We start from the raw sequence: 72,089 nt of genomic DNA on the forward strand, positions 1-72,089 counted from the left end.
AACTAATCTAACGTGACAAATATATTACAGAATCCTTGATAAAGATCCAATAAGGATCGAAACGTTGGAGAAAGAAATCAAACCGTAGTTTTTGATTTTTACGAGAAGACTGATACGCCGAAAAGATCACAAGAGTATAACTGCAACAGTCGTGATTAAAGAAATTAAAGTTCTCAAGTTCTGCAAGTCCTTTGCAAAATGATCCTTAACCGGATACAGGAGAAGATTGACGAAACTCTCCGACGGCAGCAAGCAGGATTCCGTGCCGGACGATCCATGTTATCCATATGTGAGCCATATTGTCACGCTCCGTCTTATTCTGGAGCAAATCAATGAATTCCAAGAGTCTCTCTACCTGTTGTCCATTGATTACGAAATTGGCCTCATTGAAGCACAGTACAGGGCACTTTCGTGCAGAATACTGCACAACGGTGTTTTGTCCGATCCCATCCGGGTCGTTGCTAGAGTGAGGCAAGGATGTATCATATCACCGCTACTGTTCCTCATCGTAATCGACGAGATCCTGGTAGATCCTGGTAGGTGCGATTGACCGTGAACCAAATCGTGGATTGCTGTGGCAGTAGGCCGTGTCGATTTTTGCAAAATTGCGAATACACAATCCCGAATAGTCACAAATGGTTGCAAATGGACCCAAATGAAGCCCTGTAAAATTTAAAAATTCTAAAAAATCGGTAAGCTAGTCCGCAATCGACTTGAAGTTTTATATGGGAATTTTAATTTTTCAGTATGGGGAAATCCAACTTTTCAAACTTTTGAAGAAAAAGGCACATTAAAGCAACTCTAAAAATCCGCTCCCCCCCTGAAGATTTAGTGCATATATTAGGGAACATTTTGTTAGAAGACAACTTTTTAGTTGCACTTAAGATAAGGGCGTTATTAAATTTCGAAACAATGGACATTTTATTCGCATGATTTCTAACTTCTTTAATTGGCATCACTGCACGTTTTGCGTGTTGAAGAGGGTGGTAACAGCCATCTGCGGCGTCACCACCCGTCGCTGGATGGAGACGCAAGTACCTGATAAAAATGAGATAGTTAGGATTGTAAATACTCTTGCGATATTGCTTTATAAAAACTTGGTATCTTCGGCAAAGTTGTTGGCATGGTCAAGAGCTGTCCAGTGATGAACTAAATCATTGACAAATCCATCGCTGGGCGGCGCTAGTGTGCATACAAACTGCATGCAAAATTATTAACGTATATGCGTGTATCTCAATAACGTGATAATTTAACTGTGTGGTGTCTTCGACAAAGTTGTTGGCTGGGCCACGGGCTATCCAGTGACGAACCAAGTAAGTAGGAATTCAACCGATAGGCGTCGCTAGTGTGCATACAAACTGGATGCAAAAGTACAAAAGTATATGTGTGTATCTCAAAAACGTGATAATTTAAGTAGGTGGTGTCTTCGACAAATTTGTTGGCTGGACCACAGGCTATCCAATGAAGAACGCAATACAGTCTAGACTCCTACTACACGATTAGTTCGGGGGTGCAGTAGGAATCCGTGTTGTAGGAATCCCAGAGCTTATGGGATTTCGCCTAATTGGGGGTGTGAGCGAATATATCAGGAGTATTACAAGATAGCACCATACTTTCTTTGGCAAAGTTGTAGTACTAGAATAGATCTACCACACAATGCGAACTAACATCCAATTAGTTGGCAATTTGGCCGATAGAGGCACTATGTAGAAGTGGTTGCTTATGTTCACTCGCCAGTAGAAGCACTCATAAGTTATCGCTTGCAAAATCTCAAGATCTACTTGATTTGGAACAATGCTGTCTTCGGCAAAGTTGTTCAGTAGGTCAAGAACAATCTGGTGGTTAACCAATTAGTTTGTGATTTCGCCGCTAGGTGGTGCTAGGTGTTAAGTAAAGTTTCAAACTTCTCTAGCTCGCGATCCAGATCAGATAGAAAAGTGCCATCTTCGTCAGAGTTTTTCAGGAAGTAAAATCCTATCTGACGATTCAACATTTAGTTGGTGATTTCGCCGAAAGGTGCCACTAGTTGTTAAGTAAAATTTCAAACTTCTTTAGCTCGCGATTCAGGGCAAATAGAAAAGTATCGTCTTCGTCAGAGTTTTTCGGGAAGTAAAAACATATCTGGTGATTCAATATTTAGTTGGTGATTTCGTTGCTAGGTGGCGCTAGTAGTTAAGTCAAATCTTAAACTTCTTTAGCTCGCGATCCAGAGCAGATAGAAGAGAGTCGTCTTCGGCAAAGTTCTTCAGGAAGTCAAGAACAATCTTGTGATGTAACAATTAGTTGTTGATTTCGCCACTAGGTAGCACTAGTTGTCAAGTAAAGTTTCAAACTCCGCTATCTCGGAATCCAAAGCAGATCGAAAAGTATCGTCTTCGGCAAAGTCCTTCAGGAAGTCAAGAGCTATCTAATGATTTAACATTTACTTTGTAATTTCGCCGCTAGGTGACGCTAGTTGTCAAGTAAAGTTTCAAACTTCTATAGCTCGCGATCCAGATCAGATGTAAAAGTGCCGTCTTCGTCAGCGTTTTTCAGGAAGTAAAAACCTATCTGGTGATTCAACATTTAGTTGGTGATTTCGCCGCTAGGTGCCAGTAGTTGTTGAGTAAAATTTCAAACTTCTTTAGCTCGCGATCCAGAGCAAATAGAAAAGTATCGTCTTCGACTAAGTTCTTCAGGAAGTCAAGAGCTATCTAATGACTTAACATTTAGTTTGAAATTTCGCCGCTAGGTGACGCTAGTTGTAAAGTTTCAAAATTCTCTAGATCGCGATCAAGATCAGATAGAAAAGTGCCGTCTTCGTCAGAGTTTTTCGGGAAGTAAAAACCTATCTGGTGATTAAACATTTAGTTGGTGATTTCGCCGCTAGGTGCCACTAGTTGTTAAGTAAAATTTCAAACTTCTTTAGCTCGCGATCCAGAGCAGATAGAAAAGTATCGTCTTCGGCTAAGTTCTTCAGGAAGTCACGAACAATCTTGTGATGTAACAATTAGTTGGTGATTTTGCTGCTAGGTGGCACTTGTTGTCATGTAAAGTTTCAAACACTGCTATCTCGGGATCCAAAGCAGAACGAAAAGTATCATCATCGGCAAAGTGCTTTTGAAAGTCAAGAGCTATCTGGTGATTCAACATTTAGTTAGTGATTTCGCTGTTAGGTGGTGATTTTGCCTCTAGCTCGCGATCCAGCGCAGATAGAAAAGTGTCATCTTCGGCAAAGTTCTTCAGGAAATCAAGAGCTATCTAGTGAATTAATAATTAGTTGGTGATTACGCCGCTAGGTGGCGCTAGTTGTCAAGTAAAGCTTCAAACTTCTCTATCTTGGGATCCAGAGCAGATAGAAGAGGGTCGTCTTGGGCAAAGTTCTTCAGGAAGTCAAGAGCTATCTGGTGACTCAACAATTAGTTGCATGAAGGGCTTGCATTTTTAAGAAAAATGAAATCTTTTGTCGTTTTGTTTCGTTCTTCGCTCAAGTGCGCTAATCAACGAAGCACAGACAAACAGACGTAACTTTTGGAGGAAATTCATCAAAAACATTTGCCCGGTATATTTTCCATGAGCACACAGCCACCTGTTCGAAGAACCGCTCGAGATACTGTCGATTGCATGATTCAGCAACGTGTACACTGGCAAACGTCAAAACGATCGAACACTAGCGCCTCTGGTGGAAGGATAGTGGAAATTAAATGAAATGGGAATTGATCTTTAAATGCACGTGCCAAGCCATGTTTATGAGTGTGACGTCTGTTAGTCTGTGGACGGAGTCTAGGTTGTCGCACAGTAACACACAAATATGAATTTCAATATATGTACAAAAAAGTTTGCATCTAGGATCAAACATCGGACCTCTGAATTGTCAATCCTTCCCAAGTAACGCACTTGTCATATAAAAGTTACAGCAGCAGGTTTTTGTTTCGCTCTTATGTGACAAGCGTGTTACTTGGGATTACTATTAAGCAGCAGAACTATTGCGGTGCAACAATAGCATACGTGCTGAAACACTAATAAATGCTACTTCCTGGTGGCGTTTCCTTGGCCGGTCGCCGTTCGTTTACAAGGAACAAAAAGGATGACAAAAACGTTGGTGGTCGACTATTTATCATTGAGGTTCATCCTCGGGTTCATCGTGGAACCCTTTACCGGCAATGAAAAAGCTAGTCGTCAATGTTGTTCTATCGGGATAATGTGATTTTTTTTTCTTTGCGCGGCGGTGAAGAGAACGACGATTGTCAACCCTGGTCTAGATCCAAGGTTAGGTATCTTTATGAAAGACATTTTCAGCCCGAGGCTGGTTCATCTCTTGGAGAATTACCAACTAAACTGGAAGTACCTGAAGGGTACCTTCCAGTGGTACAGAGTTTACAAAAAATATAAAACTAGGCTGTCAGTCATATTGGACTAAAAAGTCCTTTCTAAAGGCGGTGTTCTTCAAAAGAGTTTTCCACATCGTTAACCATGTGGTAAGCCGGGTCGATTATAGCCATTGGTGTTGTTTTTCTTAAATATCCGTGTCTGGTCCGTATGTCGAGCGTGAGTCGTTTGCTAGATTTCATTGAATAGCCTAGCTTCTTTGAGGAAGCTCAGCAGAGTCCTTTCGCATACAGAGTCATTTTGGAGGGCACGACTTGTAGACGTTATGTCATGTTGTATTCGGAGGTGTTCCAAGATTGGGCAGTTACTGATAAAATGTTGTACAGTATTCTGGGTACTGCACGTTTCACAAACTTTGTGGAAATTTCGGCCATCGCCCATATTATGGATACACGCGTGTGTCCGGTTCGAAGACGGGATAAAACCTTCTGCTCTTTCCAGTTTTGTTGATCTTTCCATGCGTTAACCTCTTGCTTGATTTCTCTAAGGAAGAGAGATCTATCTTGATTCCATTCACTAACCCATGCTCTCCATAAGACATTTTTGATCCACAATCTCACATCGTCTCCTGGAATTGTATTAGAAAAAAGCTCACTCTGTCGGCCTATGCTGGCTAGAGCATCGGCGCGCTCGTTACCCAGTATACCGCAGTGACCAGGAACCCACATGAGAGTTACTGGCGTGTTTCCGATGTCCAGCTCGGCCTGAATAGCTTGGATAAATGGGTGCTTGTTGGTACTGCTTTTAATGGCTTGTATGGCACTGGCAGAATCGATGACTATCAGCATAGGGTTTTGGCTAGGCTCTGAAATCGCAATAAGAGTTGCTGCAGCTTCAGCAGAAAATACTGAACACTGATTCGGTAATCGATGCGATATTTCGAAGTTGGCACCATATACGCCGATGCCCACACGATCTAATAGCTTCGAGCCATCAGTATAACGGATTTCGGTGTGTTGATATCTTTTTTGGATTCTCTGACGAAAGTGTGTTGAACTTGCATGGGGTTGGAGCTTCTTCGGAAAAGGGATTTCATGGTAAAGTCGATCGATGTTTCTCTGGCCTTCCAGCTTCGAGGACCAATACGGTGGAGTTCAGCCACCGGGGGAAGCGTGGATCCGGCCACAGTATTAAGGGCGTAGTTCGCTTGCTCAGCAAGAAAGCAAACTTGCCCATCATCCTCGGTGTCTGGATCCAAGATAGAGATGTTCAAAATTCTATTTGCCAACTACCTCCTAATTGTTGAATCACCAGGTTGTTTTATAGTCTTTACTTTCTGAAGAAAATTGCCAAAGATAACACTTTTCTATCTGTTATGGATTCCAAGCAGCCTAGCATCCCCTAGCAGCTTAATCACCAATTTATTGTTTTAACACCAGAATGATCTTGGCTTCCTGTTGAACTTTGCCGAAGACAGTACTATTCTATCTGCTATAGATCCTGAGATAGTGTTTTAAAACTTTACATGGCAATTAGCGCCACCTAACGGTAAATTCACAAACTAGATTTTTAATCAGAAGATGGCTCTTGACTTCCTGAAGAACTTTGCCGAAGACGACACTTTTCTATCAGCTCTGGATAGCGAGCTAGAGAAGTTTGAAACTTTACATGACAACTAGCGCCACCTAGCGGCGAAATCACAAACTTATAGTTGAATCACTAGATAGCTCTTGACTTCTACAAGAACTTTGTCGAAGACGACCCTCTTCTATCTGCTGTGGATCGCGAGCTAGAGAAGTTTGAAATTTTACTTGACAAAGAGCGCCACCTAGCGGCGAAATCACCAATGTTGAATCACAAAATTGTTCTTGACTTCCTGGAGAACTTTGCCGAAGACGACCCTCTTCTATCTACATACTATGGATCCCGAAATAAAGAAGTTTGAAACTTTACTTGACAACTAGCGCCACCTAGCGGCGAAATCACCAACTAATTGTTAATTCACTAAATAGCTCTTGACTTCCTGTAGAACTTTGCCGAAGACGACACTTTTCTATATGCTCTGAATAGCGAGTGCTTAGATAGCTCTTGACTTCCTGAAGAACTTTGCCGAAGACAACACTTTTCTATCTACTCTGGGTCGCTTGCTAGAGAAGTTTGAAACTTTACTTGACCTAGCGGTGATATCACCAACTTGATATACCACTTTTCTATCTGATCTGGATCGCGAGCTATAAAGGTTTGAAACTTTACTTGACAACTAGCGTCACCTAGCGGCGAAATTACAAACTAAATGTTAAGTTATTAGATAGCTCTTGACTTCCTGAAGAACTTAGCCGAAGACGATACTTTTCTATTTGCTCTGGATTGCGAGCTAAAGAAGTTTGAAATTTTACTTAACAACTAGTGGCACCTAGCGGCGAAATCACCAACTAAATGTTGAATCGTCAGATAGGATTTTACTTCCTGAAAAACTCTGACGAAGATGGCACTTTTCTATCTGATCTGGATCGCGAGCTAGAGAAGTTTGAAACTTTACTTGACAACTAGCACCACCAAGCGGCGAAATCACAAACTAATTGGTTAACCACCAGATTGTTCTTGACCTACTGAACAACTTTGCCGAAGACAGCATTGTTCCAAATCAAGTAGATATTGAGATATCGCAAGCGATAACTTATGAGTGCTTCTACTGGCGAGTGAACATAAGCAACCACTTCTACATAGCGCCTCTATCGGCCAAATTGCCAACTAATTGGATGTTAGTTCGCTTTGTGTGGTAGATCTATTCTAGTACTACAACTTTGCCAAAGAAAGTATGGTGCTATCTTGTAATACTCCTGATATATTCGCTCACACCCCCAATTAGGCGAAATCCCATAAGCTCTGGGATTCCTACAACACGGATTCCTACTGCACCCCCGAACTAATCGTGTAGTAGGAGTCAAGACTGTATTGCGTTCTTCATTATATAGCCTGTGGTCCAGCCAACAAATTTGTCGAAGACACCACCTACTTAAATTATCACGTTTTTGAGATACACACATATACGTTTGTACTTTTGCATCCAGTTTGTATGCACACTAGCGCCGCCTATCGGTTGAATTCCTACTTACTTGGTTCGTCACTGGATAGCCCGTGGCCCAGCCAACAACTTTGTCGAAGACACCACACAGTTAAATTATCACGTTATTGAGATACACGCATATACGTTAATAATTTTGCATGCAGTTTGTATGCACACTAGCGCCGCCCAGCGATGGATTTGTCAATGATTTAGTTCATCACTGGACAGCTCTTGACCATGCCAACAACTTTGCCGAAGATACCAAGTTTTTATAAAGCAATATCGCAAGAGTATTTACAATCCTAACTATCTCATTTTTATCAGGTACTTGCGTCTCCATCCAGCGACGGGTGGTGACGCCGCAGATGGCTGTTACCACCCTCTTCAACACGCAAAACGTGCAGTGATGCCAATTAAAGAAGTTAGAAATCATGCGAATAAAATGTCCATTGTTTCGAAATTTAATAACGCCCTTATCTTAAGTGCAACTAAAAAGTTGTCTTCTAACAAAATGTTCCCTAATATATGCACTAAATCTTCAGGGGGGGAGCGGATTTTTAGAGTTGCTTTAATGTGCCTTTTTCTTCAAAAGTTTGAAAAGTTGGATTTCCCCATACTGAAAAATTAAAATTCCCATATAAAACTTCAAGTCGATTGCGGACTAGCTTACCGATTTTTTAGAATTTTTAAATTTTACAGGGCTTCATTTGGGTCCATTTGCAACCATTTGTGACTATTCGGGATTGTGTATTCGCAATTTTGCAAAAATCGACACGGCCTACTGTGGCAGCCCATTACCATGGGGCACTTAAATTACTTCGAATTGGCTGATGACGTTGCTCTCCTAGCTCAACGGCACTCTCATATGCAGAGCAAGCTCGATGATCTTTGCAATCGCTCCTCAGCGGCTGGTCTTACCATCAGCGTCAACAAGACCAAATCGTTGGATTTAAACACGGTCAACCCTTCCAGCTTTATGGTAGCTGGGCAATCAGTGGAGAATGTTGAAAGCTTCTAATATCTTGGTAGCCAAATGGTAGCCGATGGCGGCACCAATATCGACATAGGTGCACGGATCAAGAAGGCGAGGGCTGCTTTTGCAAGTTTAAGAAATGTTTGGAAGAACAACCAGATTAATCGATGCACCAAAATCCGAATTTTTAACTCGAACGTGAAATCTGTGCTGCTATACCCCAGTGAAACCTGGTGTGTATCAGTGGAGAACACTCAACGGCTGCAGGTCTTCATCAAAAGCCGATAACGACAGAAATTCGGGAGCGAAAGTGGAGGTGGGTCGGCCATACTTTACGCAGGGATGGAAACTAAATCTGCAAGCAAGCGTTAGACTGGAGCCCAGCAAGAAATCGCAGCAGAGGCAGACCCACAGGCTCATGGCGGCGCAGCTTTAACGACGAAATCAAGCAAGTCGATAGAAATTCGACCACAGGTCAAGGCGATGGCTGGCAATCGCCCAGGATGGAAATCTTTCAATTTGGCCATCTGAACCACCGTGGGTGTCCACGACTGAAATTAGGTGAGTAGATTAGAAACTCGGCACGTGGAACTTGGCAGGCATGTTCTAAGAATGCCGAACAACAACCTTGCAAAACTGGTGTTCGCAAGGGTTCCGGATGATATAAGAAGACTTGGAAAGCAGCGTGCTGGACGATCTGGAATGTGTTAAAGTGGAAAGCAGCCGAGGAGGGAAGACTGTTGCCACAAATCGAATGTTGTGGCTAGAAACTGTTGATCCAGTTTTATGCAATTCCAGTTCTATTCTATATCCACCAAAGTAATAATTTTGCAGTGTTTTACCCCAAAACTATTTTTCTACAAAAATATCCATCTAGTTCGAACAAACCAGCTTTAAGCCTCTTATAATCTCGATGGACCATCATTGATTGTGCCAACAACTCCATTGGGGTTGAAAATTGCGGAATAGAGCACTGAGGAAAACCGCCCCGCAAAGCAAAATCACCGAAATCAAATCAGGAAGACGCAAGCTGAAAATTGAAATCAAACTGACGATACTGAATCGTTATCGCACTGTGTTGTAGGGTTGTTGGTGTCACTCTCCTTCGCCTGCAATGTCTACGAGACTGCAGATTGCAGATTCCCTTCCAAACTACGGATCCCGGATCGTAACAACTCCTCCCCATCATAAAGGACGATGGGCTTCCAGGGAGCAGAAAGTGTGAAACGGGATGATTTTGATTTCGCCTTTTTCTTCCTGTTTCGCCAATTTTCCTTTGAAACAACCACCATAAAAGTTCAAATTGGGGGGAAATTTCGGAGAACGACTTGATTGCGAGCACCGGCTGCCACCGGGTCTGTCCTGTCCTGTCCTGGTGTGTCGTTTGTCCCATCTGATGATTTTTATCTGCCATTTTTATTCACTTGGTTTCGGGCTTTTGAGTCAGTTTTATTCGCTTAGAAAATGGCTTTTTAGTATTGCTTTTATGAGTTGGGGTTTTACGGTGGAGTTCAACTAGGAAATCAGAGCATTGGTTTTAAAAGTGACTATAACGAGGATAGTATTTGTTGAATCCTGCTGTTATGATCTATCAAATCCAAGTTCATCGTTTGGCCAGTGGGCGTGTAGTGGTTTAACCAGCAATCCTTAACGTTCTAAGCAACATACTGTGTCAATTGAATTTAAAATCAATTTCATTCCTCTACACTGCACGTTCCTGTTTCTTCACCAACTATGTAGTTCCGAGCGAAATAGATGGAAATCTCTGCAAGAGACATTCCATCGTTCTTATTCCCTCAGTTCATCGATTGATTCAGTACTTTAAACACCCATATGGTACAACTTCCCCAAGGCGAAGAATTACCCTTCACCCTGCAAACTTCAAGACATGCGTCTTGCAACACCATTCGTCTGCAGACGAACATTTTCCCTTGACAATTTGTGAGCAGAAAAGCGATTCCAAAGCAATACAACCACCGTCAGTCAGTCAGCCAGTCAGTCACCGCCACCACCACGTAGTCAATGCGGAGACGTTCCTTTCGTTGTTGTTGGTTTGGTGGTCGGATTACGAAAACGACTTTCTAAGGGATGCTAGAGCTGTTACCCTTGCTGCCGCCGCACCGCAGTACACAATATACGTACCTACGTACCTACAAAACAGTCGTCAGTGCCATTTAGCTTGGTGTGGAGCACAAATCCAGGACGTCGTTGCGAGTCGTGTTTCACTAGATTGATAAACATAAATGTTACTCTAAACTACCAATAAAGTTTATCTTGATCACATGGTGCTGTGGCCGTGGGTGGTTGGGAGAATGTCGCCCGGTTTTCCGTTGGCGGAAGGGAGAATTGCGTCTTAGCTAATCTTTTTGCAGCGGTTATATGCATTATAAAAAAGGACGTTTGCCTTGGTTTTCATTTTTTTCTCCCTTTACTGAAAATCAGTAACTGTCTTTCAATACTAGTTGTTGCGCATAGCGGCGCAGGCCAAATTTGAACCTTGTTTTAACAATATTAAAATATATCTTGCGCACCCCCAAGCAAACCAATTGCTACATGTAAGGCCTAGAATAATAGTTCACGATCAGTAACTCAAACCCACAGCTGTAGTGCGGAGGTGAAATAATGAAACGAATTCGTTTCCCTTATTTGGTCACCGAATTTGTGAGTAAGACGATAGGTAGAATAATTAAAATTAGCCAATAAATACAATTTTTATAGCTTTGTAGCTGATCGTAGGAAAATTCAATCGTTTTCCTTTCTGCTGAAAGAATCGGCTTTCGCCAGCACCTCCCACATCCGCAATACTAGTCTTATATTGAAAGCAACAAAAGAAAACAATTTTCTATCCATTTGTATTAAAAGCACCCATTATTGTCTTAACCTGTGACCAGGTCATAAGTATTTCTGCCAAATTCCTTTATTTCCTTGTTGAGGCTGCGCCACCATGAGCCTTTGCTGCGATGTCCTGCTGCCCAAGTAACATACTCGTCACAAAAGAGTCACTGCAGGGCAGGTTTTGGTTGCGCAGAAGTCACTGTGACTCACTTCTAACAAATACATCCTAACTTGCTAGAGGCTGTACGAATTTTCCAGCTGTTTTTTTTTCGAACTCGATAGATACAGAACAACCTTCATACATGGGCATTAAAAACATGCAATGTTTTTGCTTAAGCTTCAGTTTGAAGGAATTGATCAACAGAAATAGGAAATAAGTTTGAAGAGCTTCAGAAACTTCCTCAAAAACCTGAATTAATCCACCTATGGTGAACAGAACCCTTCTTGAACTCATTAAAATTATTGTTGTATTATTCGTATGTATGATTGTGATTTTTGGGTGAAAGAAGGGTAAAAAGGAATTTATTGAGATTACTCCCAAATACTCTTCAAAAGAAATCTCGGTAACTAAATGTCCAATCAAAATAAACTTCAATACAATTGTACGAAGATGTTGTAGCTTTCATTTGATGCTAAGAGAACCCGAATCGGTTGACAGACGGCTGAAAAATTTATTATGATACATATACATTTTATCCAAAATCTCTCAATAGCGTAAATTTTATTACTCCTGAGCACAGAGAACAGACATCCAGGCTAGAACAAATTTCATTCGGAAAGTTGTGTAAGGATTTGAATCTTTACTTGAGTAAGGTTGCAAACCAATACACGATGACAACACTAACGCCACCAAACACCATATTGCCACAGTCAGTGGTGAATTGAAACATTTCAAGTGGTGAATTAAATTAGTATGGGAAATTAACCGATTGCAGCGCCACGCTATTGCCACTTGAGTTGCCGATTTCAAATGGCCGTTAAATTCCTTACACAGTTTCGGAACTGAACTTGGATGTCTGTTCTCTGTGTCCTAAGTACTCCTCCAAAGATATCTCGGAAACAAAATGTCCAAACGGAATGAAATTCAATAGCATACTACTAGGATGCTACACCTTTCATTTACTGATGAGAGAACTCAAATCGATTGACACACGGCTGATTCATTTATTATGTAGCATTTTGTCAAAGACCTCTTAAAAAGTTAAGTTGTATTACTCCAAAGTACTCCCCGAAAGATATCTCGGTTACAAAATGTCCAATCGGAATGAAATTCAAAAGCGTTCTTCTAGGATGCAGTAGCTTTCGTTTCGGGCCTTAAGAACCCGAATCGGTTGATAGACGGCTGAGAAATTTATGGTGATACACTTTGTCAAAAATATCTAAAATAATTAAGTTGTACTACTCCCTAGCACTCTTTGAAAGATATCTCGGTAACCGAACGTCCAATCAAAATAAAATTCAATAGCGTTCTACTAGGATGTAGTAGCTTTCATTTGCTTCCAAGAGAACTCAAATCGGTCAACAGACGGCTGAGAACTGTGAGTGACATTTTTTTGTAACATACATACACACACACACACATACACACACACACACATACACACACACGCACATACAGACATTTGCTCAATTCGTCGAGCTGAGTTGATTGGTATATGTGACTCGGCCCTGCGGGCCTCGGATCGAAAGTCGGTTTTCCAAGCGGTATTTATACCCTTCTTATGGGTGTAAGAAGGGTAAAAATCCAATCAGTGATATTTTATGATATTTAGGGATTAATTTGGAAATTTTGTTTAGGAATGGTTTTGAAAACTCCTCTATCAATTTCTTAAGAAACTCGTCTAGGCATTCTTCTACGAACTTCGTGAAGAATTGTTATATTTAGCCGTTTTATTTTTTCAGAAAATCCTTCTAAAATTCTTACAAAAAACCCTACTAGAACTCATCTGGATATCTATGAACTACAGAAATATTTTTTTTAAATTCTCCAGGGATTTATTCAAAATTTCCACTTGCTAGTGATCAGTGCAGAAAATGTCATTTCGATATTACTAGATTCAATCATCAATCAGAAGCTGAACCTGAAAAAATATGATAAACTTGCTAGGCTAGACCAGTTTTACAAGCAAATCACGAAACACCCGCTCTTGTTTCAACATTTATGGTTAATGTCAAAGACTATCTTTGAAAAATGCCAATTGATAATCATGATGAATATCAATTAGCATTTTTTTAAAGTGGTCGATGATATTTACCTTTAATATTGGAGATGAATCTACTTCTCCTTCTCTTTCCATGGCTTTCATGTAGAATTGGTATAAGGAACACAGGGGCAAGTTGAAACAGCGGGTTAACATGATGTTTTCTAATCATGATAAACAATTATTTTGCCATAACACATAAGTTTTAATTCAAATAATCTTTTAGTGAAGGATAAATTTCCAAATTGTAATGAAATCTTCGCGTTTCAACTTGCCCCGGTGAACCTTAGCCGAACAAGCTTTTCATACATGTACCACATTTTTAGCTTCAGCTTCTGAAATAAGCTGAAGGTGATTCAATCAAGATATGTAAGAATTAAATTTTCAGCACTGCTAGTGATTCCTCCAGACATTTCTCATATTATTTATTTTAGAAAACTGTCCATCTTTTACGTTAAAAATTCTTGCTGGAATTTTACAGATATTCGTCTAAGGATTCCTTCAAATATTACTCTAGATTTTTTTTTCAAGAAATATATCCAGGTTTTCCACAGAAAATCCTTCATGAGTTCTTCTGATATTCCTCGGACATTCCTTCAAAAGAGTGTGTGATGGGATTTGTCCGGGTGCCGGTGTCGCGCGCTTTTGCTTCGGTGGTTCGATTTTTCTTTTTCCCTATTCGGAAATGAGCATTTCGTTGTGTCGCGTCTTTTGTAGCAACACTACGATTATCTGACGTGGGTGATCAGTTGTTTGCTTCTCATATGAAGTTAACAATAGTGCGCCAGCTTGCATGTTCGGTCGTGTCATTTACAGTTCAATATTTGGCGACTAGCTTCCGCGGTTCGATTCAAAATATTAAGTGACCACCTGACGTGGGTGATCGATTGTTTGCTTTCCGCGTAAAGCGAACAATAGCGCGGCCACCAGCATGACACGAAGGTCATATTACTTATCACAGTGAATCCAGACCCAACGATACCTTTCCTACTAACAAATACTTCTTCCTGCAGCCTTTGGTGGAGTCGCAGCGGTAAACGCGGGCCTTCACTTAGCAAAGGTTGTTACTAATATTCCTTCCCTCTAGCAACCTGACTGCAATGACGTGGCCGGCGCCGTTATTGTACCGTTAAAGAGAGTCTCTGAAGCGTGCACCGTGAGAGCATTGACCACTTCCAGTCAATTATTCAGTTGATTCATTGTGCAACTGTCATTGGTTCGGGTTAATCACGGAATAGCAACCATAGATGTGTACAATCAGTCTAAGCTAAGCTAAGCTAAGCTATTCCTCGGACATTCCTTCAAAAATTTCTTCACAGATTATCCCAGGAAATCCATCATTCATTCTGCCATAAACTCTTACAACGATTGATTTGGATTTTTTTTATTCTAAGTATTGTTCTAGCAATTCTCCAGATATTGTTCCAGAGCTTTCTCGAGAACCTCCTCTAGAAACTTCTCCGAAACGACTTTGAAGGATTGCTTGAGAAAATCTTCCATAGATTTCCTCTGTCGTTCAAACAGATTTCGCTAAAAATTGATTTCTTCAGAAATCCATACACCAGCTTTTTCGGAAAATCATCCACAGATTCCTTCAGAAATTCTTCAGCGATTTCTTGAGGACAATTGCCCAGTCGTTTATTAAGAAGTTTTACATCAACTCTACATATTATTTATATTAAAATTGTATCATAATTTCTTCCGAAGATTCTCTTATAAAATCATTCATAGATTCCTTTAGATATTCATCCACAATTTTCATTAGAAGTTAAATGAAAGATAATTCTTCAGAATTAATATTTAAGTATTCTTTTCTTAAATCTTCTAGGGATTCCTTTAGTTTCATGTTCCTCCTGGAATTCCTTCAGAAATTTCTCATAAGATTCCTCCAGAAACAAGAATGGCAAATGTCACAGTATTTCATGAAAAAAAATGACATGACATTTTTAAATTTCCACCACTTTCGGCGTAAATTTCCGCTCTGCAGTATAGGGCGTTTACTTTTCAAAAATCCACTTATGATTTCTTAAAAAAAATCTTTCACGCATCTGCAAACTTTCCATTGGATTGTGTGCTTCCGCAATGTTAAGAAGAAATTTCTTCTTCTTTAGGATTTTTGTGCAGGAACCCCTTCTAGGATTTTTTTACATGAATTCCCTATTTAAAATTCGTGAAAATCAGCGAGAGATAGCATTTGAGACTAGGTATTCCAGAAATTCGAAAATTGACTCAAGAGTTCAATCAGCAAAAAATTTAGATTTGTTTTTGAAATTTCCTAATGGAGTTCATTCGCAAATTTCCCCGGGATTTCCTTAAGTTCGATCAAGCTCAAGCTCAAGCTCAAGCTTCCAGATTAATTTCCAAGAGTTTCTCCAACAGCTCCTTCAACAGTTTTCCCAAAAATTTCTTTAAAAAAATTCAAGGAGCTCTTTGGACAATCTATCAAGAAGTTCCATTGGAAATTGACTCATGTGTTTCATTGAGAATTCCTCCAGGAGTTTCATTACCAAAGTCTCCAGAAAATTTAATAGTTCAGGAGTTATTTTCCTTTTTTTGTGTGTTGTCCAGGAGTTTTTCATGAATTAGGCGGTTACAAATATTTATTTCACTTTTTGTCCCACCACTCTTTGACGGGTCGAGGGGGGGGGGGATAAAAATAATAAAGCATTTAATTTGAAAATATTTAAAACTCATCGGATTTGTTAAAGAATTTTCACCAAAGTCCGATATTTTGATAAATAATTTTTATGTGCCCCCTCAAAATGCAAAATCCAGCCAAAAAAATTTGAAGGGGGGGGGGAGACAAAAAGTCAAAATTAAATTTGTATCAGCCTTATCTCGGCAAGCTTAGTACAGTCTTCTGCGTTTTTGAGCTATCCAAAGCAAGCTCCCGTCTGGAAAATCAAGAAAAAATGATTTTCCTGTATGCATATTATTCACCTCCTTGAGTTTAAATTAACAGAATGAAACAATACATAGGGTATTTTCTATTTTCTATGCGGACGACGTGGAGATCTTCATCGTGATCACCTGTATTGAAGACTGCGTTACACTACAGGAAGCGTTAAGCTCTTTTGAATGCTGGAGCAGGCGAAATGGTTTAGAACTTTGCGTGGCAAAATGCTTTGCAATTACTTTTTGCAGGAAACGGAATTCTATCCATTTTGACTATTCATTATCAGGTGAAACGCTGGAACGCAAAAAGGAAATCAAGGATCTTGGAGTGATACTGGATACGGAGATGACTTTCAGGCCGCATTACGATGATGTGCTTTCTAGAGCGAATAAACAGCTGGGCTTCATTTTCAAGATTGCTGATGGGTTTCGAGATCCTTTGTGCATTAAATCTCTATACTGTGCTTTAGTTCGCTCCATCTTGGAATCGGCAGTAGTAGTTTGGTGCCCGTATAGTCAGAATTGGATTGACCGTTTTGAAGCTGTGCAACGTAATTTTTTGCGATTAGCTCTTCGGAGCCTGCCCTTGCGTGACGCTGTTCATCTTCCGCCATATGAGCACCGGTGTATGCTTTTGGGGCTGGATACTTTAGCGAAAAGGAGGTCGTCAATGCAATCCAGCTTCATAGGAAAGCTTTTGAATGGCGAGATTGATGCTCCATCTTTACTGTCCGAGCTTCCAATATATGTTCTAGAAAGACCTCTACGACGCCGCAATTTCCTCCACTTGGATCCTCGTAACAGCCGATATGGACAGCATGATCCCATTAGGTTTATGATTGTAAACTTTAATAATGTATTTGAACAATTTGATTTTAATTGATGTGCTTCGTACGATTTTTTGTTTTATAATGTTAGCTTTAATTAATTTTTATACTGTGATAATATTTTATTGTACTTGTTTTAACGTGTTATTTGTGTGAAAAGATGCGGGTTTTTATGCCTGATTGAGGCTTTTCCCAGCCACACTTCATTAAGACCCGAGTAGGTCAGATGAAGATATATAAGGCGGTTACAAATATTTATTTCACTTTTTGTCCCACCACTCTTTGACGGGTCGAGGGGGGGGATAAAAATAATAAAGCATTTAATTTGAAAAATATTTAAAACTCATCGGATTTGTTAAAGAATTTTCACCAAAGTCCGATATTTTGATAAATAATTTTTATGTGCCCCCTCAAAATGCAAAATCCAGCCAAAAAAATTTGAAGGGGGGGGGGGGGAGACAAAAAGTCAAAATTAAATTTGTATCAGCCTTACAGAAGTTCTTTAAAACAATTCCCCAGGAGTTCCCATCAGGATTTTTAGTTGTTCCTTAAGAAATCTTCTCATAAGCTCTATTGGGAATTCCACAAGGTCTGTCATCTGAAGATCTCACGGAATTTTATGGGGATGTCCTCCAGGATTTTTTAAAGATTCTTTGAGAAGAAAAAATCTCCACGACTTTTCCCGTATTTTTTTTTTCAGAAGTTCCCACAAGAATTTCTTGAGGAGTTCCTTCAACAAGAACTCCAGATGTTCTATAACTCTAGTAGGATGTTGGGGTCAATATGACCCAGACAGACTCACTGAGCTTGCACTACGTGCGAGTTTCATAGGAAATCTTTCCAGTAGTTCAATTGAGAGTTTCTTAAGAATGTCCATTGGTAATTTCTCCTCAAGCTTTTTCGAGAATTTCTCCAGTGCTTTCATTTGAAAATTTCTTCAAAAGCTCCTTGAATAATTCCTTAAAGAGTTTCATCGGAAATTTCTGTAGGATTTCCTTCGAGATTTGTTCAGGATTTTCTTCGAGAATTTCTGAACGTTCTTTCGGGAATTTCTTTTGTTGTTCCTCTTAGAAATTTCTTTAAGAGTTCCGTTAAAACTTTTCTCAGAAGTTCCTTTTTTAATTCCTACTAAGAGTGTCATTAGAAATTCCTCTAGGAATGTCTTCGGGATTTCCTCCAGATTTGCATTTGGGAATAAAGCAAGAGTTCCATTTGAAATTCCTTCAGTAGTTCTGTTTTGGACTCCACAAGTTTCTTAAAAAATCACTTTGCAAATTCCTTTAAGCTATTTTGGAAATTCCTCTACTCCATCGGGGGATTCTTCCTTGAGTTCCATTAGAAATTCTTCTGGGTATTTCAACGGGAATTTCTGCAGGTGTTTTTCCGAAAATTTCTCTTTGTGTTCTATCGGGAAATTCTCTAGATTTTCCATTTGAAATTCCTCCAGTAGTTCTGGTAACTCCACAAATTTCATTAAAAAATCACCAAGAGTTATTTCGGATATTGCTCCAGAGGTTCCATCGTGAATTCGTTCAGGAGTTATTTTGGAAATTAATTCAAACATTTTCTCAAGAGCTTCTCCAGCAGTTCCTTCAAGACTGATTTCAAAAGTTCCGTCGTAGAAATTTTCAGAAGTTCAATTCCTCCAGTAGTTCTCTTTGGGACTCATCCAGGAGTTTTTTTTTTGAGAGCCTAGGAGAGGTTCTTTTGGATATTTCTTGAAAAGTATCATCAATGCCTTTAAAATCCACAGGAGGTTCTTGGGGGATTCCTCCAAAAGTTCAATTGGAGAACTGTTTTATTCTTCCATTGTTTGATCGTGATTTCCATCGGGAATTTCTAAGGGTGTTTCATCGGGAAATTCTTCAGGAGTTCAATTGGGATTCTTTCGGAATTTTTTTCAAGAATTTTTTATGAGAACCTCTCGGCGAATTAAAAATTACTTCAACAGTTTTTTAGAAGTCTTTAAGAAGCTTCTTTTTAAAGAGGTTTTCCTGGAGTTCCTCTTAAAACCACTCCACAAGTTTTTTTTTAAAGCAAGGAATTCCATCGTGAATTCCCCCAAGAGTTATTTCGAAAATTTATTAAGAAATTTCCTCCAGAATTCCTCAAGGAGTTTCTTCAAGACTTTTTTCAAAAGTTGCTTTGGAAAATTCTTCAGAAATTCTGGAAGTTACTCAGACATTTTTCAAAAAAAAAAAACACACCCAGAAGGATCTCCGGGATTTACTTTGTTTATTCATCGAGGATTTCTCCTTGAGTTACATTAAAAATTCTCCAGGAATTCCGTATAAGTTCCCGGGGAAACTGTTGGTTTTGTCCAAAAGAATGAAATTCTCCGTTCTATTATAGATTTCCACTAGAAATTCCTCCAGGAGTTACATCGGGATTTCCTTCATGATATCAATTACGCATTCCTTCAGTAGTTTCTTCAATGAAAACAGATTGGTTCCTAAAAATTTTTGGGTTAGTAACAAAATCGGTCTGAAACCTATTTGTTGTGGTTCCTAAACCCTTCTGTGATGAAAAGATGTATCGAATTTTTTTCTATGAGTTTCTTCAAGAATTCTTAAAGGATGAATAATTTAGAAATTTGCTCAGGAGTTTCATAAAGAATTTCTGCTTTTTTTGGAATTTTTAACAAATGTTCTTTTGGGAATTTCACCAAGAGGTTTCATAACAATTCCTCCAGGAGTTCCTTGAATAAATTCAGCGGGAGTCTTCAAAAAATTCCTTTTGGAAATCTTCAAGGAGTTTCTTCTAGAATTCCTTGAATACTTCCTCCGTTGTATCATCCGGTTCATTCATAGGATTTTTTTCCAAGAATTTTTTTTCCAGAAATCTCCCAGGCGTTTCTTGAGAAAAACGTCCAGCGGTTCCTCTAAGAAGTTCCTTGAGGACTTTCAGACAGGGACCAATTCCCGAAACACTTCTACCGGAATTCCCGAAAAATAAACTGAAGAAATTTTTCGACCTGAAGAGGCTTTTGGAACTTCTGAGGTAATTTTCGGTTCTTGTTCAGGAACTCAAAACGCAAGAAAAGGGGATTTCCCGGTGCAATTCCTCAAAATAATCTACTAGGAGTTACCGGATGAACTCCCGAAGGAGCTCCTGGAGAAATTTCCAAAAAGATCCTTCTGGAAGTTACCAGATGAATTCCGAAAGGGATTTTCCTAGTAACTCCTGGAGAAATTCCTGAAAGAGCTCTGCGATGAATTCCCCAGAATGCTCCTGCAGGAAATTCCACATAAATTCTTGAAGAAAGTCTTCTTCTTCTTCTTTTTGGCTCTACGTCTCCACTGGGACTTGGCCTGCCTCTCTTCAACTTAGTGTGCTTCGAGCACTTCCACAGTTATTAATTGAAGAGCTTCCTTTGCCTGCCATTGCATGAATTTGTATATTGTGAGGCAGTGGCTTGATACACTATGCCCAGGGAGTCGAGAAAATTTTCCCGACCGGAACGGGAATTGAGCCCACCGTCTCAGGATTGGCGATCCATAGCCTTAACCACTAGGCTAACTGGAGACCCACTTGAAGAAAGTCCTTGGGGTATTTTCGGATGAATTCTAGGGGAATGCTCGCTAAAAGAAGTTCTGGATATTTTTTACGGAGGAATTCCAGAAAGATTTACTGAAAAAATCTAGGACAAGTTTTCAGTAGAGTTTCCAAAGAAATTTTTGAAGGAATTTCTTTAGGACCTGCTTCAGGAATTGCCGGATTATTTCCCCAACGAACTCAAGGAGAAAATCTTGAGCGACCTCCTTGAAAAATTCCCGGATGGAATACCGAAGAAGATCTTCATGAACTTCTTTAAGAAATTCCGCATAATTTCCTGATAGTATTATCTAGAAGTCTTGGAGGAACACACAAAGGAACTCATGGAGGAAATTCGGGAGAAATTACCGAAGGTACTCCAGGAAGAGTTTCTCAAGATACACCTAAAGGATTTCTTCGATTATAAACTGCTGTTAGAATTTCCGATTGAACTCCTAAGTTTTTTTTTCGAATAAACTTCTACAAGAATAGGAATTCCCGCAAGAAAGTTATGGATAAATTGAGAAAGAAACTCCCGAAGGAATATAGAAATTTACAAAGGAATCCCCGCAGGAAATTTTTGGGTGATTTTTTGCAAGAAAAACTAAAGGATTTCACGAAGCATCTACTGAAAGAACTCCAGAAAAAACTCTTGGATGAAAAATTCGAAAGATCTCTTGAGGAGTTCTCAAAATAATTTCTAATGGGACACCTGGAGAAATTCTCGGAGTAACTTCAAATTTTCCACGAATATAGGTACATCTAACCAGTGTTTAAATATTATTCGATTGAATAAAACTAGTCACATATTCGTTTATGTGCTGGATATAAGCTTGTGTATGCTAAACGGATTATTTTTCAATTTCAATAGGTATATAACCGAAAGACCTTACTTTGATGGTTGTTGATTAACAAATTCCACAAATGCGTTCTCTGAGGATACCAAAGTTGGACTTACCTGGAAGAAGGAAAAAATAAATGCATTAGTCAAATAGAAAATAAATATATCATTATATAAAAATAGTACTACTTGAAGGCATCAAAAATCATAAGTGAGAAAATCCAAAGTTTATTAAATCTCACAGTAAATCTGGACTGTATTTGCTTGTTTCCTTATCAGAAGCACATAATACAACTGCTCGTTCATATCAATATCGCAAATCTCAACATCCATCTCTCGGAGCCTGTGCAAACACAACTGATTCAGAATGGTTCAACCCTGTCTCAAGTGTAAGATAAACATCAAACTTTATATTGAGCTTTCCTCCGCTTGTCCAACAGCCAACCGACCAACCAGAACTAACTTGTATCTGTCAGTGCTAGCAAAAGTGTCGACAGTGAACTCTCTGTCTTGTCTCGTGTTTCTCGCAGCCTTCCCTGTCCGTCCAGACCAGCATCAGACAAGTCCTTCCAGTCCAGAGCAGTTCCAGCACTCCCAATCACTCGATGCACGTTCTGCGGTCGTGAGGAAAAGTGAGTGGTCATAAAGCTGAACTGTGTCCGGAATGTACAATGTTTTCTTACGGGACGGTGTGGTGGTCCATCTACCATACACCGCAGTGCAACAACGGATCAAGTTTGCACAAGAAGAAGATACAATTTCAACCAAAGTTGAATCCTTTCGCCGAGAAAGAAACCGGAACCGAGAAACCGACAAATGTTTCCAACTTTCCAGCTCCCCGTGCCGATTGGGTCCGGAGTTGAGTTGCGGCCCGAACGTGACCAGTGTGGAGAAATGGTTCGGTTTCTTAAATCTGAAATTCGGATCCCCATCTGTTGACCGCACCCATCAGCTTTAAGGAATGCTTTTCTCCCTCGCAGCACGGACGGGGGTACCAATTTCCAATCGCTCAATTTAATTAAAACATAAATCACTCACTGATAAATTGCTACTTTTCCCACGCCAGAAACACACGCATCCGCTGACACGTGGGAACCGGAAGGGACACAGGAGGCGGCGGTGGCCTCCGGAAACTCCCACATCAATCAAAGTCACTTGCCGTGAATAGGACGACGGAGGCTTTTTTATCCTCTAGACTAGGAAATAGCAACAGCTTCTCCAGCTCCGCTCCATGAGCATCAACTTAATGAGATTCATTCCGAGCCAAATGGAGCGTATCGATGGCAGAAAAAGAAGGGCATCATCATGTATCGAAATGGGATCCTTTGGAACAGTATCCTTACTCACATCGGTGCCTAAATGGGAACTCAAACGAAAGGTAAAGCGACACGAGCGTATGTATGTTGACGAGTCTGGGAAACTGAATTAAGGAACGCGCGCGCGGAATGGAGCTGAACTGAACTGAAATCAAAGGCATTTGATCCCCATGGAGGCTGCTGTGGGAAGGTGGGATGGAATGGTTTTATCGGTGATAGAAACTCAATTCGGATTCATCTGCGGTTCAATGGAGCTGTGAAATACCGGGGCTGTACCGGGGAGTTTATTCGATGCAGTAATTTAAATCCAAATGAGAAGCTATCCATTTCACGCTATCAATGGGTATTGTGTTTCGTTGACGTCGATTGTTGAGTAATTTGATGTAGCGAAATTCAGAGGGTTTCATTGTTTTCTGAAATCATTAAGAGTCACAGTACCATTAGTAATCTTACGCTCCAACATCTATCCTATTCGAAACAAACGATAACGAAATCGATTGATCCCGTTATTCGTGGTTTCATACGATCTCATGCAAACTTACATGTATTTGGTCAACACCACATTTAAAATAAGACAGGAAAGTCGTTTTTGTCCATGATTTTCCAGTGCTCTTGTGCGTTCGATACTGTTGTATGTTGCCTTGAAGTCAATGAACAGGGTGGGATCTGGTATTCACGGCATTTCTGGAGTAATTTTCGTACGGTGAAGATCTGGTCCGTCGTCGATGGGCCGTCGATGAAACCGGCTTGGTAGCTTCCCACGAAATCATTCGTTTTAGGTTACAGACGACGGGAGATGATCTAGAAGAGCTCTTTGTACGCAACATTCAAAATGCTGATCGTTCTGAGGTTCTCACATTCCAAATGGTCGACTTTCTTGTGAATGGGACAGAATACCCCTTTCTTCAACTCCTTTGGTAGCTGTTCGGTCTCCCAGATCCTGGATATCAACCGGTGCAGACAGATGGTCAACTTTTCTGGGCCCATCTTGATGAGTTCAGCTGCGATGCCATCCTTACCAGCTTCTTTGTTGGTTTTGAGCTGGTGAATGGCATCCTTAACTTCCCTTAGCGTGGGAGTTGGTTCATTTCCGTCCTCCGCTGCACTGGCGTCGTCGTTTCCTCCGTTGCCGTGGGCTCCCGTGCCTACGTTCTCCACGTTGTTCAGGTGCTGATCGAAGTGCTGCTTCCACCTTTCGATCACCTCACGTCCGTCCGTCAAGCGGCCTCCGTCTTTATCCCTGCATATTTCGGCTCGCGGCACGAAGCCGTTGCGGGATGCGTTGAGCTTCTGATAGAACTTTCGTGTTTCTTGGGAACGGCACAGCAGTTCCATTTATTCACACCCCGCTTCTTCCAGGCGGCGCTTTTTCTCCCGAAAGAGGCGGGTCTGCTGTTTCCGCTTCTGTTTGTAACGTTCCACGTTCTGTCGAGTCCCTTGCTGCAGCATTACCGCCCTCGCTGCGTTCTTCTCCGCTAAAACCGTTTTGCACTCTTCGTCGAACCATTCGTTCCGTCGATTCCGTTCCACGTACCCGATGGTGCTCTCGGCTGCGTCGTTGATGGCTGCTTTCACTGTACTCCAGCAGTCCTCTAGAGGGGCCTCATCAAGCTCGCCCTGAAATCCTGCGAATGCTGAGGCGACATCCGGTTGTTTCAGTCGCTCTAGGTTGTACCGTGGCGGTCGCCGATACGGCGGTACCGTACATTGTTGATGACGGAGAGTTTTGGGCGCAGTTTGACCATCACCAGATAGTGGTCGGAGTCGATGTTGGCGCCACGATAGGTCCTGAAGTCGATAATGTCGGAGAAGTGCCGTCCGTCAATCAGAACGTGGTCGATTTGAGATTCCGTCTGCTGTGGTGATCTCCAGGTGTAACGATAAGGGAGGCTGTGTTGGAAAAAGGTGCTACGTATGGCCATATTTTTAGAGGCGGCGAAATCGATGATACCATCCTTACCAGCTGTTTTGTTGGTTTTGAGCTGGCAAATGGTATCCTTAACTTCCCTCAGGTTGGGAGTTGGTTCATTTCCGTCCTTTGCTGCATTGGCGTAGTCGTTCCAGCTGTTTTCGTGGTCTCCCGCACCTACGATATCCACGCCATTCAGGTGCTCATGGAAGTGCTGCTTCTTCCTTTCAATCACCACGTCCGGTCATCATGAGGCAACCGTTATTATCCCTGCATACTTTGGCTCGCGGCATAAGGCCGTTGCGGTATGCGTAGAAGTTCTAAGTATTTCCGTGTTTCATGGGAATGCTACAGCAATTCCTATTCCAGGAAGGCTTCCCGGAGACGCTTTCTCCCGAAAGAAGCGGGACTGCTCCTTCTGCTTTTTTTTTTGAAACGTTCCACGTTCTGCCGGGTGCCGTGCTGTAGCATTACCGCTTGTGCTGCGTTACTCTTCTCAAAAATCACTGTACACTCCTAGTTGAACCATTCGTTTCGTTGACTACTTTCCACGTACCCTATGGTGCTCTCAGCTGCGTCGTTGATGGTTACTATTCTCCAGCAGTCCAGAGGAGCAACATATCGAGCTCGCCCTTGTCTGGCAACGCTGCCTCGAGATCCAGTCCGTATGCTGAGTCAACATCCGGTTGCATCAGCCGCTTTAGGTTGTACCGTGGCAGTCGTCGGTACCGTACATCGTTGACGACGGAAAGCTTTGGGTGCAGTTTGACCACCACCAGAAAGTGGTCGGAAATGATAATAGCGCCACGACGAAATCAATAAGTCGTAGGCCGTTTTCGTTCGCCAGCTGTTAGGCGCTGAACTTTCCAATCGTCGATCTGAATTCCTCCTCCTGGCCTACCTGAGCGTTTAGATCTCCTAGATGATCTTGACGTCGTGGCTGAGGCAGCGATCGTACTCGCGTTCGAGCTGCGCGTAAAATGCGTCCTTGTCATCATCAGTGCTTCCTGAGTATGGGCTGTGCACGTTTATTATGCTGAATTTGAAGAATAGGCCCTTGATCCTCAACCTGCACATTGTTTCGTCTAACGGCCACCAACCGATCACGCGCCTCTGCATGTCACCCATCACTATAAAAGCTGTTCCCAGCTCACGTGTGTTGCTGCAACTCTGATAGATGGTATGATTACCTCTAAACGTTCGCTCCATGGATCCTGTCCAACACACCTCCTGCAGCGCTACGCTCCCGAACCTGTGGTCCTTCAGTATATCGACAAGTACACGGGTGCTCCCAATGAAGTTGGAAGATCGACAGTTCCACGTACCGAGTTTCCAATCGCAAGTCATTTTTGTTCACTGGGGTCGTTGCCGTTGGTCTCGGTTCGTATTATTCTGTTGCTGATTTTCCATTCCAATTGTTTTTTTTTTTTGCGGCTGGCTCGTAGGACCTGACTTTCCGAATGACAGTTGCACAGTTGAGCTCAGAGTCCTTCCCTGGCACTCGGACATTGATCAGCCTAACATGGGGATCAGACGATGTTTTGAGCCGTTCCTCCTGGAGAACAGACGCTCAGGTTTGCAGAAGCAAACCCCCCTCCTTCCCTGTCAGCCTACGACAAAAGTTCCCACCGGGGTTGGTTACCTGATCTTTCCTAATGTTGTTCGCAGTTCGACCGGTGCCTCGCGGAAATAGGGATAGGAGTTGCTGGGCAGAGGCTAGTGATCTCAATGTGATCTAATGTTGCGTGAATTGCCCAGATTTAACTGTACCATATACTTTTATAAACTTCTCTTGAAATCTCATTAAGCCCTATGGAAAACTGTGAAACCCACTGAAACCCATTGAAACTCCCTGAAAATCTTATCTTATGAACACTCTTAGTTAAGTAGCAGGTTTTGTCCCAGGGAAATAAAAAAAGGAAGATGAATAAGAAAATGAAGAAGAAGAAAAAGAAGAATAAGAAGAAGGAGAAGAAGAAGAAGGAGACGAAGAAGAAAGAGAAGAATAACAATAGGGTGACACTTGGCGCCCAACGCGGCCATTTTACATTATATAGCTATGCATGGTCAAGTAGTAAGTTCAATTTCTATTAGCTAAATAGGGTCCCCAAAGAATTTCGTTGAGTACACTAAAACCTCTTTTTATGCATGTTATTTTTATGCACTTTCAATTTATGCATGGGAAGATGGGAAGATTTGAAGGCATTTCAGGACGTTTCAGAGCTTCTTCGGTGGAATTCAGAGGCGTTACGGAAACGTTACGAGGGAGTTTTCGGGGGTTTCAGAGCTTCTCAGGTGCGTTACATGGGGTCCGAGGGGGTTTAAGGGGGATTTTGGAGGCATTTGAAGACGTTTCAGAGCATTTTCGGGGGATTCAGAGTCGTTAAGGAAGCGTTACGGAGGAGTTCTCAGGGGTTTTGAAGCCTCTCAGGTGCGTTACATGGGTCCCCTGGGGGTTATAGGCGATATTTGAGGCATTTCAGGAAGCTGCAGAGCAGACTCTAAAATACCTTAAAACGTTCCTCAAACCACTTGCAAAGCCCTTTAGATTCCTTGATTTGTCTCTAAAGTCCCTTGGAACGCCCCTGAAATCCACTCAATACTATTGAAATACCCCAGAAATCCACGTAATCCAATGAAAACATCAAAAAATCTTGACAGAACACCCTTGAAAGGCTCCTCAAATCCCCCGAAACAACCCCTTAATACGCCCCTGAAGCTCCTTGGAACCCTCTTTTTGGGCTCTCTGGGAACATTTTGAAAACCCCCCTGGCCCCACCTCAACTGCCCAGGAGTAAGACCTGTTCTCGCGAACTAGATTCTGTAATTGAAGCCCAAACTTAATTTATGCAAAAATTTCCCTCTTTTTATGCATTTTTTTCATTTATGCACCTTTTTAATTTATGCAGTCCCAGCCATGTAAATAAAAAGAGGTTCCAGTGTATCAGTGCCTACTAGTTAACTAGGGATGCCTTGCTATAATACGAATAAGGTTTATACTAGCCAAAGTTCATACATAATGAAGGTATATGTTTCGTCCAGAAACTCCTTTGAAACCTCCTACAGCTTCCTTGAAATACTCTGCAAGCCCTTGAAACCCACCTTGAAACCCATCTGAAACCACCCTCGAGGCACATAAAAATTTCCATCAAACTACTCTGTTGCGCCGTGTAACACTCTAAGTATCGCCTGAGATGCTCAGGACCTGCTAAAACTTCTAGAAACTCCTTAGAGCACTTTTCAACCGCTCTAAAGCCTCCTTGAGACCACCGCAAAATTTTTTTGAACTCTTATGAATCCCAGGAGAACCCCTGAAACTTCTTTTAAACAGCTCGTAACAACACCTGAAAAACATCCTTGAACAATCCTGGAACCGTAGTTTAGTCTTTGGGGCTGTCCATAAACCACGTGGTCATGAGAAGGGGGGGTTCGGCCAATGACCATTTTGTATGGACGAATAAAAAATTTTGTATGGACTGATGACCACGCGGGGGGGGGGGGTTGAGAAGTCCCAAAAAAATGACCACGTGGTTTATGGACAGCCCCTTTAACTAATGCGCAAATTTTTCTGAAGATTTGCTTCACGGTACCTAATGTGCATCGTATTATGTGCTCATTGAAATAAAAAAAATATGGCTAAACTGTCTAATCGAACGAGACTTATTGCCACCCATTCTTTTCATTGTGAGCTTTCAGTCGTATCGTATCAGGAATGGGAGGGTGAAATGGTAGAAGTGGGAGGTCTCAAAGAGAGAGCAGTAGAAAGTATCATGACGACTTTAAATGAGCTCCGGAGGGATTTCAAAGGTTTCATGAAACTCAAAGGGTCGTTTTGGAGGGTTGAGAGGTTTCACAGGCATTACTAGGAGCTCAAGGATTCCAATGGAGCTTGGAATGACTTTCAAATGCCTTAGAGGTTTCAGGGGTTCTACGGGAGCTTTTGGGGGTATCATGAAGGTTTCGGGAGATTTCAGGTTTGTTTCTGAGGTGATTCTGTCGAGTTTTAGTTGGTATCATAGGATTTTAGTAGAACTTTATGAGTACTCTGGAGGTTTCAGCGGCGTCTCAGTTTGTGGTACAATTTTGAGTTTTGTGAGTTCGCGACGAGCAAACGTTGTTCTTTCAAATGTTTTTTTTTTTTTCAATCATGAAATTCAAGTGAGGTGGATGGCAGTTTCCAGATCAGTTTTTGGAGGTTTCCAGGGGAGATCCAAGCACTCTTTCAGAGTTTCAGGAATGTTCCAGGAGATTACAGGCGAGTCGCAGGGAGTTTTAAAGGCATCCAAAGGTGTTGCAGAGGTTTCAGCAGCGTTCCAGGGCTTAGGAATCAAACGTCTAAAGACAAAAGTCGAAAGGAACAAAACGATTCGAAAACGAGTAATATAAGTAAACTAGCTGACCCCGGCATACTTTGTCTTGCCTCCTGCTTTTTTTGACGATTCAAGACCAAGTCCCCGTACGCAAATTGCATAAAAACGATTTTCAAAAACTCTAAAAATTTCCACGTTTTTTGCCTTATAAACCTTCCTTGGGTGAAAACTAATAAAACAAAACCTAGGCGACCAAAATCGGACCTTCCGATCGCAAGTTACACGCGGTCCCAGGTATGCCACTGCATTTTTATATATAGATAGATAGATATAGATATAGATATATAGATATTTGACATATATAGATATAGATATATGGATATTGACATTTGAAAGACACTGCAAGAGATTCTTCTAAAATTCTTTCAGCAGTTCATTTTGGAATTTCCCAAGGAGTTTCTTTTGGGATTCCCATTTTTGTGAATTTCATCCTTTTTTAATTCCTCCAGCACTTCCTTATCAGATTTCTTCAAGAACTTCTTTTGGGATTCCATTTGAGATTTCCTCCTTTTTGTATTCCTTCAGGGGTTCCTTCAGAGATCCTTCTTAGATTCCACCAAAAGTTCCTTCTGCGATTTCCCCGGAGTTATTTTTTTTTTCTAAAATTTCTTCAAAAGTTTATCCATGGTTTCCTTCGGGAGTTCTTTCAAGGTTTTCTTCTCCTCTGTTCCACCAGTACTTTCTTCGGACATCTCTTCAGAGATTTTAACCTGAATTTATTTTGAGATTCCATCAGAACTTCTTTCTGGGTTTCCTAAAGAAGTCCCTTTCGGGATTCCTCCAGGAGTTCCTTCTTGGTTTCCTTCAGGAATTCACTCAGATATTTATTCCAAGATCTCTGCAGGAAATCCCTCCGGCATTCGATCCGGTACGCCACTTCACACCAAACAAAGGCTAGCTTTTGAGAAAGACTTAGGATCTTGTTTCGTACTCACTTATGGCAAGGTACACCCGGCCCGGCCCCAACAATAATGGACCACATCAACTGCAATGCAATGTGCCGGGGAAAGTTCTCCAGCATATTTCCGCTCAATAATAAGACCGTGTGGATTTCACAACATAACGCCTCCTTCACACATGGACCCCCACCACATGAAGACATTAAACAACTTCTCCAGCACCAAGGCGTACGACCTTTCTTCGTCCACAGCGTTATAACAATGGAGTCCTCCCTCGCACCAGTTTTCCTTTCCTGACTAGGCTAGGACTGGAAGTAGCGAAAATGCTTCTTTTTTTGCTTCTACTATGCTGCATCTTTACTAAGCCTCTCGAAGTTGTCGTCGGTCGTGTGAGATTTTCATTTCCGCTTGAGGTTCCTGCTGCCACCATGCCACGTCGTTGCAGTTGAAGTGCAGGAATTTGTGCAGTTGAAAAAATAGGAGGAATCGGTATAAAATGCGACACATGTGTGAGATTACTTATCACAGCTACACAATGTTTTTCTGTTATTTTAGAAACTGCATAGCAATCGAAGCTTCCCCATGGTGACGCATATTACCCCGATGTCCCCCACAGAGAACATTCGAGAGTGTGAATAGGGCACTGCACTGTTTTGATTTTGTATGGGACTTTGACGTTTCGTGGCCTTGTTGTTTACAAAATTTCTGTAAGAGTGAAAGAGAAGGAAAGATTTTCATGCAGTGCCCAATGGAATTGTTTGTGAACGACGTCGGTTTGCTGGTAGGTGAAACTGAACGTGTACATATAAAGTACACCCTTGTTGCTGCCACTTTAGCCGGGAAGGGTATTAAAAACTGAAAGAAGTGTACATTTTTCGTTTGTTACGCTGGGGCCGTCATCGTTTGTTGCAATTCTGCCTGCTTGCTGTGCATGTGCTCACTTATTTACAAGTTGTACCGACACAACGCGAATGGAAAAGAGGGCTTAAAATGAAGCAGTTATGGTTGCGATAATTTTGCTTTTATGAGCTCAAACGAGGCACATTCGTTTAAAGGTGGTGAATTTTTCTGTGCCGAGTGTACCAGGATTACGTGTAATAAGGAAATATTATTCTGTTGCTGTTAATAAACCTGTTTACTGAAGCGTACAATTTTATTGTTGTTGAATTCCCTTATTGAGTTGGTTTTTAACTGGATTAAGGGGATCTATAGAGTTAGAATTGACAATATTGAACAACAAATTCGACAACGCAAAACCTCCACGAAGGATATCGAAACTTAATAAGCGTTGCAAGTGACAGTAGCCTAGATAATAACGCAGCCTTTGAAAGGCCCTGTTGGGATAGCACCGTTGGGTGTTCGTACCTCTTATAGCATGACCCGTTTTTGCATGTTCATGAGTCAGCTTTATAGCTGTAAATTTATTCGATTTTAATTATGTTTAAGTTCATTTTTGTTTTGTGTTTTTACTTACATTTCTTGTCCTGAATGTGTTTTGGAAACTGTCCAACAAATTTAACTGGGATAACTAATTCAACCAAATAGATTTATTCAACGTAGTACGTCCTAGCTTTAGAAAGTTTCAACGTGTTCTGTGTGTATTAGTTATATAGGTAGGTAGGTTAATTCAGTTCGCTGTCAAAAACTTAACAGAGTAAACTGATTAAACGTCGTGATCACCAAGGCAATCTTTGATTATTTTATTCGCAAAATAATGAAACATTTCAAATTAGCAGAAAATCATGGCTTACGCAGTAATTTAATCTGTTTAGTGAGAACCCCTAATATATTGGCTCGTTCGCTGCTACTGTTTGCGGTGCGTGGATCGAGTGACCCTGTCGCACCGGCAGGCCCAGATTAAGGATTGTGGGGGCCCGGGGCCCGAACGAATATGGGGGCCCCTCGGGAGAGGAGCAAAAAAATGTTTTCTTTATTTTAGAACAGTACTTGAGCAATATGAAAAATAAAGTTAATGTAAGCACCAAAAAGGGTTTTGTGGGGGCCCTTAAAATGTGGGGGCTGGTGGCCCGACCCCCCCTTAGATCCGACCCTGCGCACCGGGGTGCTGGGTTTTCGTCGTTCGGAACATCCCCCGACCCGTATTGCTCGAAGTCGACTTCAGCACTACCTCCGAACTGTCAATTTCGCTACTGATCGAACCAGCTCTCCTACACTGGCTATGCTAGCTTCTGCATTCCGTACTCGGCCATCCCGTCCTGGAAACACGCGTACGACTCGGCCCCTGAGCCAGCCATTCCGGACTCGATCCTCCACAACAATCACCAGATCTCCGACTTGAATGGGTTTGTAGTCCTTGAACCACTTAGTGCGCTTGGTGATCGTTGAAAGATATTCTTTGATTCACCGAGCCCAGAATCTGTCCAACAGTTGTTTGCACAGGTCCCAGTTACACCTCGCTGTCATCCTCTCTTCGATCGGCTCTCCTCCGACCGGCTGGTTGATGCCGCTGGTGCTCAGCATCAGGAAGCACTTCGACGTTAGAGCTTCCTGCTCCTCAGAGTCGATTGGGAGATACGTCGGCGGCCTCAAATTTACGATGGATTCCGCTTCCACCAGGAGCGTCCGAAGGGCTTGGCCCCGGTAGATAGTGATGCCAGCGCGCCTTTCGCCGACCGGACCATGCGCTCACAAGATCTCCCCATATGCGGCGTGGAAGGTGGGTTGAAACGCCACTGTGTATCCGTATTGGTGAATGTACTAGCGAGGTTGCTGTTGATCTGCTGCGTTCCATCTTCAGGTCACGGTTTGCACCCAAAGTTCGTTCCTCTATCGCTAAAGATTTCCCTCGGGGCCCCCCTCCGTGCAACGAAACGCCTTAGGGGGCGTCCATAAATGACGTAGCTTTTTTTAAGCGATTTTTAATACCCCCCTCCCCCCTCGTAGCATTTTGTCACAAATTTGGATACCCCCCCTTCTAAATGACGTAGCTTGTTAAACACCCCCCTCCCCCCAACAACAAAATTTTCATGTCAAAAAGCAAGTTAAACGGAAAAACTCGAAACTTAGTTCTGATTTAAATTTTAACTTGTATGTTTGACGAATATTATGAAAAAACAACAACAGCTAGAAAACATTGCCGACTGTGGAGCGGATCTGGTGTGATGGTTAAAACACGTGACTTCCACGCCGAGGAGCTGGGATCGAATCCCACTCCCGCACAAACTCGCAAAATTTGACTTCTTCCTTCGGAAGGGAAGTAAAGCGTGGGTCCCGACAAGACCATGGGTGCAACCAGAGGAGAATATCACCAATATCCCAATACAGTTCAATACCATATTATCCTAGGAGCTCTTTCGAAGATATTAGTTTACTCACTAATAAATCTGTTAAGAATATCAATTTGGTTTCATTTGAATAAAATTCACCACGACATTTGAAGGACCCTGAAGGAGTTTCTTCTAAAATTCTTTCAGCTGTTCATTCTGGAATTCCTTAAGGAGTTTCTTTTGGGATTCCCATTTTTGAGAATTCCTCCAAGGGATTTCTCCAAGAATTTCCATTGGGATTCCATTTGAGATTTCCTTCTTTTTCTATTCCTTCAGGGGTTCCTTCAGAGATCTTTCCAAGAACTTTTTCCGGAATTCCTTCTTCGATTCCACTAAAAGTTACTTCTGGGATTTCTCCGGGAGTTTTTTTTTTCTAAGGTTGTTTTAAAAATTTATCCATGGTTCCACGGTTCTTTCAAATTTTTCTTCTTCTCTGTTTCACCAGCAGATTCTTCGAACATCTATTCAGGGATTTCAAACGGAATTTCTTTTGAGATTCCATCAGAACTTTTTTCTGGATTTCCTGAAGAAGTCCCTTTCGGGATTCCTCCAGGAGTTCCTTCTTGGTTTGCTTCAGGAATTCACTCAAATATTCAATCCGAGATCTCTGTAGGAAACCCCTTCGGCATTCTTTCAAAACCCCTCCAGGAGTTTCTTCTGGGATTCCTCGAGGACTTCCCTCTAGGATTTATCCAGGATTTTTATCAGGGCTCCTCCAGGAACTTTTTCCGGCATGCCTCCACTTAATCATTTTGCAATTCCTTCAGGATTTTCTTTCTAAGGTTTCACCAGGAGTTCTATCTGGATATCTTCTGTGATTCCCCAAAAGTTATTTTCGGGATTTCTTCAGAAATTTCTTCCGTGATTTCTTTAGACTTTAGACTCTACAAATAGCTCCTTCTGAGATTCTTCCAGGAGTTTATTCAAGATTTCTTTGAAAGTTCCATATAGAATTGCTCCAGGAACTCCTCATGGGATTTCTTTTGAAATTTCTCTATGATGTACTTTCAATATTCCTCCAGGAGCTTCTTCTGAAATTCTTCTAGAACAGTGATCCTCAGGTTCATTTTTTTAATGCTTGTATTGCACATCCTGGATCCATTTGTGAAACATTGAATACGTTATTCTGGATTGTTTTAGCAGTAGAATAACCTTCACAAAGTACATTGCAAGAAATTTTACGGCAACATACATAACTCGACATCACGTGCACCACGCGGGCCGCACTTTGGTGATCACGGTTCTAGAAGTTCCTTGAAGGATTCCTTTTGAGGTTCGTTCAAATCCTTTTGCGATGTTTTCAGAAGCTTTTCCTGGGATTCCCAGTATGCATTCCTGTGAAAATGTTATCCTTCTCCTGTTGGGGAAAACTATAAATAACACCATTAGAAGTTCCTTACAAAGCTGCTAGAGGAGCTCCTTAAGAGCTCCCTAAGAAAGTTTTGCACAAAAGTAGAAACTATATAAGGAACTCCTGGAATAACGCCATAATGCCAAAAACTTAGAATTTTATTTTGCAGCCTTAACAGCGTGCAGTGCAGCGTGCAAGCAGCAAACTATTGATCGTTGAAAGCATTTGAGCGAAATTGATTTTCATACACATTATTCTTTCATTATTCATTATTCTTTACGCAGGACTTCAAAAACATTTTCTCACATACAGTTGTTGCGTCCGATAGCTGCATATCTTATGAAAAGAAGCCGGCATTTATGTTCTTTATTTGTTATTTACATTAATGTGATGGAAAAAATAGATTATGCAATATATTTTTTTATTTACTGGTTAATGATTTAAGTATTCAAGTAAAAAAAAATATTAAGCTTAGTAGAAAGCTACGTAGCATACCACGAACCCCCACCCCCCTATCGTCACACTTCGTCACAAAATCACAAACACCCCCCTCCCCCCTAAAAAGCTACGTCATTTATGGACGACCCCTTACCGCCATCTTGCCGGACTCCGTTGTGAGGTTGTGCACCACTTCAAGATGTACTGCGCGTATGTTCGGTCAGGCAGGTATATAACGCGACCTAACATTTCACCTCGCTGCGTCCCTGCTTCACCAACATCGGCTTAAAGTAGTCCACGCCGACGTAAGTGAATGGCCTAACGTGCAATACCATCCTGGCTTGTGGCAATGGAACCATTCTCGGGATTTCTGGAACTGCCTTGTAGTACACCACTGAATCAAAACTCAACCATCGCGCAACAATAACCACAATATCACAACCTGAATTTGTTGCGACATGCTACCTAATGCGACATAGGTTTGTCCCAACTTGAACAGAATAGGGCAAAGATCGTGCACAACGAGTTTAAAAATTTCATTCTCATCTCAGACACGTGGAACCTTTGAAGCATCTCATTCACCACTGTTTCCGCATTGTAGTGCTTGTACTGCCGATGGTACCAATCGACCAGAAGTGTAGTGCCGCCGTGTCGCGCGGGCAGAATAACTGGGAACTTAAAGTCGAACGAAACCTGCTGTGCACGTGCGATTCTACCGCCCATCCGCATGACGTCCTGCTCGTCCAGAAAAGGAGAAAGCTTGCAAATCATGCTGGTTCTGTCCAGCTGCAGTTGTTCGCCAGCAGGAAATTGCTGATTGCGCTTGAGAATAACGATCTCGTTCCCGAAAGTTCCGTGCTGGATAAGCTTGAAAATAGTTGTCTCCGCTCGCTGCAGTTCATCGCGACTTAGCCATTCCGTACAGTTTGCAGGTTGCTTCTTAACTTTGCAACACATGTTGCACACGAACCTGTGCACGTAGGCTACAGCGCGGACCAGCGACTGCCGGTAGTGATATCGGGGCCTTTTCCCCACTTTGTAGCCTCGTCGGCCACATTCAAACGGGACGGCATCCAGCGCCATTCATCGACCTGGGTGAGATCGTGGATTTCAGTTAGCCTGAATGCGACAATCGCCGATATTTTCGGGGATCTGCTCGCAACCAGGAGAGGAAAGTGCAGGAATCACTCCAAAACGTTTTGCGCCTAATCTGGATCGTGTGGTTCTCAACAACAGATTTTGAAAGCCTGGCTCCAAGAACAGCTGCTGACAGCTCCAACCTGGGAATGGATAATAGCTTCAGAGGCGCAACCTTCGTTTTTGCCGACACCAACGAGCATCGAACTGTTGTTCCTTCGACAAATCGGAAATAAGCCACTGCTGCGAAGGCTTCCTCGGATACGTCCACAAATATGTGCAGTTCCGCAGTCCCGTAATCTTCAGAGGAGTATCCAGAGAAGTAGCAACGTGGGATTTCTATTCGGTCTAGCTGCTGCAGTAATTTGAACCGTCGCTGCCATTGATCTAGGGTACTTCCGAAATGCGTTCGTCTCAATCGATCCCAGAGCGCCAGATGTGCTGCACAAGCACCTTTCCGTGGATTACGAAGATGGCTACCAGTCCAATGGGGTCGAAGATGCTCATCACGGTTCGTAGAACTTCTCGCTTGGTCGGAACGACGTCACCAAAAAGAAGAGCCTGGATTTCTTCCCCGAACACACCTTGGAATACGAAAACATCCGGTTCCGGCTTCCAGATCATGCCGAGAAACGCGTTCGTACGCGGCAGACTTGTTGATCCAAACTTTCTTCGCAGATTCCGTTTGTTGTTCCCCGACCCGTGTGAGAACGTCATTTGAGTTCGACAGCCAGTTTCGTATAACAAATCCTGCCTTGGAGTGCACTAACTTCACCTATTCTGCAAGTTCCACTGCTTCCTGTTCAGTATCCACACTGCACAGAAAATCGTCGACATAATGGTGCCTCGTAATTGCCTCCGCTGCCTGCGGAAACTCGCCTGCAAACTCCTCGGCATTCCGATTTTTTTACGTACTGCGCTGCAGAAGGAGAGCAGGTGAAGCCAAACGTCGCTACATCCATGACGAACACCTCGAATGGCTTGGACGGCTCGTCCCGCCATAGGAATAGCTGTGCCGATCGGTCTTCAGGGCGTATCAAGATCTGGTGGAACATCTCGCAGATATCGGCACTTATAGCTACCTCGAACTGGCGAAATGAAGACAAAACGGCCGGAAGCGGTGCGAGCAAATCCGGACCAGACAGAAGAGCAGAATTGAACGACTGACCTTGAACATTGGCGGCTGCATCCCCCACTAGTCGCACCTTGTTCAGCTTCCTCGGGTTCGTAACAACGTTCAGAGGCAGGAACCAAGTCCGCTTTGGATCGAAGCTAGTAGTTCGTCTGGACTCGCCTTATGAGCATACCCCTTGGCTTGGTATTGACTGATCTGGGTCTTCACGTTGTCGTATAGATCAGGCTTGGATGCTAGACGACGCTCGAGACAGCGGAATCGCTTTCCGCCATGGGCCGGCTGTTCGGGAATTCCACATGATCGTATTTCCAAACCAAGCCGGTTTGTCATCGACCTGACTCCGTCCGTGCAAGTAGTAGCTTCGAGCATCTGCCTGGCACGTTTATCGTCGTCGTTTTCTATTGCAGAAGGTGTAGCATTCACACTTTCCAATGCGAAAAACTCTTTCACGAGGTCGTGGAGCTCTTGATCGGGTGAACGGTCAGAAATGTGGAATAACTGGTAAGCGGACTGCTCAACTTCTGTGGATGTGCTTCCATAGACTGTCCAGCCCAATCTACTTTTTGCTGCGATCGGGCTGCCTTTAGCTCCTTCTCTGATTTTCCAGGTTGTCATCACGAAGGAATTGTCCAAACTGATTAGGATCGTAGGAACGGCATCTGTGTAGCTGTGGACAGGTAGTCCTTGCAGATGCGGAAACCGTTCGGAAAGTTCGCTGAAATCCAACGACTCCACTCGAAGGTTGAGACTCTTAACGGTATGCACTTCCTTCAAATCGAGCCTCGTTGAGTTCGTTGCACCGGAAATCTGCAGCTTTATCACTTGTGAATCGTCTTCCACTCGTTCAACACCACTGGTCCACTACAGGCAGAGTGGATGTATGGCACCGGTGACTCCAAGTTCTTTGGCTACCTGCGCTTCCACCAGAGTTTTAGATGAACCATCGTCGAGAAAGGCGTACGTTCTGATGGTTTTGCCATTCCCGTGTAGCGACACCGGAATAATACGGAACAGAACAGCTTGCTGGAACTACCGATGAACGGTAACCGTGCTTGTATTCTTTGGAGTGTCGGTTGCTCGGGATAATGGATTGTGGATTATTTTTTATTTTTTTATTTTTTATTTACTAGGTTTAATCACCGCATGACTTCTTCATAATTAATTTTAATTGGCTTGTTTCGGTGATATGAATACTACTCGAAGTAAGAGGGAGTAAGGAAAGTAATGAAAGAATACGGTGGATAGATACGCAAGTGAGCGACAAGAGAAATTGAACAGAAATTGAAATTAACAGAGGGCCATTGTTGAGCAACACCAGCATAACCGGTGTTGCACGTATCAATCTAATTCGTTTCGCCGATAAACCATGTTCTGAAAATATCTGCCAAAGATCATTTCTTTTCACTGTAGCATAAACTGCCTAAAACAAATGAACGGATCATGAGTCTGCAAATTATACTTCCAACGCATAGAAACCTAACTGCTTTTAACTAAAATCATTCTCTAAAGCATTCAGTCTAGTACTTCAAGGAAACGTGTTTGTACAACTTTCCACTTCAATATTCAACATGCATGGCAGAAACCAGTACCAAACTACGTAAATTGCTGCACATCGAAGTACCCACCGTGGTCCACTGTCCAAGACCCCCTATTCTGTAAACTCCCGGTACATACACACACAGCACGCTTCAAGAGAATGCACTTTCAGCAAAGTATCTCCCACCGGGAGGAGGCTGTTGGCAACTTAAGTTAATTAAATACGACCTTTGATAATGTTTCTATTTTCCAGCAGGTTTGTTGTTTGCAATGCACTGCTGGGTACGACGACGATGTTCAGACCATGCGTCCGTCCGTCCGTTCGCTCATCCAAGCCACTGCAACTATGTGCAACTTTCTGGTTGCGCTTTGGCCACAAGGGGATGTTCGCCATGCTCCTCAGGCTCTGGTTTAAACAAAATTCCCCACTGTCAGGCTGGCAGACAGTAAGTCGTCCAGCTGCGAGTCCATCCATCTAGCCTAGCCGTAGCCATCCATCCAACCATCCGTCAGTGCCTGTTGGGGCCATCATTATCCGGAACAAGCAACTCATGCCACAGAGGTCCATGATGGTGCGCAAACATACACACTTATAAAATGTAGTAAAAAGGGTTTTGTAACAATTGGAAAATCCAAATGTCAGTTGTGAGCCTGACGTGGTGCTAACACTCGCCTCAAAACAAGCTATCTTCAATAATGTACGGTACCGACGCTCGCCGAAAACTTTTAGTTGTGTATTATATGGACCAGTTCAGTGAGCTGCTCAGCTAGCCACCTAGAGCAGTGTAGAGCACTTTTGATGGCCTGAGTACCGTCGCCGTCGTCGTTCAGATCCTCGTCACCATCATCAACAGCCGCATGCATGGGAAAGGAATTCGGTGTAAACAGCTCCGTTTGTTCATAGGAAAGCTTGACTTTCATGTTTGAATTTTATCTACACAACACAGAGCAGCAGCAACCATATCATTCACTCACTCGCTTTGGATAACACATGAAACACAAGCCACACACAGAGCGCCGCCCGCTCTGTACAGATATCATACGCTGTTTAGACATGTGTAGCACGGAAGAGATATCCCACCAACTCCTCTAACCAAGCAAACGAACCGAGATACGAGAGAAAAATTCTAAGATCATCATCCGAACAACTTTCCCATCACTGGGCCAGAGATATTGGGTTGAAGAAGCATTTCCCGACTGCTTCAAACGAACTGTACTTCATTTTACTCTAAATATTTATCCACTTTTCCCCGGAAAAATGTTTACCCTTACTAAGCAGGAGGGTTGTTTGATTTCATTTTTGGCGAGCTTTCCATTCATATTTTCCCTGCACCACACCATCGTTGTCTTCCTCTGTGCAAACAAGAAAGAGGAAAAAAATCGCAGATGAAGGAACTCCTCACAAAGCTGTGTTTTGGTCCTTGATCCTCTAGCACAAAGGCGAAGCTGGGCACAACCTGGAATATTCTTTCTTACAAATCGGAGCGAGCCTTATCATTGTTGAGCTTTGAAGATTCTGCCCATCACGACGACGACGACGACGACGATGAGCTGCTGTTGCAGGAAGTCACCGTGAAAATGTTCCTGATGAGACATTCCGTTTGATGGTATCCAGGTCAGAGAAAATGAAGATTTTCCGCTCCAGAACCACGATTAGCTGGATTAAGAGGAATATTATTCTTATTACTTCGGAATGCATTCTTTGGAAGGGATTGGTTATCTGCATCTTAGTAATATGCTGTGCGGATTTTTCTTTAGATGTGTTTTACCATTTCGATGGAAGTTGTTCTTTTACTGTTTCCTTTCTTTTTGTCACTTGTTTCTTCTAGTTTTTGCTTTCGTTTTTATTGTAGTTGTTCAATCTTATTCCTGATTTTTTACATTTTCAAGAGTATTTATCCGGACTGGCATATACAATTTTCTCTCCATCGTTCGTGCATTATTTCAAGATGGGTACATTCAATGCAAGGATTATTTCCTCTCACTTCCAAAACGTCGGTTCGCGTGTCACACCGCCAACGCTTTTACGCTATTTGACAGCTTTTTATCCTGGCGCAGCATGAAATAATTATGCCACAACTCTCAGTACGCGATAGTGCGGCGGCGGCAGCGGTCGGCTGGTGCCTTGGCAGCCAGTCACACTCAGTTTCCTCCTCGCCGCTTGCAATGTGATTATATACTCTCCGCTAGTCGCTTTGGTTGTCGTCGCCATCGGTCCCAGCCAGAAAAATAGCTCTTTGGTTGGGAATGGCGGAAGAGATCCGATGGATGCTCCGAATGGGAAGCAAAAGTCATCCGCCAAAGACTAGATTGTACACTGTGCAGTGTTCGCTTCTACATTCGGTGGCGTAGGTGGCTGGCGAGGAATGCTTTCAGATCGTATTATACTCAAGGAGTGTTTAATTTTTCCTAACAAGCACTTTTGTGCCGTGGTAAATGACTTTTTGCTGTTAACGGTTTTATTTTCTGATTTTTTAATTGTTCTGCTGACGTCGCGTTAACTCAAAGCCAAATATGCCATATAAATATACCAGATAACCATATAGCAGTCATTTAGATCTATGAAAAACTGTCGAATGGTCCTTTCTTTTCGTAAAATTGTGCGATGAGTAATGCCAACTTTTTATAAACTAGTGAATGAAATAGCTGAATCGATTTGTGGAATGATCCCTTAAAATAGGAAACTAATGCATAAGAGGTTCTTAGATCCATTAGAAAACCATAAGAAAAGGCATTAGGGTATATGTATAAAGGATCTCAAAACCTCTACAAAACTAATGGGTCATCAAAATGTTAATTGGGAATAATCCTCAGAAAATATGAAATTATCGAAATATATAAAAAAAAATGATTAATGGAAAATAGAAAACTAATCAAAATGTAAACAAAAAATTGGAAACGATTCATATATTTTTTGAGATGATCCTTATAATTTAATGTTCCATAAAATATGAATCCTATAAAACCAGGGAAGACTTTTCCATAAAATCGTTGCTGCAGTTTAATAGATCGTTTCCTGAATTTCATGAAATATTTCCAAAATAATATGGATCTTTTCTTAAATGTTTTGGACATTATCTATATTTTATGGATCTTTCTTCTATTTTCTACGGATTATTTTTTTTATTTAATTGATAATTTCAATATTTTATATGGATGGTTTTCTGTAATCATTTTTTTTTATTAATTTTTAATCTTTTCATTTTTTCATAGATCATTTTAGTTTCAGGAAGCAGCTCATAAGATTACGAAGCTTTACTTTGCAGAATTCAATGAATAGAAGAGATCTATTGACAATTTGTCTTGGTTCAAATGCCTGCTTTATAGATTTTTGGCTTAAAAATATTACAAAATAATCATACGGAAATTATTCATAGATCGTTTTATGAGGTTAACTACGCAAACATTGGCTACCGTGGTGTGGTAGTGGTGTGGTGTAGTGGTGTAGTGGTAGTGGTGTAGATGTGTTTTTTTTTTCGCTCCTGAGTAATGATCATATTGTGCAAATGAATGATCAAGACGGTCGAAAATCAACCCACATCTGGACAATTCCCACAAAATTGGTCATTACTCAGGAACGAATAAAATAACATCTTGGAAATTTCACAGAATATAGCTTATAAAATTTCTTTCCAAAAACATTTTTTTGGGAATTTTTCCGAACTTCGTAAATAGTTTTTCGACTTTTCCAACCGGTTTTCCTCAACAGTGGAAACTTTTGTAAAAACCAATTTTCATTTTGTTTTTTTTTTTGGATTGCTGTGAAAATTTGCTTACGATTTCATAAAAAAAATTGGGTCTACGATGCTACATTCTTAAGTTATGGTTCTCTAAACAAACGGTTCATATAGCACATCTGCACAATTTCCTTAAAATTGGTCATTACTCAGGAACGGAGAAAAACCACATCTCGAATATTTCACAGAATAGGGCTTATGTAATTTCTTTCCAGAAATATTTTTTGAAGAATTTATCCGAACTTCAAAAATAGTTTTTCCGACTTTTCCAACCGTTTTTCCTCATCAGTGTAAAATTTTGTGGAGATCATTTTTCATTTGTTTTTTATTTCAATTGCTGACAAAATTTGCTTATGATTTCACATAAAAAATTGTATCTACGATGTTTTGTTCTTGATTTATGATTTTTCAAAGTAGGTGGTGTCTGTTGAAAATATTTGTTTTCCACTGGAGTTTTCCGGAAAATTATGCGATTCTGTTTTTTTTTTCAAATTAGTTTTTGTTTATATATATGTGAACCCTACCTGTGAAAAAAATAAAATAAATTCTGAGAACCTTGGTACCAATTTGTACGATAATAAAAAAAATCCCCAAAAGTCAACAACACTAAAATAAAAGATATGCGTATTTGCAGCACTTATTTAGAACATCTCGAATCTCTTAAAAAATCATTCAGAGTTCCGTCAGCGCGATTTAAAAAAATATCGTTTTTCATTAAAATTCTCGAAAAAACGTATCTTCGTATTTTTCTTAATTTTTAATTTTTTCATTTTTTCAATGTTTTTGTTCTTTCCTATGGACCTCTAGGTATTTTTGGTATCGAATTCTTGAAAAGTATTGGTTTTCTAAATATTTTGTTCAAATTGACGGCAGAGCCTGTTTTGTGCTAATAAGCGATTAATTTTTAGAGCATTTACATCAAAATTTCCAAAAAATCACATACTATTTTTTATTTTCAATCATAAAAGTTTTATCTGTTTTCCAATTATTTGTAATATTGTCTATTCACAAAAAGCTTAATATCTCAGCTTTTAGAAAAGATATTTCAAATTATTTTAGGGAAATGACGCATATGAAAAGTACTATCAGATGAACCTTGTGTATGGTTGAAAACAAAATATAGCACATGTATTGTTAAGCAAATTTTGATGAAAAATGCTCAAAAACTAGACCTCTTGACACAAAAAAAAATTCTGCCGTCAATATAATCACAATATTTCAGAAATCAATACCACTCAAATTGTCTAGAGGTTTGAAGAAAAATATAAAATACTGAAAAAATGCAGAAGTTGAAAAAATATTACGAAAAAAGGTTTTGTTGAGAGTTTTTATAAAAAGGTCCCCTGTCCCCTGCTCTGCCGGAACCTCTGGATATTTTTTTTATAGAAAATCGATATGTTCTGCATATCTTTCATTTAAAGGTTGATACCTTGACTTTTCGGACAACTTTTTTTTTTGGAACAGTCTCCAGTAACTTATTCACAATTTTCTCAAAAGTATTTTGTTCTAATTCTTCCATTAATTCTTAGAAATTACTCCAAAGATTGTTTCAGAAATTGCTTGTCATCAACCATACATGAATTCAGAATTCCAGCGGTTTCTTCAGATTTTATTTCGGGGATTCTTCAAATCTTTTTTCCACGGCTTCCTTAGAGTATTCCCTTAAAAATTCAGAAATATCATTTTTTGGAAATTTTTCCATGGATTTGATCTGATTCTTTCAGAAAATCTTTCTAATATTATTTTTTTGCTTACAATGATTTCTTACAATGATTTTTCCAAAAATTTATATAGGATTTGGCGGATATTTGATGGAATTGTTCCGCAATATGCGAACGCGCCTATATTACCAACTAGGTCCAGTGCGGCGCACCCTCAACCGTCTGCTTCACGCTGGTAACATTTTGCTAACTGGGACTCGGCGCAGTAGGAACGATGTGAAAGTCGAAGGCATAGTGGATATTAAAAGAACCAAAACAAAGCAGAAAAGTGATTTGTGATTGATAAGTTTAATCTTTAATTCAAAGTTAGTTGCTGTAACTAAATCCTTTGAAAAACTCTTTAAAAGTGATTAGTTTAAGTGCGTGCAGTGGATAACTAAGGTTATATGGATTCCATGGAATGAACTCGAAATAGTACAGATTGAATTCTAATCTAGTGTTCTCTAATTGAACATGTAGTTAGTTGTTTCGTGTCACCATTGCTGTTTAAAATCAGAGATTAGCTAAGCTATCCTGATTCTAATCAAGGTAATTCTATTAGAAAAAAAAATAAGCAAAGTGGAACTGTTCAACAATTAACAATATACACAGGAACAGATACTTACAGCCCGAACTACCATACGATACCGCTTACCGGAGAGAACGAAGATACGAAGACACTGAACGTACAGGGGATGGCCAAAATGTTTGGGATAGGCAACTTTTTTTCTCTCATAAAAAAGTTCAACAAGCTATAACTTTTCATAGAGCGCATCAAAAAATCTCAAATTTTGACTGTTTGTCAACCTATTATGTGAGCATCATTGGTACAAATTTGGGCTCGATTGATTGATATTTCGCAAAGTTAGAACCGTTCGGGTAAAACACTATTTTTTAGACAACTCATTTTTGAGGTGTCATATCTCGGAAACCAGTGAACCGAATTGAATGAAATTTTGAACGTACACTAACAATGTAAAAATGCTTCACAAACTATTAAAACATTGATACTTTTTAAACGTTGAAAAACGTTATCATAGATTGACACTTTTTGGATTTTTCTCAAAAAATGTAATTTTTTTACATCAATGTCAATAAATATTTGTGTTGCTATCCAAAGATTTTCCACTTCTGATCTCAATCAGATATATTAGAGCCTATTTAGAATGAAGGAAGAACACATTTAGTAATTTTTGTGTTGTATTGTAAATTTGACTTATTTTCCTCTATATGGGTAAAAATTTCAATCCGGTATAACTTAAATCGCCGTGAGAAAATATTACATTTTATAACGTCGTATTAAGTTTCAATATATTGTTGATAAACGTTAGAAAATTCATTCAATTCGGATCACTGGTTTCCTAGATATGACAGTTCAAAAATTAGTTGTCTAAATAATAGTGTTTTACCCAAACGGTTCTAACTTCGCGAAAAATTAATCAATCGAGCCCAAATTTGTACCAATGATGCACATATTATAGGTTGACAAAGAGTCAAAATTTGAGATTTTTTGATGCACTCTACGAAAAGTTACAGCATGTTGTTTTTTTTTTTTGTGGGGGAAAAAAGTTGCCTATCCCAAACATTTTGGCCATCCCCTGTAAGTAATTAGATCTTTAAATAATAAACTATGTGCAAGCACTAACAACCCTACAAAGAAGAGAAATGGAAAAAATAGTAATAAGAGATATTGTAATTACAGGAAAAATTTAACAAACTTTGCAAATAAACCGTAGAAAATTACTCTGACGAGTTTGTTTAAACTTTTGGAACACGGCCTACCGTATTGTTGCCGTTAGCGGTAACAGGAATCCATCCGAAAGATATGTCATATGTATTTTACAGAAACTCTTCAAAGCATTTCTCAAGAGGTTTGCGCCGAAATCTTTAAAGAAGTTTTCCCGGTGCTTATAAACTCATTCCGAAAGGGATACTTTTAGAAATACGTCCCTCCGAAAATTTTTCAGTAACCTCATTAGAGTACTTCTCCAGGATATTTTTAAATTCTTGTACAAATTTCAATAGCTCCTCCAGGAATTTCTTCAGAATTCCCTCCTGGGATTCTTTCAAGAACTTCGCTGAGATATGCCCAGGGATTCTTCCAATAATGCCTCCAGTGATTACTTAATAAATTCTACTAGAGATTTCTTCTTTAAGGATTCTTTTGGAATTCTTTACTCATGGGTTCCTCCAGAGACGCATTCTGTATTCTAAGAAATTCTTCCATTGATTTTTATATTTTTTTTCCTGCAAAATTTCGTAGAAGGATTCATTTTTTAATTGCTTCTGTTGTTCTGTCAAAAATAACTTCTAGGATTATATAAGTGGTTCATCCAGGGATTGTTTTTTGAAAGTCTTTGCAGGTATTGTGTAAAAGAATAACAGGATGAATTCATGGAGAAATCGTTTATGAAATTTCGTGATGAATTCCTCCAGAATTCTCTGAAATCTCCTACAGATACTGGTGTAAATTTCTAGTAGAAGTTCCTGAAAATTTGGATGGATACCTGGATCAAACACCCCGAAGCAATACCCGAAGTGATCTCTGAAGGAGTTCTCAAAGACATGCTTGAGATACCTTTAGAGGAATTCCCAGATGAACGTCATTAGAAAATCCTGGAGATTTTCGACTGGAAATGGTGTTTTGAAGGCTCTGGTTTTCCCAGTCTAGGGAATCCAAACGATCGAATTGGCGTTCCCCGACGTTGTGAAGTAGAAATAGAAAGTAACAAAAAAAAAGATAGACAGCTTTTCGATCGAAAAATGCTAAAAAATAGGCAAAAACGTCGAGCAAAGCCATTTTAATCGTTTGGATTCCCTAGACTTAGAAAACCAGACCTTTCAAAACATGCAATGTCCACTTCATTTTTTATCAGCTCTCCATACTTCATTTTTTTCATGAACCACGCTTCAAGTCCGTGTAGAGAATAGTAGGAAAGGGAGAAGATTTGCACATTCTGGGTAAAGCACTGGGTGCCCAGTATATGAAATTATGGCAACGGGAAGGGTTTATCCCCTAAAACCCATCCCTTGGGTATGGGTCTGACTCTCCACCACTCAATCTTCGCTTTTTTGTATGTTTGACTCAGAACTTTTTTCTATTAGTTTAAAATTGATCCCGATTGTTATCACTGAATGACTGTATATAATTAAATTACTTTTATAACGTTGAAAGAGAGTAATATCAATTCAGATTGATCTTATGGGTCTACTTAAAACCGCAATTTTCTAGAAACATTATGATTGCATCGTTCTCATTGGAATCCAAAACATAGAGAACAAAGGCAATAGCATTCCAAAGAAATGCTTCCTGTGTAAACTCGTTCCATTTGAAAGTTTGGATATGAAACATTGCCTTACTCTGTGCCACAAAAAGAAAAACAAGAATGAAGCCATGAATAACTGTTCCTCGACAGTAATTCTTAAAGGAAGTATTCCTTTAAAGGAGTATTCCTTCACATTCTCGCATGCCAAGCGCCCATAAACCATATCCCATTCGAAAGGTGTAGACAAGAAGGCGAACAAATCCAACTGTAAACCCATTATTTGCCAGTGCAATGAGCTGCTCCACGGTACATATAGTGTGCCAGGTTGTGGTTCGTGAGCCAGAAATACCTTCCCTGCGCTGCTGCACGTCCTCCTTGTCGCTATAAAATGATGACGAAGATAAATGGGATTTCTGGCAGAAACACATATCGCATTGTTGAGTTACTCCAGGGCGGCGGAAGATGCTCGTACCTCCAAAGCGCAATGTTGAATCCTTCAGTCAAAAAGATGCCTTTCCGCTTTAATGCACGGCTCAAAACCATAAATACACACACTCGGTCTCACACACAAGAAGACGTCGACAAACTGTTTGCTTATGAGAGTGCGCGATTTCCATAACTTTTGCCTCGGTTGCAAAATTTCCCGCTCAAACTCGCATTCATTAAAATACGGCCAAGTTTCCTCGTGTTCGCCGCCCCGGGGCAAAAACTATGCATAATACACATGTTTTCCTCTACATTTTGCTCACAGTAGTGCAGCTCTCGGCCCGAACTTGTCTATGTGGGAAAATCATGCATAGGCATTTGCATCCATAAATATTTAACACTAATGTGCATGTTGAGATGTGCCGTGATTTCGTGCTTTCCAACAATTTATCGTTTCTGCATTCCTACCCCTCTGATAGAGGGGCAGGAGAGCAGCAAAAAAAAGTAAAATAGAAACTTGTTCTATCTTTGTGCGCTCCTCGAACAACGAACGAACGGCCAGGATTGGAGGGTTTGCCCTCGGTGCAAGCACAGGCACAGCCATTCCACTCGGGGAAAATTAATGCACAGTGAAAATTGTTTTCTCCAAAAGTACACTCCCATTTTCACTTGCATTTCCCGCATATAATTTACTAGCGAAGCCTTCGATTCGCCGGAAGTTTTTTTTCTTGCTTGGAAGCCGACCACAAAGCACGCGCCGGAGAATGGATTCTTTCGCTTGCGATGAAAGTTTCACCATTCAATTTCTACGAATGAAGACTTGGTATGGTTCGAGATACTTCAGCTTTCGAACGAAAAGGGGTTAGTTTTTGCTCAGAGGGAATATCATAAGTTTTGCTTCAAAAGAGAGATAATAAGTTTTGCTTCAAAAGAGAGGACCGATGAGAAATCGTCAATGTCAGTTAGGCCCTAATCAAACCAAATTAAGTTTACATAAAGTGGAGCGGACCTGGTGTGATGGTTAGAACACTTGACTATCACGCCGAGGACCTGGAATCGAATCTCACTCCCGACATATTCACAAAATGTCGGTTCTTCCTTCGGAAGGAAAGTAAAGCGTGAGTCCCGAGATTGAACTAGCTTCGAGTTGAAAATTTCGTTGAAAAAGACAAAAAAATTACATAAAGTTGATAAAAAAAATCACCATACCTATCATAAGAGCTTGACTGCAACAATTGATTTCTAATCATCAATGTTCTCGATTTATCATTAACGAAAGAGAAAATTGATGGTTCATGATAATAAACAAAATTGTTACTTTTCCAGATCCGAACGTTAGTCGAAACCGTTCTCTAGTGGATCACCGAGAGATTTTCCAAAAACGGATTGTCAAAAATAATACTGGCGATAGAAAAATCGACAAGAAGAAATCAATTACCAAGTACGAACAAAACAGTACCTACGTTCTAAAAATTTGAAGTCTGGTCATTGGAACATTAGTCTGTATACTTTTTTCTTTCTGTTACCTTAGGCTCTGCATAGTTTGCACTCTTTTAAAGAACTTCTGAAACAATTCAAATAGAATAACAGGGTGTCCTTTCAAGTACGAAACTCGAGTCCTTTTATTAATTTTCCTTAGATCTTATCCATCATTCATCATTCACACCTCTCCAGGAATTTCATCAGAGTTTCTTCCATAATAACTCAGTGATACCTCTAGGAGATGTGTCAGTGATTCTTCCAAAAAAATATCAGTGATTCATGATACATAAGTGTTTTCAGTGATTGGTTCAGCAGTTCCTTCACTGATTCCTCTAAAATTCCAATCAGTGATTTCTCCCGAAATTCCTTTGGAGATCTATTCAATAGTTCCTTCAAAGATTCATCCAAGAGAATTCGGGGATGCCTCTAGATGTTTCATCAGGGATTCTTTCAGAAAATCTCTCTGTGATTCCGACAAGTGTTTCATCAGGGATGGCTCCAGGAGTTTTTTCAGAGATTCTTCCAGCAGGATTCAGGGATGCATCCAGGCGATCCATCACTTACTTCAGAAGTTCTTTCAGGGATTCCTATAAGGGTTCCATCAGAGATCAATCTAGGAGTTCCTCCAGGGATTCCTTCGGAACTTCAAGAATTCCTACCGGAGTTGCTTCACATACTAGTCTAGGAGTTTTTCTGCTGAGATTCCGCCAGAGTTTCCTTCAAAAATTATCCACCTGGAATTACTTCAGAAATTCATCTAGAATTCCAATGAGGGATATCTCCTGGCGTTTCTCCAGGGATTCCTCCAGTTGCTTCAAAGATTTTTCCAGGAGAATTCAATGTTGTCTCCAGGAGTTTGAGGGAAGTACCCGTCTAACGAATTGGGGGTCTGGGAGCCGTGGGTTCGATTCCCACCGGAGTACGTGGTATTCTTTTCATTGATCAAGTCGCAATTTGTTCATCTAGCATATATTTCTGTTGTGCACATGGATTTCGAAGCTTTTTCAACAACGTAATTTCCACATGGCTTGGTCAGCCAAAGCAAAATCAAGAATTAACATGCCTCCAGATGTTCCTTCACGGATTCTTCCAGGATATCCAGGATCGCTCCTGGACCTCTTTCGGAGGTTAAGATGCCTTCAGGAATTACATCAGGGATATCCTCAGAAGTTCTTGCTAGATTTCCTCAAGGATTTATTTCAGAGAATCCTTTGAGGGTGCTTTCTTAAATTCCTCCAGAAATTCTTTTGGAGACTCCTCCTATAAATCTTTCGGAGATTTCTCCTGGAATTCCTTCGGGGATTCTTTCTGGAATTCTTTCAGAGAATTCTCCTAGAATTTTTTCAGGGATTCCTCCTTGAAATGCATCGAGGATTCCTTCTGGAATTCCTTCGGGGATTGTTGCTGGAATTCCATGTGGAATTTCTCTATTAATTTCTTTGTGAATTCCTCCTGAAATTCGTTCGGGGATCCCTCTTTGAATTTCTTTGAAGATTCCTCCTGGAACTCCATCGAGGATTCCTCCTGAAATGTCTGCGGGAATTCCTCCTGGAGTTCTATGGTGGATTTCTCCTTGAATTCCTTTGAGTATTCCTTCTGAAAATCATTCGGAGATTCTTCCTGGAGCTCCTTCGGGGTTTCTCCTGAAACACCCAAAGGGGTTCCTCCTGAAATTGCTTCAGGATTCCTGCTGGATTCCTTCTGGAGTTTTTCCTTGAATTGCTTCAGTGATTCCTCCTGGAATTCCTTCAGAGATTTATCCTGGAATTCTAGCGGGAATTCCTCCTGGAATTCCTTCGGGAATTCCTCCTGGAATTCCTTCGGGAATTCCTCCTGGAATTCCTTCGGGAATTCCTCCTGGAATTCCTTCGGGAATTCCTCCTGGAATTCCTTCGGGAATTCCTCCTGGAATTCCTTCGGGAATTCCTCCTGGAATTCCTTCGGGAATTCCTTCTGGAATTCCTTCGGGAATTCCTCCTGGAATTCCTTCGGGAAATCCTCCTGGAATTCCTTCGGGAATTCCTCCTGGAATTCCTTCGGGAATTCCTCCTGGAATTCCTTCGGGAATTCCTCCTGGAATTCCTTCGGGAATTCCTCCAGGAATTCCTTCGGGAATTCCTCCTGGAATTCCTTCGGGAATTCCTCCTGAAATTCCTTCGGGAATTTCTCCTGGAATTCCTTCGGGAATTTCTCCTGGAATTCCTTCGGGAATTCCTCCAGGAATTCCTTCGGGAATTCCTCCTGGAATTCCTTCGGGAATTCCTCCTGGCATTCCTTCGGGAATTCCTCCTGGAATTCCTTCGGGAATTTCTCCTAGAATCCCTTCGGGAATTTCTCCTGGAATCCCTGCGGGAATTCCTCCTGGAATTCCTCCGGGAATTTCTCCTGGAATCCCTTCGGGAATTTCTCCTGGAATTCCTTCGGGAATTCCTCCTGGAATTCCTTCGGGAATTCCTCCTGGAATTCCTTCGGGAATTCCTCCTGGAATTCCTTCGGGAATTTATCCTGGAATTCCTTCGGGAATTTCTCCTGGAATTCCTTGGGGGATTCCTCCTGGAATTCCTTCGGAAATTCCTCCTGGAATTCCTTCGGGAATTCCTCCTGGAATTCCTTCGGGAATTGCTCCTGGAAATCCTTCGGGAATTGCTCCTGGAATTCCTTCGGGAATTCCTCCTGGAATTCCTTCGGGAATTCCTCCTGGAATTCCTTCGGGAATTCCTCCTGGAATTCCTTCGGGAATTCCTCCTGGAATTCCTTCGGGAATTCCTCCTGGAATTCCTTCGGGAATTCCTCCTGGAATTCCTTCGGGAATTCCTCCTGGAATTCCTTCGGGAATTCCTCCTGGAATTCCTTCGGGAATTCCTCCTGAAATTCCTTCGGGAATTCCTCCTTGAATTCCTTCGAGAATTCCTCCTGAAATTTCTTCGGGAATTCCTCCTGAAATTCCTTCGGGAGTTCCCCCTGAAATTCCTTCGGGAATCCCTCCTGAAATTCCTTCGGGAATTCCTTCGGGAATTCCTCCTGGAATTTCTTCGGGAATCCCTCCTGGAATTTCTTCGGGAATTCCTCCTGGAATTCCTTCGGGAATTCTTCCTGGAACTCCTTCTGGAATTCCTCCTGGAATTCCTCCTGGAATTCCTTCGGGAATTCCTTCGGGAATGTCTCCTGGAATTCCTTCGGGAATTCCTCCTGGAATTCCTTCTGAAATTCCTCGTGGAATTTCTTCGGGAATTCCTCTTGGAATTCCTTCGGAAATTTCTCCTGGAATTCCTTCAGGATCTCTTCTAAAATTCCTTATTAGATTTTTCCTTCAACTCTTTCGGGGTTTTCATCTGAAACTCCTTCAGGAATTCCTCCTAGAATTCCTTCTTGGACTCCTCCTGGAATTCTCCGTTAAATTTCTTTGGAGATTTTTCTTGAAATTCTTTCGAGGATTCCTCCTGGAATTTTTACAACAATTTCTTGTGCAATTCCCACGGGGATTACTCCTGGAATTCCTTCAGGGATTCTTTCTGGCATTCATTCGGGGATTGCTTTTTGAATTCCTTCTGGAACTCCTCCTGGAATTACTTCGGAGATTCCTCCTGGAATTCTTTTTGGGATTTCTCCTTGAACTCCCTCGTGGTTTCCTCCTGGAACTCCTTCGGGGATTTCTTTTGGATGTCCTTCTTGGATTCCTCCTGGAACTCCTTCAGGGGAACCCCTTAAAACTCCATCGGGGATTCCTCATGAAATTCCTTCTGGGATTCTCCCTTAAATTTCTTCAGAGATTAATCCTAGAATTGCTTCGGGAATTCCTACTGGAATTCCTTCGTTGATTCCTCCTGGAATTTAGACGGCGATTCCTCCTAAAATTCTTACGGGAATTCCTCCTGGAATTCCTTCTGTTATTCATCAAGCTCTGGGAAAATATCTAAAATATTGAAAACAAAACTCGCTGGAAAAAAATCTGACAAAATCTACAATAACATTTGGAAAGATTTTTTGAAAGAATCTCTGATTTTTTTTTGTAGCAATAATCATTAAAATCAAACTTTTTGGTAGCTTCTTCGTAATCCATGAAGGATGTTTTTTTTTAAGAAAACCATGGAAGGTTTTTTTAAAGTAATCCGTTGTGGAATTTTTGAAGAAATCTCTAGACAATTATTCCACACGCAAATTTCCAAACAAAACCTCGCGAAAAAAAATCATTTTTGAAGAAATTTCCGAAAGAATATCAGAAAAAAGCATTCAAAAAAAGCGCAAAATTTCGGAAGCAATTGCAGCGATTTTTTTATTAATCCGTTAAGGAATTTTTGGGGGATTTTCTGAAAAAATCCTTGCAGAAATTCTCCAAGAAATCTCCGGAAGACTTTATAAAGATATTTTTCGAATATTTTAAGAAAACTCTCGGAAAAAATCTGCAATGCTTTCCAAAGGAAATGCGAAAGCAACCCGCGGATAAATTTGCAAATAAATATCCGGAGGAGTTTCTGAAGGACTCCTTGTACGAATTTCAGAAAGAATCCCAGAATTTTTCTAATAGAATTCTTTGTGAAATTTATGAAAAAATCACAAGTGGAACTTCCGAAGAAAATTCTGGAGGCATTTCTATCGAGGTATTTCTATGGTGAGCCCAGAAGAAAATTTCCAAAAGAATCCTTGGACGATTTCTTCGGAAGATTTCACGAATTTTTCAAAAAAAAAAAAGGAAAATCCCGATTGATTTTCTGAAATAATCTTCGATTTTTTAAGAATCCCTAAATCTTAAGGAAATTCTAAATAAACATTCAGTAAAATTTTGTAGGAATTCCAGAACGATTTTTTTTAAATTTTTAAAGGTATTTCTGAAGCAATTGATACAAGATTTTCTTAAAGCCTGCGCATTAACAAAATCTCATTCAAATTAATCGAGTTCAAAACGGAAAATTGTTTCGTGTTTTAGGCAGCTCAAGAATGTCACATGTAAGAGCTTATTGGCTACTATGGTCTTTGTTAATTGCTTTTATAAGCAATTTTTCGAAAATTTTATTTTTATCATTTGAAGAAACATTTCAACGCGATTAAAGTTGACTCGGTAAACTTCCTGAAAAGTTCGCAATTCATATTCGCCTCCGGAAACCATCATCCGTTGAATACAATTCCGCTTATAAAAACTTCCTCTCTCGCACAAGACTAACATTCCCGACCCGACAGGTAGGATGAAAAATTACTGACTGCGAAATATGATCTTTTCTTTTTCATACCATTTGCTCCTTTCCCGACGACGCGGCAGCGCAAGTCATCACCTGGTCGTACCTTGTAGGTAAAGTACCTACACCTGAACCTCCACTCCTGTACCAGCTTTTATTCGCCTTTCACACAAAAATATGTGCTTCATCCTCGCCACTCGTACTTACAAAGGGGAAGTTTCAAATTTCCAACAAAAAAAAACAGGCACATAAAAGCCCCACGTGAAGATGCTTTCCGGGCCAAGTAGCCAGGTTCCACGACAATGATGATCCGCTCGAGAGGAACAACAACGGGAGGAATGTCTTCACATTCTCGACTCGCGTGGCGGCATTGCTCGACTTGAGGCGCGGAAAATTAATACGTTTTCAGGAAAATTTTCTTAGGGAAGGCGTATGACAGGTGGTAGCCTGCATGTGTGGATCCTCGTAATGGAGAAATTTGCGATTTTCATTCCTTAGAAGCATCGAGGTATAGTAAGAAAAGTGTTCCATTCGTGGCGTGATTCAATCACCTAGTGATCAGAAAGTGACCAATCTTAATCATTTCAAATTAAGAAACTAACATGGATAGTGAAATAGGTGGCTTCGTCCGAGGTTTAAAGATTATTACTAATTCAGGCATTATAGGCTACTCTTAAGCATTTAGGTTTAAAATCTATAAAAAAGACCTCCTCGTATAACTTTAATACTCATATTCCTGAAGCGGGTATCTAGCAAACGGTTTCGGAATAAAGCACGGACTGCCAAAAACATAAGTACCTACTACCTTCCAGGAATCATAACGCCACAAGGCACGCTGCTACGGATTACACAGTTCCTATGTAGACGAAGTTATTCGTATGTGGTAAGACGAAAAATAAATAAATGAAGAATTTTCTCCCTTTCCATAATCGGAAGGAGCACCAAGGAAGGACTCACGCGACGCGAGAAGCGAAACAGGAAAAGTAGATTAGATTCTCATGCTACACACCCGAAAGATCCTGTGAGTATATTCGAAAGGGGGATGATGGTGTACAGCTCTCGTCGTTTGGAACATTTTCCTTTCTAAAATTCAGGTGCATCGTAAAATTTCGCGTGTTTTTCTTTCAACTTCTGGATCTTTGGACATCAAGTATTCATTAAGGACGCTTTTTAAAACCTTAGAAAAGAACATCTTACCCCAAACTTCCCTACCGCACAAAGAATGGTGGAAAGCAGATCCGCTCCTGTCTTCACCTAAAGACGACACATATGGGAGAGTCCACCATCAGGCACGTAGTAGCTGTAACACAATGCGAAGCTCGGTTGTCTAGGTCGATGACATCGTCGGTGGAACAATTTCATCATTTTTCGGGTTTTTTTTTCTTCCGATAAGAATATGGCTCCTCTTATATGTGCCCCGAAGTGTGATTGTGTAAGGAGCAGGTGTCCTTAGGTAAACAGTAAGCTATTTTTAGCAAATTGGCTGGTAATGGAATTGAAGGAGAGGAAAGTATCTTGAATGAAAAAAAAACACAAAAGTATGAGCTTGAAAAAGTGAGTATTAAACTTTAAGATACGAGATTTTCAAAGATTGGTAAGATCATGGAACCACCAAGAGTACAAAACAATGGTCAGATTATGACATTTGGTACTGCTCTTGTAGTCAAAGGATAACTCATTTGACAAAGATACGCAAAATATATCAAAATTTCAGCGCCAACTGTACAACAACCATATACTGGTACGCCCTATTGGGTATGACTTCAACATTGCGCATTATGCATATTATTTAGAAGGCTTTTTCTGGTCTTTGGTTCTTTAGAAAGCAAGATAAATTCACTCAGTGAAACTTATTTCGCTTGTAAGCAACTTTTGGTGAAATTCCTAAAGGAGTTTTTTTTCAATTTCAGCAGTATTTCCTTTCATATCTTGAGAAATTGTACAATGAATTCTTCGAACAATTTCTCCCCAATCATCTCCAGCAGTTCTTCCAGGGGTTGCTTAACGAAATTCACCAGAGATTCCTTCAGAATTTCATCAGGAATGTCCGTTAGGTATCTCTTCAAGAATTTCTTAGAAAACTACTCCTGAAGTTCCTAAAAAAAATCTACTGTTGGGGCAGGTTCGGGATTTCCGGTGGAATTTCACAGGTGGAATATCGGATTTCGGCTGTAGAGTAGCTCTATGCTGTGTGGGTGGTGGTGGTATAGGATTTTGAGCTACTTCGCGTTCCACAAAGCTCACGCAGTTGCAGCTAACTGCCACTAGGAGGATTTCTTCTACACGGATAGAAACTTCTGGCACTTTATGGAACACTTTATTGACTTGGAACTTGGATAAGGCACAATTTAAGGAGTAGTTTATTTTTTGGTAGTTCAACTTAGACTAATTTTATTTTATAATTTATGATCTAATGAAACCTAACTGCCTACTACTACTTACAGCATTTTAATTTCATGCTATTCATTTCTAGCACTACTACTACCATCTAGCACTCAATTGCAGTACTAGAGCAAGGTGGGTTCGACGCGAGCCTATAGAAGTATATTGGGAACTAGTTGGGAACAAACATCTACAAAAATTTCTTTAAGAATGCCTTTAGGAGTTTTTCCTAGGAATTATTCCCAGAATCCAACCAGAAGTTTCTCATGAAATTCTTTTGGGAGTTAGATCAGAGATATCTCAGTGATTTCCTTCAGATCAGTGGCGATTCCCCAACCTAAAATCTACCTGTTCAACGAATGTAAATTCTTGAATTTTCTCTCTCTTTCCGTCCATCCTCAATTTAATCTCGCTCCTGTATTCCCCACAAATGAGTTTTAGGGTCGTTTAACAGGTAGAAAGTGAGGATACGAGATGCTACCGCTTCAGATATTCTACCAAGGATTATTCCAGGAAGATTACTATAGAAATTTCTTCAGGAATTTTAATCCAGGAATCGTTTCAGAAAATTTTGAGAATTTCTTTGAGAAATCTTTATAGGTATCTTCTCAAGTTTTTTCAAAGGTTTCTTCAGAAAATCCATAAGGGATCTTTTAAAAATTCCAAAAAAATCATTCAGTAAATGTATTGTAAAATTTATGGGAGAGCCACAAAAAAATCTCTGCAGGAATCTTTAAAGGACTCCTAGGAGATATTTTTTTCGGAATCGCAGAAGAAATTTCAATAAGAACTTTTGTAGGAATTTCTGTAGAATTCCCCAAAGGAATTTCTCCAGCAATCCCGTGAGGCACTCTTGGAGGAATTTCCGCAGGGTTTCTAACGAGAAGTTTATGAGAATAAAATTCATTGAAGAACTTTTCAGAAAATCCCTTGCTGAAATTCTTGAAGAAATATTTAACATATAAGTCACTGTTTTTTTTCCCTGTAGGGGTACACAACCACTGCGACCATTAATTGATCTATTGTGGTAAGACCCAGTTGCTTTATGCAGTACATTAGTATACTCACTAGTGTTAAGAACTAACGATTGTTTTTTTTTAGGCCTGCATTATACCCCAGTCTGGAATAGCTTCCAAAATGAAAGCCACTACCTTCGGATTTATATTCCACCAGATATCTCGGGGATGCATGATGCATCCACCGAAATAACGTTCTCTCTTCTTAAAGAGAAAACTACACTCACAAAGTAGATGTTCTGAAACCTCGGAGTTGAAACCACAGAACCGACATTCTTCTGATTGAATCTTCTTGAGCTTCAATAGAAAGTTTCGAGATGGGCAGTGCCCGGTTAACAATCCTGTGTACACACTTAATTCGCGTTTACTAAGTTTCAGTAGTGTGTTCATGTCACTGTTGCTGACAAGTAAGCCATGGAGCAGACAAACATAAAAAAATCATTCTAAGCTTTCAAACGAATCATTGACTTTTTGCTTTTCTATGATTGTTTGCCTCGCGTTTTTGAAGTGATAAAAAACTGTCGATACTGCAGCAACGCAGCAGAAGAAGTATCATCGGAATAACTGCGAGTGAGCATATAGGATGATACTTTTTCATACAAATATTCGCTTTGGTGGCAGAGAATTATCACTTTGAAACTTGGAGCAAAAAATTCAAAATGGCAGCCGATGCTGATGATGCCGTAAAAAGCCTTAACCATCTTTGTTATAAGAAGTAAAATAAAATCAATTTACGAGTATCATTCCCGAGTTGGAGCGAGTTAGGAAGTTTTGAGTAAATAGTCGGTGTGACCCCGAGCGAGCCCCTGAAACAGTCCCCGAATGGATTACTGAAAGAATCCTTGAAGTCTTGTTCCTGTAAAAAATCCTCGAAGGTATTTTTGAAGGAATCGTTGGAAAATTCCTGAAGGCATTCCATGAGGAATTTCTGAAGAAATTCCAGGAGGAAAACTTGGGGGGGAAATTCGAGGGAAATGATTTGTTAAGCCCCAAGATATTTTATTGAGAAACTTAAAAAGAATTACCTGGACGATTTTCTTAAAAATTCCTGTAAGAATCTCTTGTAAAAATGCTTTTTGTAGAAATTTCTAGGAAATATTACTGAAGAAATTTTTGAACCCATAGAGAAATCCTGGAGGTATCCTTGAAGGAAATGCTGGAGGAACTTCTTGGCAAACATACGAAGGAATACTACAGGAGCTCCTGTATCTCTGCATGATATTCTGCAGTAGTTTCTAGAGAAATTCCTGCTAGAATCATCTGTAGTAATGTAACAATCATTGGAGGAACTATTACTTGATTTTCTGGTAGAGTCTGTGAAGTAGTTTCTGGAGACATTCCTCTGGACATTTCGAATGGAATCCCTTGAGAAATTTCCGAGGAAATCTTTGAAGCAGTAAGTGAAGAAATATCTTAACGATTTCTTAAAGTAACCACGGAAACATTTTCTAAAAAAATCACACACTTAAAGAATTTCTCAATTTCTCAATCTCAATAATATAAAAAAGAAAATTAAGAAGAAATTCCTGGAGAAACATCTGATCTAATCCCATCCGAAGGGGGTTTGGATTGTGAAAAGAAGATAACCATGTGCGATTGTGGAATCGAGTTCAGTTCTAGGCCTGCTGGCGACGGAGATAGTCGAGTGACTCCGTAGCTTGAAGGAATAGAAGCGCCCGTCTAGCGAATTGGGAGTCGTGAGTTCGAGTCTCACCGGAGTACGTGGATTTCTTTTCATAATTTCAAATCTCAATTTGTTCATCGAGCACATGTTCTGTTGTGCACATGGATGTCAAAGCATTTTCAACAGTGTAATTTCCCACATGGCTTGGTCAGCCAAAGCAAAATCAAGAAATTGACATCTGACTCCTGCCGGAGGATTTTCAAAAGGACACCCTTGAAGAATTTCTGAAGTAATCCTAGAAGAAGTTTCAGGAGCCATGGATCCATGGAAAACTTTATAAACAAATTGTTGGTGGAACCTCTGAAGGAATTCCTAAGGGCATATCCAAAGAAAGCCCTGGAGATTGTTTTTATATTTCGTGGTCAATGTTTTGTAAGAATCGGTGGGAGCTTTTGTGAATAAATTTTTGAAGATATCCATAGTGCAATTTTGGGAGAATTTCATATACTCTCTTAACTTTAACACTGGATACTGGAACCACTACTTCTCCTACATCAACTAAGTGTATTCTGTTTCTGGACAAACCTCTATCGTTGCCATTCAACAAATCATAAAAGCTTTGTTTCTACCTGGCTGCTACAATGTCTTTAAATAAATGGCTTTCCTGTTTATTGCGCTATGCACAAACTGTCCTCTGGTGGAGTATTGTACCACACACTATTAACAGTTTTATAAAATCACCGCATATCGTTCCTATCTATACCATTCGTGCTGTCATTCTTACCAGTGGATTCGATTCAAAGGATTTCAGGGACCATTTATCATTATAAACACATTGAAAGCATTTCAGGACATGTCAGGGGATTAGACGTGCGTTTCAGAAGCGTATCAGGGGGTTTAATGGGGTGTCTGAAGAGTTTTGGTGTGTTAGGGGCTGTCCATAAACCACGTGGTCATTTTTTTGGGACTTCTCAACCCCAACCCCCCCGCGTGGTCATTAGTCCATACAATTTTTTTTTTTCGTCCATACAAAATGGTCATTGGCCGAACCGTTTCATGAGAATTTCAGGGCAGTTGTGGTTGCCCCTAAAACCTCCATCCTGGGACCTTCTTGAAGCCACCTTAAATCTCTTCAAACTCACCTGAACCCCCTGAAACGCATTTGAAGCCCCCATGGCAATGTCCCTAACACGCATCTGAACATTTCTTGATACTCTCCTCCTCCTCCTCCTCATCCTCCTCATCCTCCTCCTTCTTCTTCTTCTTCTTTTTCTTCTTCTTCTTCTTCTTCTTCTTCTTCTTCTTCTTCTTCTTATCTAATAAACTTGGAAAGTCGAAAAAACGCCATTCAACGGTTTTTTTTGCTTCGCGTTTTCATACTCAGGGCATGTTTGTACGCTAAAAATGACCATCGATTAACCGAGTTTAAAAATACTGTAAACTAGTGTGATAAAACAGTCCATGGAAACATTTCAATGTCTATCCACGAGGTTTTGGGTTAAAATCTGAAAAATCTGAACTTCAAATTAATAATGGATGTGCCCATGAAGTTTTCCTTATTTCTAAAAGTGAGAATTGTGCACAACCCTTCACTAACTATCGCTATCCACCTGATGTAATTCATGTTCGTTCTATGTATGAATTGTTATACTAGCAGTTTTCCGACAAGATCTCCCTTCCAGAACAGCTCACAGGATACACGCATTGTCAGCTTATTTATCTGCCTCACCCTTATTGCTATCTATGCTTATTAGAAACAAGTAGAATAAAAAAAGAAAGTATCATCCCACCGACGAGGACGTATTGCTCCCGTTTCCGTCCATAGGGTATTCATACAATTTCACGCTCCGTTAGAAGGTATTCATAATTTACCGACAACGTAGCAGTGCTGCGCCTTACTATACTGAAACCTGTTTCCTTCCGTCTTGATGACACGGTCGTTCAGTAGAAAGTTGAACCAATTTACTTTTTCTGGTGAAACACAGAAGGTTCTATCCACATTTTCTTGATAATAGTAATGATTCTGTTGTACGAAATATGATTTTGAATGTTGTTTACCATTTAAAATTATATTTTGTAGAATGAGAATTTCTAAAATCAATCAGAATAACTATTTGTGAGACGAACAAATTCAAAGATGTTCAAAATCGACTAATGTTCTTCTTCTTCTTCTTAACATAACATTCCAACTGGAACAGCACTTGCTTTTCGGCTCAGCTTTATATGGAAGGACTGATATAAGGACTGTATCGGAAATTAAATATAAACATTCAAAATGCTCTATCTTGTCGCACGGTTGGTTTTTTCATTCCGGTTCTTCTATGAAATGTTCACAATACAGTTAAGTTTAAAACAGCTTGAAGAAATTTGGAAAATGTTTAGTATTATTGAAAATATGGTTCTATGAGTATACCACACAAAATAACAATCTGTACAAACTGCATTTTTTTAATTTTTTTAACGTTTCAAATATTTGTTGCGAAAAAAATTTGTACGGGGATAAATCTGGAAAATAATTATTATTACTACCAGTTATGTACACATAACATACCACTTAAAACCGACTTTTAAAATTCTTATTTTGGATAGAAAAACCTCCGGGCCGTCCATATACCACGTGGACAGAAAATTCATGGTTTTTGACCCCCTCCCCCCTCCCCGTGGACAAGCGTGGATTTTTCATTGACCCCTACCCCCCTCCTCCATTGTCCACGTGGACATCAGAAAAAAAGTTTTTTTTTCACATTGCTAAAAAAATAGAAAAAGTGATCTTGAAAAGTTTTTTTTAATTTTTTTTTTCGTGAATCATGTCTTAAATATAATTGAAAACTTTATAAAATACAAATACAGTTTCCGCTCGATAACTGGGCTTTGACGACAGTTCAGTTAGCGAGCGCCGCTCGATAACTGGACTGAGCTCCCAGAGCCAGAGGCTATTGTTATATTTTGTTTTGTTTACTGATTTGCAAAATGTGAGGTTAAATTTTGTTTATTTTTGACAGACAACCGCTTTTTAACTGGACTTTGGCCCAGTTATCGAGCGTCCAGTTAAAAAGCAGTCCAGTTAAACAGCAGTCAGTTAACGAGCGGATGCTGTATTTTATAGCTTTACATAGAATACAAACAAGTAGCACAAAATAAGTACTTACAAGTTTTCAACATTGTTTTTAATTCAGCTTAATGCTTGTGAGAGTGTGGGTTCGATTCTTGCTCCAGTTGGTGAAAAATTTTCGTCAAACGGAAATTCTTCATTGGGTGTTTTCGTGTAATGTCTATCGCCTTGATTGTTCAATGTTTAGTCTGTACAGCCTCTGGTTGAAGACGGTGTTTTTTAGAATATTTATTCAATCTATGATTGTCTGATTGTTTTGTTGAGATAAGGTAATTTTAAATCTTAGATTTTTGTTGAGATAAGATTATATTTCTTAGATTCTTACAAAAACCAAAACTTACAGCAACTAAATTGTATTGGTGAGGCTTAGACTTCAATATCCATTAGGGGCTGTCCATAAACCACGTGGTCATGTGGGGGGGGGGGGTGCGGGCAAAATGGTCATGGTATGGAAGAAAAAAAAATTGTATGGACTTATGACCACGTGGGGGGGTTGAGAAGTCCCAAAAAAATGACCACGTGGTTTATGGACAGCCCCTTAGAAACATCTTAAATTTTAAAGGAACCTACAAAAAAAATTTTTGAGATAAGCCTGCAAATCTTTACATGTATTTTGAAACTTTGAAGTAGCTTAAAAAATTGATATGAAACTTAGAAAAATTCATACAGAACTTCAAAGAAAATTTTCTGACTGAAACACCAACATTTGCATGGTCTACAATCCATTTTAAATCTCCAGTATATTCCTCAATGAAGAAAACTAAGTAATTAGAAATTCTGATAATTTAAAACAAATTAGTCTGTGAATCAGTACCATAATTTTTTCCCTTGAAGAAGTAACTTACAAGTAAAAGACAATGTATAATAAAATAAAATGTATGAAAGAACTGTTGAAGAGAATCTCATCAATAATGCGACATAATTTGTTTCGTTTGTTGATTCTTGTTTCCTAATTTATATGTTAATGTTGTCCACGTGGACATTCGACGAACCCCCACCCCCCTCTCCGTGGACAAGCGTGGACTTTTCCCTAACCCCCTCCCCCCTCCAAGCTGTCCACGTGGTATATGGACGGCCCCCAACATTAAGAATATGGTCTATTCCAAAAAAAACACCTACTTTTTGGTCGAACTTTGACGCTCTGCTTTAAATATTTTTAGAGGTTATAAAATTCCGTTCACTGGTAAAACTACCTCTTCAATAGATTTAAATACATACCCAATCGAAAAAATGCAAATTTTCAACTTGATGTACTTTTTTATTTGCGTAATCGTTCTTTGAAGACGCATAAAAAAGAGTTCCTCGAAAAATGGCCTTTTTTCATTTTTAAGAATTTCCCTAAACTGCGGAGGGAATTATTCTTGATAAAAATGATTTTCCTATATCATGAGCATTCTGGAAAAGAATATATTTGCGCAAAAATAAGTGAAAAAATTTGATATTTTCCTTCAGTTTTCACAATTCTAAATTTTTAGGAGGTGTCCAAAATTTTAAAAACATATGTGCAATCTTTGAGGGAAAAGTCCAAGTTCAATGATTATTTTTTGAAAATCAGAACTGTTATTCTTTATTTAAGAGATTTATATAGTATCTCCAAAAATCAAGTTTTGTTTATTTTGAACAGATTATTTTTCAGACAATTGTGAACGTTTATAGTTTATTTCCGATACAGTCCTTAAAAACAGCTGTAAAGGCGTGGGTTGGGTATATCTGAGGGTGACGATTCCCGTTCGGTTCAAGAAGTTTTGGAAAAGGAAGTTTCCTGGGATTCGATGGAAATAGAGTATCTTCGTGCCTGCCACACTATATAGACTTGCATAATAGGCATTAGCAGAGGAAGCTCTCAGCTAAAAACTGTGAAATCTTTGTCACAATCGGTGTGTTACACCGAGAAGAAAAAGAAGATTATCAGTACTGTTCTTCTGAAACTGAAACACAACCCGTGGCGATGATTTGTTTAACTTAATGACGCAGCAAAATTCACGACTCTACCCTCTCCTCATGCAGAGGTTAAAGCACATCAAAATTCGTGATAATGAATTATTCAATTATTGTTCCCCAATTCATCAACGAATGACTCATTTACAATTCTAATTGACGGTTTCGATGCCGGAAAAAAGTGCGTGCGTACGACCACCACCGCTGTGTTTCGTTGCGTTGCTTCTCTGAAATCATCCCCTTTGGCGAACGTCGTTGTTGTTGTTGTTGTTGGAGGGAAAATTTATACCATATCACTCGCACGAGGCCCATTATAAACCACTTAAAATCATTTGCACTCCCTAAATTGGAAAATTTCTACGATGCACACACACCCACCAGGACAGACACAGACACAGGTACATATACCTCCAATTTCCTCTGCTGTCGTTCTGTTTTGCTGCGCCCACTACCACCGACGCCTCCGGCCGGAACTGTAACCCAAAAATGGGAAATCAAATTTTTATTGCACAGGGTGATATGGTGTAATGTGCACCTATGATAAGCCTTCGAAAATTAAATATTATCTAGCAAGAGCTTACGATTTCTTACTATATCCAAACAATTATTTGTAATACCCCAGTATAATATCTCTACTTGAAAGTTTCGTATAAAGACCTCCTCTAGGAAATCGTTTTCGGGATTCCCTCCAGAAATTTCTTTTGGAATACATTATTTCGAAATTCTCTGACAATATTTCGTGAATCCATGAGGGTTTTTTTCAGAAAGTTCTAAGAAATGTTTTCAGCAATTTCATTGATTTTTTTTTAATCTTATGCTAGTTCATTGATAAAAATGTGATTTAAAAAAAGACAATTTACTTTACACCGTCTCACAGTGGAGCACCTAGTACATCAAAACTGATCAAAATTATTCGACGTATTTTCGAAACTTAAATGCAATGCATATTAGTAATGAAACGTATTTCATAGTTTTTAATGAGTTTTATATCTATAAATTCACCTAGCAGTGAGAAACAACCAATCTAACCGACTTAAACAAGATTTTTTTAAATTAATACAATCATTCCATAGAAAATCGATATAGTGTGTCTCCGAACATCGTGATACTTGGTGGTTTTGTAGTTTATCGAAAATAATTAGACCCGTATTTTTTTTATTTCGTTATTAGGGTGACCAATTTTATAATTGTAAAAATCAAGAATTTTCAAAACTAAAACATTTTAAAAAATCACAGGTTTTGAACCAGTTGACCGATTTTAAACTTCTTCTTTTTTGCTTAAAAGCTGTTGAATTCTAGTTTCCAGCAAACATACGTTGAGAGGGTCAAATAGTGTTCCTAGGCAAATAATATCACATAATAATATAATTATCGCGATTTTTTTTTAATCGGAAATATCCGGAAGGTTTTCTTTCTGCATTTGAAAGAAGAATAAAAGTTTTATCATACACTGGAGGAAGATTTCCTGGAAACAGCCGGAAAATCAACTTATAAAATTTTGAATGTACGGTAGAGGATTCCATCAAATATTTTTTTCATTATTTTTCATATATTGTATAGAAAACTGAAGCCGATTTTTTTAGGTTTCAAATAAACAGAATAACAACATTGACCTTCTTTAACAAACTGCATCGTTGAATTGATTGACAATCAATTTTATTTACTTTGTACGGTCAAAACTTGCACGCGCTGTGAGTTATATCGAAGAAAACGGCTAAAATTCAACTTCACTAAACCATTTCTAATAAGCGTAAACAAAACATTTGGACACTGCTTACCTGTTAAACGATTACATGAAAACTACACTTTGCCAGAACAGAACGGAAAACCCTATTGATTCATTTTAAGTTTTTCCACTTTTGATCAGGTTTTGATATGATTTACTCCTATGTGCGTCTTCGACCTTGCGGCCTCTAAAGACTGAACATTACTAACATTCGACAACGGACAACACATAACACCCAGTGGCCCAGTGGGGAATTTTCCATTTGACAAAAAGTTTTCCCCGACTGGAGCGGGATTCAAAACCAAACTCCAAGGCTTATGAGACACCCAAATGACTGACTCCGCTAACCGCTCGGCCACGAAGCCCACTTGTCTTCGATTATCCGATAGTTCAGTTTTTTTTTAGATATTTCTCTAATAGTTTCATCAGGAATTCCTTCATTTAAAAAAAAAACTCTTCCGACAGTTTGACAATTTTCAAGGCATTTCTTTAAGAATTTCTCCGAAATTTTTAGGCCTACTTTCAGCCATTCCTTCATAGATTTCAACAATTTCTTCTGATTTTTGTTTGGCAATTGTTCAAGGTTGTCCTCCAGTATTTCTTTTAAGATTTCCACTGTTAATTTCTTGAGATACTCCTCTGGTTTTTTAGGAGGTCCTTCGTAAATTGCCTCGGGGGTAGTTTTTATTACACTACTCTTTAACGGACGTAATACTGTGACAGTCTTCAAGAATTCCTTCGACGGTTTCTTTTGGAATTCCTTCACAAACCAACGAAAGAGTTTCTCCAGCAATTTTGAAACGAATTCCTCACCCATATTTAATAGCTTTCTCAGGAAATTTCCTCAACATTTCTTTTGAGAATTTCTCCAACGATTTCACGGATTCTTTTATCAGTATCTTCATGAATTTATTTGGTTACTTCACTTTCAAAAATTCTTCTGGATTGAGATTATCTTCTCGAAAAATTTCTTTGCAAATTTGTTCTGGAATTCCTCAGGAAATTCTTTTGTTGATTTCTCTGAATATTCCTTCACAAATTTATTCGGAATTTTCTTAAGAGTGAAGTCAATCTTCAGAGAAATATTGTAGAAATATCTGCGAAAGTATTTTTTTTTTCGAAAATTCCTTTGCAAGTTCGGTGAGTGATCTGTGAGAAAATGCTATTTCTCCTCAAATTCATTCGAGATTTCAGGTTATATTTGTTAAAAACCCCTTCGACAGTTTTTTAAGAAACTCTTCCGGTAATCGCTTGATTTTTTAAGAAATTCTTCAAAAAATCCTTCAAAAAGAATTTAAACGAGAGGAATTCTTCCAATAATTTCTTTAAAATTTTAGCGCAGATGATTTCGGGGATTTTTCTAATTAATATTTCAGGAATATTTTATTGAAAATCTCTCCACCCAATTATGTATGAACTTCTCACACCATTTCTTTAGAATTTCCCGGTATTATTTCCAATGTTTCTTCCGATAATTATTTGATAAATTACTGCGGACTTTTTAAATTATTTTCTCGGATATTTTGTTAAGGTACTTCTCTAGAAATTTATTCGGGAACTACTCCGAAAATTTCTTAGTTTCTTCAAGATTCTTTTTGGAAATTCTGTTGCCTTTTCATGGAATTTGATACCCGGGAACCTATTTAAAAGTCAGTTGGTTATTTGAGCGTTTGTATGTGAGCGATTTGTTGATTCACCCCTCGTCAAATTTCATGTTGATTGTCAAGCAGGTGCCCAGCTGTCAGAAGGTGACTTTAAAAAAATCTCCTTGAAATTGATTTATAATATTAAAATAAAATTCTTAAAATCTGGAAAAAATCAAAAGCGACTCAGTAAAACGTGATCTTGTCTAAAACCCTTAAAATCAATGAATATTTCACATACTTTTTAAGGGTTTCTATTTGTAACTTTTTGAGGACTGCTCTAGTATTTTTTTCTTTAAATTCCTACTAGAAATTGCCCTAGGAGCAATTTTTATTTCAATACTTTTCAAATATCAACATTCTATGGCAGTTTTCTAAAAACTCCTACAGTTTTTTTTTGCAATTTCATATTCTTTAATTGTATCGGAAGTCTATAAAAGTTTTCTAGAACTTTTTTTTTGGATTTTTTGGCAACCAATTGAAGAGTGTCACCGACATATGTTCAAGGAATTTACGCGATTCCTCCGTCAATTTCTTTGAGAATTTCTCGATAACTTGACTTTCGGAAATTTCTTCAGGAAATGCTTCATTATGCCTTCGAAAAATTTCTTCCGAATTGGCGGAGAAACAACTCTTTCAAAAATTCCACAGGCAAAACTCCTGTTGAAATATCTGCAAATCACTTTCTTTTGGCATTTTCTTTAGAAATTCCTCTATTGATTTCTTTTGTGATTGTGTTGCCCTTATTATGAAAATGTTTACGGAAAATCCCTTTGTTTTTTTATATCCCTTCAAAAAAAACTTCGAAAATTCTATGAAGAAATGCTGTTTCTCCAAAAATTCTATTGAGACTTCCTAGAGGAATTCCCCCATAAATTCCTTGAAAAACACCTTCGTAAATTCCTTCAAATTTTTATTTTTTTTAATTCCTCCTACAGTTTGTTCAGAAACTCTTTCGATAATTGCTAGACCATTTTTTTTTAAATGTCTTTAAAAATTCCACCGAAAACACCTCAAGTTATTCTACGACAATATTTTAAGGAATTCTTCTGGCAGTTTTCAGAAGTTCCACAATGATAACTTTGCAGGAGTTTCTGTATTAATTACTTCAGGAATGCTTATGAATTACTACTATAGACTCATCAGAATTTCCCGGTTATTTTTACAGAATTTAACCCTACAGTAAGTTTAAAAATAACTCCGGAAAATTCATTATTAATGCATCTGGAAATTTCTTGATTTTTTTTTTCTAAAACTATCTTCAGAATCTCTTTTAACAATTTTCCAAGAATTTCCTTAAGAAATGTTCTAGAAATTTAATTTGAAATTTTGTCAACTATTATTTAAGGCATCGGGAGTCTACTTAGGAACTCATCCAGAAATTTCTTCAAGAATTTTTGAAACAGTAATCTAAAAAATCCTCCAATAATTTCTGAAGAAATTCCTTCATTAATTTTTGATTTTTTCCGCCTTTCTCATAGGAATTCCATCAATAATAGCTTCATTAGTTTATCCAGTAATTTCTTGAGGATTTGCCCTGAAAAAATATTTACTCATTTCTAGTGCAATATGCTCTGAAAATTCTGTATATTTTTTTGAGTTTCCTCCGGCATTTCTTGGGGTTCTTCTTCGCTCATTCCTTCAGATTTTTCAAAATTCCTTCTACAGTTTCAGAATTTCCTCCGACTATCTTGCGGATTTTTTGGTAATTTCTTTAGATACTTTATCGACTATACTACGAAAATATTCTAAGGTATTTTTTCAGCATTTTTTCCGCAAGTTTCTCTGGAGATCCTTTTTTAGTATCTTTGTTATAATAACTTTAGAAATGGTTTTCGAAATTTATCAAGCACTTTTTTATGAATTTCTACTTAATTAAATATATCAATAATTTTCCGTTATTTTCTTCTAGAATTTGTACCGACAATTACTTGAAAAATTCCTCCAAAATTTTTTTTATTGATTTCTCGAGCATCTTCTTTAGTAATTTATCTAAAAATTTCTTCAGGTACTGCTTTGGAGACTTTTCAAGAATTTCTTCTAAAAATTCTCTAGGATTTCATTTGGGAACTCCTCAGTTTTTTTTAAGAATTCCTAAAGCAATAATGTTTGGGAATTTCTCCAACAATTTCTAGTATCCAGTAGTTATCCAGTAATTTTGTTAGGATTTCCTGTAGAAAATTATTTAACAATTTCTCGTGTTTTTTTTTTTGAAATACTGCATTTTTAAACGTTTCCGTCAATTTCTTTAGAAACTCTTTTGGCAAATCCTTTGAATAGTCCTTCAGTAACTACTCCGGGTGATTTTTAGTTTTTCCCAGTCATACCTTCAGAAATTTCTTTGGAAATTTCCGGCGTAGTTTATCAAGATTACTATAACTAATAAAATAATTAAAGTTAATTTACCTGTTGATGATTTTTTTGCAATTATGAAAGATGTATTTTTATCCCTCTAAAACACTTGTCAGTAGGTTAACTACTAGAATATTACATATCAATCGAAGGTGCCTTTTCAACCAATTCCCCCTTATGTCTCTCATTGTCAGTGGAAACGCAATTCACGCATTTCACGTTTGCGTTTCCGTGATTGGAGGTAAAAAAAGAAAAAAAAAAAACAACCGTAGGCGTACGAAATCCTTCACTTGCCAAAGTTTCTGGCTACGTTAAATCATCCAAAACAGATATCGATGACTCACTTCGGTGCGGCGACGGTAGTGGTGTGGCCACGTTTGAAAGGATGAACATTGAACAACACTGATATAAGTTGAAGAACTTTCTGACTGATTGGTAATTGTTCGGGGGTTGGATGTGTACCTGATCGGAAAGAGATAGCAAAATGATAAACAACAATCGGGTCAAAATCCGCTTGGGTACAACTGCAGCTACTTCATGTGTAAGATTGGTGTTATTTTCAGAATTGGTTATTGTTTTAAAGAAACTGTTTATCTTGTACTTTGCTGACGATAGAAATTGTTGTTTCCAGTCTTATTTGCATTGGTTTTCAACTTTTGTTGGACAAGAAGTCACGACCTTGGGAAGAAGGTATTGGGATTGGGAATCAAACCTACGTCTTTCTGTCAAAAAGCGAAAGTGTGGCGAACTACGCTATGGATTGCGACAGCGTACACTGCAAAATATTTTTGCTGGTAATCAGCAAACTTTGTTGATTTTTTGCGTGCTGATTGCATTCAGCATTACAAATTACTGAGTATCAGCAATTATTTTTCAACTTACTGAACCTTCCAGCAATTTTGACAGTTGATCAGTAAAGTTGTGCTGAAATTCAGCAAAAATGTTGCTGAAATTCAGCAATTTCTTTTGCTGATTTTTTGCGTGCTGGAGCATTTTAAAAATTTTGATGTGTAGTGACTTCACAATAACAGCAGGTTGTGATAGTCAATTCGTATCACTGTTACCTTACATGTAAAAGACATTTAAAGTATGTTCAGACCAATCCTTATAAGAATAATTCAATATAACACATGTTGATAGATTCATCAACATTCGATACAATTATGATTCAATCCCGTTATTCCCTCCTAATCGGATAGGATACAAGGTGGAAATCAAGCAATCAGCTGAAGTAGTTTCACTACAGCATAGCAGAACGCCGAAGTTGCGTGCGATGTTTCCGGGGTGGAAAAAGTTTCACCTCGCACGCCCCGAATACGGAAGTGCGGCAGCGTACATCAATGCAGCAGTTCGACTAGTAGCAGCAGCAGCAGTAGTGTTTTGATGTGAGGAAAAACTAATTTCGTTCGTTTCGGTTTCTGACAGGTCATGGAACTTGATGTTTGCTGCCGAGCCGAGTTTGGAAGTTGTTTTGGATGGAGTTCTGAGGAACGATAGGAAGATTGAAGTTTTAGTAAGGTACGCGGAATCGATTAGATATCTAGGTTCACTCTAGGTTGATGCTAGGTGTGATAAAGCAATGCTAGTGGAAAACAGTTGAAACGATATCAGACCTCCGACAACTTTGAAACTACGTTAAACTTTTAACAATCAAA

General features: G+C 39.7%; 1 protein-coding gene across 1 annotated transcript; it reads right to left on the reverse strand.

Annotated features, from left to right (window-relative positions):
- Nucleotides 1-32,336: 32,336 nt before the first annotated feature.
- Nucleotides 32,337-36,134, reverse strand: LOC134286217 (uncharacterized). The gene is made up of 2 exons (XM_062847800.1): nt 35,614-36,134; nt 32,337-32,598 (listed from the first exon to the last, which is right to left on the reverse strand). Exons 1-2 carry the CDS (start codon nt 36,132-36,134, stop codon nt 32,337-32,339), a joined length of 783 nt encoding a protein of 260 aa, XP_062703784.1.
- Nucleotides 36,135-72,089: the final 35,955 nt, after the last annotated feature.

The sequence above is a fragment of the Aedes albopictus genome, chromosome 2 (genome assembly GCF_035046485.1).
Source record: "Aedes albopictus strain Foshan chromosome 2, AalbF5, whole genome shotgun sequence".
Classification (NCBI taxonomy): domain Eukaryota; kingdom Metazoa; phylum Arthropoda; class Insecta; order Diptera; family Culicidae; genus Aedes; species Aedes albopictus.

Coding starts and splice junctions, on each gene's coding strand:
- LOC134286217 (XM_062847800.1), bottom strand. CDS start 36,134: ATGGCGCTGGATGCCGTCCCGTTTGAATGTGGCCGACGAGGCTACAAA. Junction 32,599..35,613: donor GTGAATGAGATGCTTCAAAG/GTTCCACGTGTC, acceptor GGTCGGCGAAAG/GCGCGCTGGCATCACTATCT.